The sequence below is a fragment of the Pyrus communis genome, chromosome 15 (assembly GCF_041283825.1).
Source record: "Pyrus communis isolate YQ-2024b chromosome 15, ASM4128382v1, whole genome shotgun sequence".
Lineage (NCBI taxonomy): Eukaryota > Viridiplantae > Streptophyta > Magnoliopsida > Rosales > Rosaceae > Pyrus > Pyrus communis.
Genome location: NC_142579.1, coordinates 31,630,305 through 31,699,476, shown reverse-complemented (window position 1 = coordinate 31,699,476; position 69,172 = coordinate 31,630,305). Strand labels below are relative to the sequence as shown.

The 69,172-nt window shown below is 35.7% G+C and overlaps 9 protein-coding genes and 1 long non-coding RNA gene across 25 annotated transcripts; 4 read left to right on the top strand and 6 right to left on the bottom strand.

The window, feature by feature from the left end:
- Window positions 1-94: 94 nt before the first annotated feature.
- On the bottom strand, window positions 95-3,891 carry LOC137743136 (uncharacterized). Of its 3 annotated transcripts, none has more exons than XM_068483041.2 (10): window positions 3,797-3,891; window positions 2,782-2,877; window positions 2,158-2,272; window positions 1,852-1,888; window positions 1,698-1,767; window positions 1,443-1,547; window positions 918-1,068; window positions 747-829; window positions 474-567; window positions 95-384 (listed from the first exon to the last, which is right to left on the bottom strand). In XM_068483041.2, exons 2-10 carry the CDS (start codon window positions 2,810-2,812, stop codon window positions 297-299), a joined length of 774 nt encoding a protein of 257 aa, XP_068339142.1. In that variant the 5' UTR covers window positions 2,813-2,877; window positions 3,797-3,891; the 3' UTR covers window positions 95-296. The 3 variants fall into 3 exon arrangements, with proteins under 3 accessions (XP_068339142.1, XP_068339138.1, XP_088542293.1); XM_068483037.2 differs by having other exon boundaries at window positions 3,156-3,824; XM_088686167.1 differs by lacking the exon at window positions 3,797-3,891 and adding an exon at window positions 3,775-3,796.
- A 955-nt stretch (window positions 3,892-4,846) lies between these two features.
- Window positions 4,847-6,289, bottom strand: LOC137729327 (putative receptor-like protein kinase At5g20050). The gene has a single exon (XM_068468250.2). The coding sequence runs from the start codon at window positions 6,235-6,237 to the stop codon at window positions 4,873-4,875; it is 1,365 nt and encodes a 454-aa protein (XP_068324351.1). The 5' UTR covers window positions 6,238-6,289; the 3' UTR covers window positions 4,847-4,872.
- Window positions 6,290-8,540: 2,251 nt separating this feature from the next.
- On the top strand, window positions 8,541-12,073 carry LOC137749501 (protein arginine N-methyltransferase PRMT10). Its single transcript, XM_068489603.2, has 7 exons — window positions 8,541-8,937; window positions 9,494-9,686; window positions 9,778-9,883; window positions 10,369-10,558; window positions 10,884-11,069; window positions 11,160-11,243; window positions 11,703-12,073. Exons 1-7 carry the CDS (start codon window positions 8,725-8,727, stop codon window positions 11,877-11,879), a joined length of 1,149 nt encoding a protein of 382 aa, XP_068345704.1. The 5' UTR covers window positions 8,541-8,724; the 3' UTR covers window positions 11,880-12,073.
- A 5,827-nt stretch (window positions 12,074-17,900) lies between these two features.
- On the top strand, window positions 17,901-23,146 carry LOC137742162 (uncharacterized). 14 transcript variants are annotated; one of them, XR_015957045.1, is made up of 7 exons: window positions 17,901-18,339; window positions 19,123-19,554; window positions 19,853-20,722; window positions 21,169-21,674; window positions 21,969-22,020; window positions 22,141-22,528; window positions 22,809-23,146. XR_015957045.1 is itself a non-coding variant. In XM_068481946.2 (3 exons), exons 2-3 carry the CDS (start codon window positions 19,153-19,155, stop codon window positions 20,630-20,632), a joined length of 1,182 nt encoding a protein of 393 aa, XP_068338047.1. In that variant the 5' UTR covers window positions 17,901-18,339; window positions 19,123-19,152; the 3' UTR covers window positions 20,633-21,015. The 14 variants fall into 14 exon arrangements, 1 of the variants encoding a protein (XP_068338047.1); XR_015957041.1 differs by adding an exon at window positions 21,798-21,870 and having other exon boundaries at window positions 21,969-22,528; XR_015957043.1 differs by having other exon boundaries at window positions 21,169-21,870.
- Window positions 23,147-28,812: 5,666 nt separating this feature from the next.
- On the bottom strand, window positions 28,813-32,595 carry LOC137717586 (cytochrome P450 734A1). The gene is made up of 5 exons (XM_068457001.2): window positions 32,070-32,595; window positions 30,858-31,081; window positions 30,530-30,771; window positions 30,045-30,426; window positions 28,813-29,794 (listed from the first exon to the last, which is right to left on the bottom strand). The coding sequence occupies exons 1-5, from the start codon at window positions 32,353-32,355 to the stop codon at window positions 29,318-29,320; spliced, it is 1,611 nt and encodes a 536-aa protein (XP_068313102.1). The 5' UTR covers window positions 32,356-32,595; the 3' UTR covers window positions 28,813-29,317.
- Window positions 32,596-46,472: 13,877 nt separating this feature from the next.
- Window positions 46,473-49,019, bottom strand: LOC137741820 (GTP-binding nuclear protein Ran-3). The gene is made up of 8 exons (XM_068481539.2): window positions 48,785-49,019; window positions 48,580-48,649; window positions 48,009-48,065; window positions 47,774-47,891; window positions 47,341-47,430; window positions 47,051-47,230; window positions 46,889-46,966; window positions 46,473-46,747 (listed from the first exon to the last, which is right to left on the bottom strand). Exons 1-8 carry the CDS (start codon window positions 48,785-48,787, stop codon window positions 46,678-46,680), a joined length of 666 nt encoding a protein of 221 aa, XP_068337640.1. The 5' UTR covers window positions 48,788-49,019; the 3' UTR covers window positions 46,473-46,677.
- Window positions 49,020-50,020: 1,001 nt separating this feature from the next.
- On the top strand, window positions 50,021-51,762 carry LOC148690864 (uncharacterized). Its single transcript, XM_088685274.1, has 4 exons — window positions 50,021-50,223; window positions 50,345-50,433; window positions 50,575-50,665; window positions 51,459-51,762. The coding sequence occupies exons 1-4, from the start codon at window positions 50,186-50,188 to the stop codon at window positions 51,487-51,489; spliced, it is 249 nt and encodes an 82-aa protein (XP_088541400.1). The 5' UTR covers window positions 50,021-50,185; the 3' UTR covers window positions 51,490-51,762.
- Window positions 51,763-52,816: 1,054 nt separating this feature from the next.
- On the bottom strand, window positions 52,817-53,433 carry LOC137743571 (uncharacterized). The gene has a single exon (XM_068483528.2). The coding sequence runs from the start codon at window positions 53,362-53,364 to the stop codon at window positions 52,999-53,001; it is 366 nt and encodes a 121-aa protein (XP_068339629.1). The 5' UTR covers window positions 53,365-53,433; the 3' UTR covers window positions 52,817-52,998.
- A 2,817-nt stretch (window positions 53,434-56,250) lies between these two features.
- Window positions 56,251-58,025, top strand: LOC137726382 (uncharacterized). The gene is made up of 2 exons (XR_011067628.2): window positions 56,251-56,532; window positions 57,516-58,025. It is a non-coding gene; the product is annotated as an uncharacterized LOC137726382 (long non-coding RNA).
- Window positions 58,026-61,041: 3,016 nt separating this feature from the next.
- LOC137730802 (ubiquitin carboxyl-terminal hydrolase 14-like) lies at window positions 61,042-62,995 on the bottom strand. Its single transcript, XM_068469778.2, has 5 exons — window positions 62,655-62,995; window positions 62,198-62,499; window positions 61,916-62,001; window positions 61,761-61,832; window positions 61,042-61,410 (listed from the first exon to the last, which is right to left on the bottom strand). Exons 1-5 carry the CDS (start codon window positions 62,808-62,810, stop codon window positions 61,214-61,216), a joined length of 813 nt encoding a protein of 270 aa, XP_068325879.1. The 5' UTR covers window positions 62,811-62,995; the 3' UTR covers window positions 61,042-61,213.
- Window positions 62,996-69,172: the final 6,177 nt, after the last annotated feature.

The window sequence follows — 69,172 nt, the reverse complement described above, 5'->3', positions numbered from 1 at the left end:
GCATACGCAGAAATAACTCGACAGGAAACTGCAATCTCAGGCAGTCGAAGGGAGACAACATAAACAAACCAAGGTCCTACGTTAGAGATAACTGTTTACTTCCAAACGACATGTTCTTAATTCAAATAATGAATGCCAGTTATTACATACGAATATCGATTTAACTAGTGCCACCAGCCAAATAATAACAGGTCATAAAGGACATAAAGGTCGTACGGAACACTTGAAAGTTATTGTTTCCTACATATTCTGTGCTTCTTCTTCGTTTGCCGTTGCTCAAGAGCTTCACGGGCGTTCTATGAAGAAGTCCCGTCAAGCCCCAACTTTGATCTTAGCCAAGCACAAACCTCGTCCATCTCTTCCGGAATTGTATAATGACCAAGCCTGCATACTCAAACAAATCATTCTTGTATTTCATTGTGTTAATAAATTTAATAGCAACAACTTTTCGACATAATCTAAGAATCACATACCCGTTGTAGGATTTGAATGTCACATTCTGAAAGCCAGTTGAACTTAAGGTCTGCGACGATTTCTCACCAAACTTGTAAGGAACCACATCATCACCTGCAATAAATCACATCCACAGCATTATGAACTAGGCCCGGCTTAGAATTTAAAATTCGGAGCACCTACGCAAGAAGATGCTAGAGACAAGGATGCACAAAACCTTTTCTTCGATGAAGGCAAATTCAAGAGACAAATAAAACCAACAAATTTTTTATACGAGAGATAATAGTGCATACTTTTCCCATGACATAACAAAAGCGGAATGGAGGCAGCACGCCTTGCAGCTTCATCTACTTCTTCTAACTTCTTACTCAAGGTCCTGAAAGAGAATGGGAATTGTAACTATAGGCACTTAAATATACTGCAAAAGAATTCTGTCGAGATGAGGAGAGTGTAAGAGGCCCAACTTGGAACATGGAAGCCATCCGCTAAGTCCAACAACGGCACTCAGATTGCATGGGTATTGACTACCATTCCCATATTTTCTTGTAGAGAAGCAGGTGGCGGAGTATAGTGCAGTAGCTGCACCCATACTAAAACCTCCAATGCCAAGTTTAACTGTAACAGAAAAAACTCGACACAATGATATTGAAATCCATTTAGTTTACCAAAGGTAAAACTACAGTTGAAAGTTCAAAAGTGTATGTGGTGTTAGAATTATGGCATTAACAAAGTTTTGTGGAAGAGGCGTCCTGCATAGATTTTACTTTGAAAAAAAGCTACCATAATTTACAAGTTCATACAGAGGCCCCCTAACATAAAATATTGGCCCCACAGAGAAGGGGGGTAAATTATTTGAAGTTGTCTTTTCAAAACATCTCATCGATCAGTAGGGGCAATGAAATCTAAGTATCCACGCAGAAACAATTCAATCAAATGATAGCAGCAATTGGAGTTCATCAAATGCTAAAATCGAGCAAGAGGAGACATACTGTCATCAGGCTCTGTCGATAACAATTTTGCGACATGTGTTGCAGAAGCATCCAAACCCTCTACATCATCCGGAGCATCTTCTGAAAGTTCTCCAACATCAAACCCTGTTCATATCACATAAGCATTTTAGGGGAGTTTATGACGTTTGATTCTAGTATCCAATACACCAAATGACATTTTCTTTTTCTGTCACTAAAATCGGGTCAACTGCTGAACATACATTAGCGTGTGGATTATTAATGGAAAAAACTCACAAGCAGTGGAAGGAAAGCCACCAAGAACTGAAATTGGCTGAGTAGGAGCAGTTGGACAGATCCACTTAATCTGCATCACATAAATTTCACCACAAGTCATTACAGTAAATTATGAAAATTCAATTTCCATTAGTTTGAATGTATTTATTCTTACATTTGGAAGAGGGAGGGATTCCAAGAGCTGGGACCAGCTGTCAGACAGAAAAATATAAATCTTAAACAAAAATTTACGACTTCAAGTGAATACATATAAAGAAAAAAGGATAAATCTAATTTCTATAGATCACATGATTCTCTAGTTTTATTCACACAAAAAAAAAAAAAAAAATTACTTTTCCCTTTTACGAATGAACTTAGAAATTAAGAAAAATGTCATTTATATGAAACACTTCCTCAGTTTTTTAATTACTGCGCAACCTTCAGAAAATTGGTAACATGAGCAATGGGGCCAAAGTATCACCTTGAACCATTATCGCCGAGGCCATGTAGCCAAACTACGGTGGCCTGGTGTTTGCCTTTAGGTCTGACTACATAGGTTCTTCCAAACTCAAACGCCCTCCTAGCAGTTCTACCACCTGAAATCATGTTACAACCAAATTTAATGAGAAAGGTGTAAATAACAGAACCAATGAAACCTCAGGCAAACTGATAAGCATGAAAGATAAAATCTTCAACAAGGAAAATGGAAGAACCATAAAAGCATGAGTGATCTCTTCGTTTTTTCGCTAGAATATTTTACAAATTCTTATAAAAGTACAGGATATGTTTTCTTATTTTTGCTAGCTCTTAGATAGTGGATATTAATGTTCGAGTAATAGTTTGGTTTAAGAACAAATGGGATCCTAGTCATATGCTTCTAGCTTATAAAATATACGAGTCGACTTGTACACAGCGTCATTTGTAGACAGGTCCGTTGGTGTCAAGTTGTTTGACACGATCAATTAATTAGGTAGGGTTAAGGTTAATTGTCCTTTGACACAAACACAAAATGACATGACTCCAGTCACCACTCATGGATATGGCAATCAGTATCAAAACTTCTTTACAAGATAATAGCAAAGCAAAGAAAGGCAAACAAACTAACCAGAACCAACAGATGGACCAGTAAAGTTCATATTACGTCCCTCAAGTAAATACCACTGACCAAACTCCTCTGCAGCAAGTGTACAGAGCACAGATCCTGCAATTAAGAAACACCAGAAAATTCATATAAGCTTTACAACTTCGAAACCATAATGTTAAAACAAATAAAGTACACATAGTTAAAATGTTGGAGCAACCTCCGAAAACTCAAACAAGCAGTTGCATAAAATTACTTTGACAATGCTAGCAAACATTTAACCTTCAGTACATGATCATTACAAAACTAGTGAGGTCAATATGTAACTACTTCCTAAACTCCGGCTGCAGGAAATACAATTTTGAGAGCTGTCAGCTCACATAGATTTCCATCTGTACCTCGATTCGCCACTGGTTTCTCACTCATGGCAAGGCTTTTGATTCTAAGTAGAAGCAGGGCCGGACGAGGCTAAGGCTAACTTCCCTCCCCAGACCAATCGGACAGCATCTTCCTCATCATATCAAGAACGTGAAAACCTTAATCTAATCCGAACAACACTAACACAAAGGCATTCGAAGAATAGCAACTCGGGTTCTGCATTAGGAGTTTTGGTCTTCCCAAATGCCAAACAGATACACATGCACCGTAGGCTGCTTCAATCACTCTTTTCAACCCTATGGGCTAAAATAACAAGAAATTTTGCAATCTTTAACATTGTTCCTAACACCCCATAATCCAGAAACCAAAAATTTTATTAAAAAAAACCCAAAACAGAAAAACTAAAATCATTACAAAAATTTGCAATCTACCATAAATCGAACCACACAATCCAAAAACACAATTAAAAAAAAAAAAACCCAGCACTCAAAAATTAAAAGCTTGGTTCGGTTCCTACAAAACAGCAAAACAGAAACTAGAAATGATATAAAAATTGAATTTTTAAAATTACGTTAAGCAAATTAAAAAAAAAATCAGATAAAATTGAGCAGAAAATAAAATTGGGTTTTAGGGTTTTACGCCATTGATGCAGAGTACATACCTCAGTCAAGCCTTGGACGCTGTCTCCCTTCCCCTCTCCCTTCTTCCCCCAAATATTTAGTTCACCTCACGTTTCTGTCGTTTTATGTTCTGCCTTCGCAATTCAGAGTGTCGTTTTCAATTGAAGCGCTTATAAGTGCTGAGGATTCTCATCCGTCGATCTTGGTAGCACCATCTATGTGTGCCACGTGTCTGTGAAATATGAAAGGTGAAGGACAAATTCCAGAATCTGTAATATATGGAAGCACTTTTCCTCACCGTCCTAAACTTTGGTAATTTGTCATGTGTCCTTTCACTCAACCTAAATTAATTTGTTTCAAAATTTAAAGGTAACATTTAAATGTAAGTTAATTAGAGTTACGTGAAATGATACATGGCAAATGATTAGCTGTATGATAAGAATGCATCAAAATATAGTGATGAGCAAAAATGCACCTATAATATACACGGACACTTGGGATTCATTGTATGATAAACATACACCAAAATATAGTGGTGAGCCAAAATGCTCCTGTAATAGACACTTGAAATACTGGACATTGGTCCTATCGCATTCATAAAATCATGTTCTCTCCTCCAGGTATAACTGTCTAATGATATTTTTTTTTTGTTATGAGTGAACAGTTAGCTTCAACTCTTGTTAATTACTTGTTCGATACTAAATTTATTACGTTGACCCATTACGTGACTTAATTAGAGAGTTCAACAGACTTGACGATTTACAGTAAAGTGGAACAAGGAACTTAGTTTCGAAGGTGAGTTACATGCCGATGGGAGAGGGGAATTGTGATTTGTGAACACTTTTAAGGACAATACAAAATGAATTTGAATATTTCTTTATTGATAGTTTAATACACAAGTGTATAACACAAATAATTAAGAGTAACAGGAAGATTAGAAGATGTTCATATATACAAAGGAGCATAAAATTTATAACATCAAAGATCATATTTTCCGCACTCTCAACACTTACGCTTATGTATTAAAAGATGTTCATATATATAAAGGAGCATAAAATTTACCATGAAGAAAAAATTGGTGAGCCTAAGAAGCAACTGATCAATCTTGTCCATGGATCTATCTTGGAGTTATCATGGACATTGCATCTCCATATGACCATGTTGATGCGGATGCATCATTACTCCCCATTTTTGCTGCCAAGGCGGCACCACCAATCTTTGGCCTCCTATTGCCGTTCGCCGCCTCTTCATCCATTGCTGAAAAATCGACAACCACCATTTGGGTGTCGGGAGGCTCCTCCACGGGCGTCCGGCCCTCGAGCATTTCCACCACATGTGACATGGTAGGCCTAAGCCTAGCCCTCTCTTGTATGCACCACAAAGCTATATGAACAAGTCTTTTTACCTCCTTTTCATCCATGCCTCCGCTTTCTATTAGCCTTTGATCAACAACTTCCATAAGCTTGCCGTCTCTCATTTTTTCAATCACAATTTTGGGAAAAAACTCCCTTTTCCTGTGAGACTTGTCGTTGGCTTCGCCCATTTCGATAAAGCTAACGTTTCTCCGCCCTCCGATCATCTCAAGAAGCACCATTCCATAACTGTACACATCCGTTTTTTCAGAAATTCCATGCTCCAAGAGCCACTCAGGAGCTAAGTAGCCTCTAGTCCCCCGAATCGTGGTCATAACTCTACTCTCGTCTTTCCCCATTAGTTTCGAAAGGCCAAAATCCGCCACAATTGCTCTGTAATTCTCATCCAAAAGTATGTTCTCCGGCTTCACATCAAGGTGCAAAATCCTTGACCTGCAATCATGATGCAGGTAAGAAAGCGCTTTAGCAACATCAACTGCAACCCTGTACCTAGAGTCCCAAGGCAAGCACCCACCACACCGAATAGACCTTCCCTTTTGAGAGAAAATCCACAAATCCAACGATCCATTTGGGATGAAATCATAAACCAAGAAACGCGGTCCTGCAGGAACACAACAATAACCGAGAAGGCGCACAAGATTGATATGTTGCAGGCTTGCAATTGCCGCAACTTCTGACTTAAATTCCCTCTCTCCGCGCTCCTCTACATCGAGCTTTTTCACTGCCACTTGAGTCCCATCACTTAGAATCCCTTTGTAAACAGAAGCTGAAGCCCCTTTCCCAACCAGTGTCTCGAAATGATCTGTTGCATCCTCTAGCTCCTTGTACCTAAACTTCGTAGGAACCCCTGCAACTTTTCGAAGAAAACTATACTCCACGCGCAGCTCGCGGCCTTCTGATGCATGTTTTGATTCCAAGAGCCTTCTCCGGAAATTGTACTGATGTCTGATCACTAGCCATACAAACACAGCAAGGATCACAGCAACACCTGCCCCACAAATGAGAAAGAAAGTTGGGGAAAGTTTGAGAGAGATTCGCGCAACGATTATGAAGACAACGAGAGTGATGATCGACGATGCAGCTACTATCTTAGCTTTTCTGTCCTCCATTGCTAAAGCTTCATTCTTGTTTACAGATAAAGAGAGATAAGAGAGAGGGAAGTTTCTCTCTTTTGACATGATCCAGTCTCTTTCTGTGACAAAAAACATAGTTTTATGGTAATAATATTCTTTTGAATATTGCATTATTTAATTAAACGGAAGAAATGTTTGCATCTACAGATCAGCCAAGAGTTGAAATAATATGATACAACCCAGAAGTCACCTAATTTCTTGTCTGACTTTCATTGTAATATTTAAGGCTTTTATCTGGTCAATTAGTTGGAAGGGTAAACCCTATTTGGAAACATATATTCTGCAGAAATACATACATATATATATATATATATATATATTTCTTCTGAAATCAAATAGCCATTCACATCTAAGTTTCCCATGAGATGTTACAAATGACTCTAAAGCCGATTCCGTTTCATAAACGTTTACATCGTTTCATAAATATTTACATGCTAAAAATTTATGAATCAGTCATTGCTTGCATTACTTAATAAATCACCAATTACACGAAAGAAAATACCAATTACCATATGGAAAGGATGAAGTGAAAAATAATCTGACCTAGTCATTGACCATAAACAAATGATAGTTTTGAACATCTTGACTGATTCAATCCCCTTAGGTAAAGACAAGTGTCTTAACCGTCAATTGTACTCAAAGCGACGTTTTTCTTGATTAACATTGACTGAATTTGTATTTTATTCGAAAACCTGACCAAATCCGAGATTAATTTCCGAGTAGCAAAACTGCAAGACCGAGTCCAAATAAGTTAACAGGTTCAAAGAATCCGCAATATATTACGGATGATGAAACCTAAAATAATGTTCTGATTGCTGATGCTGCATCAGTAATGCACCAAAAACCGAGGATTAACGGGAGATTTCCAACTAATTTGGGTTCATGTGATACTGCATAGATTCGTATCGTGATGACAAATTATAGGGTCTTTGTTTTTGTTGTTGCAAACAAAACCACATAAACCAACGGCTCAATTCTACTACTGTTGAAATGATACAAAACAAACTTTTTAAGCACAATGTATGTTGTGCTCTGATACAAGTTCTTTTTCTTTTAGTTGCAGTGGAGGGTTTTGAACTCGACTTACATAAATAAAAAATCCTATTTTCCGCAATCTCATCATTTACGCTTATGTATTATAATCTTACTATGATTGATTGAATGATGTTATGGAAACCACATTTATGCTTATCTCTATCATATCATTTCTCTAATAAATGTAGAAGTTCATCAATACAAGTAGGTTTTGCTTCTGTTAAAAACATGATACGATATAGAACATATATATGGTGTCCTAACATTATCCATTTTGACTATTAGGGTTGTAAATTTTGTCTATCTTCGACTTAGATTTTGGAGTGCGAGAGCAGAATTCAGAAGTTTTGGTCGTTTAAGTAAGAATATCAAATGTACTAACCAATTTAAGCCAATACGACGCTAACCACTTGTTTAATTCTCTTGCAATGTAATAACATGATTCAAAATTTCTTACTATTAACTATGTATGTTCGCACCGCAATATTATTTTTGCAAAATTTCACTTAAATTTAATATCATGAATTAGAATTCTATAAGAGCATCTCCCGCGATCACCTAATTGCCCGGGTTGAACTGCCCTTGGCCAAAAAAATGTGATCCAGCGGTGGAAAAAGTTAGAGGTGATTGGGTGGAAGAGACAACAGCGCCTCCTCTCCCCACACGTGCTGCCTCGCAAAGCCAAACGACTCTTTCTTGATCTACTCGAGCCGTTGGATTTCCTACAGTCCTTTAATCTGGGCCGTTGGTTTCCAACAATAAATAAATTTGTCCAATCTGGTCAACTGCCACGTGGTACAATCCTAACTTTCCAACAGTAATAATTTAAAAAAACAACGGCCAAGATTATTTTAACTGTAAAACATCCAAAAAATAACCAAAAAATTCCTAATTTTTTTCAAAAACACCCAATTTTTTTCTTTCTATAATACCCAAACCATATTCTTCATTCTTCACACCACAACTCAACATTTTTTATTATGATTTTATCGCCTATTTTAAAATTAATTATGTTTGTTGTAATGCTATGATTTTTCGTTGTATTTGAAATTATTTATTGGAATAAAAATGCTAAGAAGACTCTCTCAAAAATAAAGAATAAGGTCAAGAAAACATAAATAAAGTGAAACAAATTTCAAGATTGAAAGTGAAAGTTAACAACTTAAAGTGAAACGAATTTTAAATTTAAAAGAATAAATGATGACTTTTAAATTACGGTAAAGTTGAATCAAAATTGGGTTTTTATAGTTATGCCCTAATTTATTAATGAGACTTTGCAAGTGGCAAGTTGACGCAATGGCTATATCGACGTTGCCCTAAAACCCCAGTACAAGAAGCCCCTCCTCTCTTCCCTTCATCTTGCCCGACCAAGAGAGAGCATTTCACTGACCACTACCAGTCCGCCACCACCATTTCCTGCATAACTTCATGGGAAGCTACAAAAACGGCGTCGTCGGGGACCAAAGCGGCACCAGCAATGGCGACGCTGGCGGCGCCGCGGTGGACAAAGGCGTCGACTTCGCCAACTACTTCTGCACCTACGCCTTCCTCTACCACCAGAAGGAGATGCTCTCCGATCGAGTCCGCATGGACGCATATTACAACGCCGTTTTCAAGAACACGCACCACTTCCATGGCAAGGTACAACACCTCTTAGCCCACTAGTTAATTATTCTTTTGTCCCCTGTTTCGTTGCTCTGTTAACCGGAAAGAACTAAACTTTACTGGAAAGAGCTATAAATTTTACCCTCTGTTGTTATACTATCGAAAAGTTGAGATTAATTTAGTTCTAAGAACCGAAAAGAAGGAAAAGTTACTGAAAAAGCTGTATTTTAACTCAGCTTTGCTTTGTAGTAGACATTTGTTTCTTCGGAATGTTATAATTGTGTTATACTGTCGAAATTTGGGATTCATTTGGTTTTAAGAACCGAAAAGGACAAAACTTTACTGAAAAGGCTGTATTTTTAGCTCAGCTTTGCTTTGAAGTAGACATTTGTTTCTTTGGAATGTGAAATTTTTTCATACTATCTCAAAGTTGGGATTAATTTGGTTTCTTGGACAGAAAAGAACGAAATTTTGCTGAAAATGGTGTCTCTTACTTATCTTTGCTATGTAGTAGACATTTGTTTCTTAGGAATGTGAAAATTTTGTTGTGCTATTGGATATTTGGGACTAATGTGGTTTAGTTGTGGAGCAGGCTGTGTTGGATGTGGGAGCAGGGAGTGGCATTCTTGCAATTTGGTCAGCGCAAGCCGGGGCGAGGAAGGTTTACGCTGTTGAAGCGACTTCCATGGCTGAACATGCACGTGCAGTTGTGAAAGCGAATAACCTTCAAGACGTGGTTGAGGTGATTGAGGGCTCCATGGAGGATGTTGTCCTACCAGAGAAAGGTTTGGCATTGTTGAAGAATTTGACAATTTAGGTTTTAATAATGTTGTTTTGATTCGTGTCATGCTTATGTAATTCTGTATTGGTGCACAGTGGATGTGATAATTTCGGAGTGGATGGGGTATTTCCTACTGCGTGAATCGATGTTTGATTCGGTGATATGCGCGCGTGACCGATGGTTAAAGCCAACTGGAGTCATGTAAGTTTTCCCTGGCATTTACATCAGATGTTGCAAACCCACACTGTTATAACTATTACTTTGTGTTCGTAGTCTAAAGTTTGGTGAATTTCTGTTCTACTGAGTACTGAAAAAGATCTGTATTTATCTGAAACTCAACACTTGCATCCGTTTATGCATCTGTTTATAAGTCATCCAAATGCAGCCCCATGTGACAAGATTATATGGATACTTGTCGAAAAGCTTTCATGTCTTTTGAAAATGTGATAAATTGTTTTTTCGAACTGTGCTTTCACCAATTCCTTATCTCCTCGTTATTGGTCCTTAGATTTGAGTCCTGGAGTTTGCTTGTACCACGATGGGAATAATCAGTATTCTGTCTGTTGGAGAGAAGGAAATTTATTTTGACCCTGTTACCACTAGTTTTAGTATGTTAATTAGGCAATCCTCAAATTGTTTACTGATGATTTTAAATTATAACTTGGAATGAATTTGTGGTTTCTTAGGTATCCTAGCCATGCTACTATGTGGGTGGCACCTATTAGGACTGGATTGGGGGATCAAAAAAGTAATGATTATGAGTCTTCTATGGACGATTGGGAACGTTTCGCAGATGAGACCAAAAATTATTATGGTGTTGATATGAGTGTGCTAACAAAGCCTTTCTCTCAAGAACAGAAGAAATACTATCTTCAGGTAATTCCTATAATTATACGAGTGTTCAGTTCGTCATAGTCTGTTGATATACTTGTATTTTATGTTACACATTGTTGTGTGGTTCAGGTAGAGTCTCCGTATACTGTACTGTACATATGGTTTTAGTCTGGATTTTCCAACTTACTAAAAATTTCTTTTCTTTTTTCTTTCTTTATCTCACTATGTTCAGTCATACTTAATTCTTGACATCACTTTCTCTACTATAAAGAAAATGGAACACAATAGATGTTCTTCAATTTGTCGATTAATGCATACTCCTTTGGGTGTCCAATATCCTAAATTGCATGCTATGAAATTTCTGCAGACATCATTGTGGAACAACCTTCATCCGCATCAAGTTATAGGGACAGCTGCTTCAATAAAGGAGATTGATTGTTTAACTGCCTCGGTCACTGACATCCTTGAAGTCAAATCAAACTTTTCATCAACAGTAACTCTTCAGAACACAAGGCTCTGTGGCTACGGGGGATGGTTTGATGTTCAATTTCGAGTAAGTTGATATTCACATCCCTTTATCTTTTTGAATGAAAAAACTCTCAATATTTTCATGCTCAATGTAACATAAAACTTGGTGTACCAGGGAAGAAAGGAGGATCCAGCTCAGGAAGAGGTTGAGTTGACTACCGCTCCTAGTGTGAATGATGGTACTCACTGGGGCCAACAGGTTTGTTCTGCCAAAAATCTTTTGCCTCTTATTTTTGTAATTGTCAAGGTCAACATGCCGTTGGGCAATATCATAGGAAGATGCAAATTTCAATGAAAAAAAAAATATCAACTTTGCAAATCTTTACTTCATCTATCTGTACCACTGTTAGTTTTGTGTAATTAGAGCCTAGAATTCCTATATTGACAGGCCACTGAATAAGTAGAATATCACAATTAACTTTGAGTAATTTTGTCTGTTACCTTCTTTTATACATAGGCACAATTCCAGGAACTATATAATGAGCAAAGGCATGACAAATTTATGTGGAGCACGTTGATAAATTTTACTAAAATTTAGCTTTTGTGGAATAATCTTTGATGTAATGTTTTCGTTACTATGTTCTAGGAAATCCAATAAAAATTGATTTCACAGCACTTAATTTTCTTCCATGCTCGTCCCCCCCTGTTTATCGGACAGGTTTTCCTGTTGAACCCTCCTGCTCGCATCACTGAAGGGGATCAACTAAATGGTTCTTTCTCAATGAAACGATCAAAGGAGAATCATAGATTGATGGAGGCTGAGTTCAGCTGTGAGATTAGACAGCAATCTGGCGAGTTAGTTCCTCGTTTCACAAATAGATATTTCATAGAGTGACCAGAGACACAGATCCTGTAAGACTGGATTGTAAGATGTGATCAATCCTCCAAATCATATGTGCAAGTTGTGTGGGAGTTTTGCAGCGGGCTTTGCAGCCGTTTTACTATACTTAGATATTCGTTACGTCTTGATTTTTTGATATTTTGAAGCTAAGTTATGTCAGTTTGATGAGAATTAGGTCCTTATGGTCACATTTAGTTTTGCAGTGTCACACCAGAGAACGTTTGAACCCCTTTTTCCCCTTTTTCTGGGTTCCGTTCAAACGTCTATACGGCCCCAAAGTGTATCATACTCTTTCCGGAAAATATCTGATGAATTTTTCAAAACAAAATATTATGTCCTAGGGTTGAGATTTAATGTGGTTATTCAGTTTTAGTTAGCTGTTTTGTCGAATCCCAGTTTTAGCAAGCTATTAGTAACGATACACACCAGAATGGCATCTAGTTCATGAAAACTAGCAACCAGATATGAAACCTGGATTCATATGTTTGTTTTGTTTTGACAAAGCATTCTAAGCCACTTTATTCTACGAGGAAAGGAAATTGAAATTGAATTAGGAGCAGGGACGAGGGTACTTCTTTATCCAATTGGTCTATTTTATATCTTTTCATATGACCTTCGACTCAAGTGTTCAGTTGATAATTGCTTAAAATAAGAATTATTTTTGGCCATGTTTCTTGTCCTCTATACAAAATATCACTTTACTCCTCGCACTCAATTATGTTCTACTTATGGACTCATCCCATACCGTCAACAGATGAGAGAAGCGTTAATTTAGCTGACGTGGTGGGGACTCTTTGATCTTTTCGATTTGTTATCGATGTTGATTCACATGATTTTGACTCAGATGTTCTTGTCTTCTTATCTATTAGTTGATAATATCTTAAAATAAAACAAGTGTGTTACGCATGACATGCATAATCTCTTTTCTTTATGCTAAAGAAGAAGTAATTTGACATTTTTGTTCGTCACATGAATGCCTTAAATTGGCTTGGAAGCTGCTTTTAAGCTAAGTCGACATTCTCTCATGCTACTTCCCTGCATTTTTTGCTCTGCAAGCAAAAGCTGTTATCCTTTGATTTTCCAGCCTTTTCTAGCAATGTTAGCAAGCTCCATTATATATTAATTACTTTCCTAATCCTCTCCACTATAAGATCTGAAAGCACTTCGTTCTTCTTCTTCTCCATCGTTTTCGATTACCCTTTCCCCTTCTTGTTCCGAAAAATGCATAGATCACCGAGCTCTGCCCGAGCCTCGGAAGAGTTCCTGGTGAACTTCTCGCCAGCGTCTCTGTCCCTGGCCTCAACTCCGCTTCTAAAAACCGCAGCAGCTTCCGGAGACTTACCGGTGTATTCCATTGAAAACTCAGACCATGCTACCAAAAAGGAAATTGATCTGCTTCATAACTCTCCAGGAGGAGAGAATGACATTCATCTAATTCCCGTCATTCTGTTCCTCTGCGGTTTTGTACTTTGGATTTTCTCTCATCCTACGAAACTGTAACCTTGGTTTTATGTAACTTAAATATGTGGTCTCTTTAGCAGACGTAGTCGTAGTCACATTAGTTAGAGCGAGCACATGTGCTCATCCTACGCACATATGCAGTTATCTCATTTGCTCTCTACAACAAAAAAAAAAAAGTTGATAATATGGAAATGTAAATTTGTAATCACCATTAATATGATCGTGACATTGAGAAGTTGATAATATGGAAATGTAAATTTGTAATCACCATTAATATGATCGTGACATTGAGACGATGATATTTCCTAGCTTTGTCTTTGGTTTTGCCGTAAATTTATACTTAATTAACCAATTTCTGATTGCTCTTGCTCATATATTTGAGGGTGCTAGTTGTCATCTTGGAGGCAATAGCAATTGGGTGGGCTTGGTCAAGACCCAATATCTTCCCAACCATAAGGCTTCAATCTTCACCCACCTCTAACCCCACCACATTTTCCCGAGCATCCAAGATCATCGGGATTGTGATACTTTAGGTCAATCAAACATTGTTATATATTATGCCTCCCTCATACATGCTTAGGTGTGTGATAAAAGATAACCATATTATAGAATTTCAAGTGTATGAAAGTTCTTCTCGTGTTCGGAATCTCTTATTTGCTATTTTCTCACAAGAGATCGATGGTGGCAAAGAATGATGTGGATCCATCATCCATGCATGCAACGATACATTAAATACGTGTCGTAGGAGGTCATATTTATTTCCCATAAATAAAGAATAACAAATGAAATAGAAAGGTGAGAGAAATGAATAACGTTGTTTCAATTTTGGTTCGACGGCTTTGAATGTTGTTGTGCTCTCCAAGCGAACTCATGAATATCACAGAGGATAATGGAGGATGGCCAAAAGTGACATTCCAACTTTATTAAAACCAATATTATGAAGAAACGTGTTATCCAAGAAACTATATACGTTTTCTACATTTCGCTTAAATAAATTAGTTTTTTGTAAGCTTTATGTAAATAGCAAACAGATAAGATAGACCTAAGTTTTCTTGTTGTCTTCTATTGAATCTTATGAAAATGTCTATCTTATCCACTTAACCATTTAGTCTCTCACTTTTTTCTGTGCTGTTAAGTTTTGTTAAAACTTCTGTTAATGTGCTAATATATCATTCATGTGACGGCTACACAATCAAAGAAATATTGTCATGTGGATAAAATACAAAATAAAAATTGCAAAATAGTTTGGAATCTAAAGCGGAAAAAAAGTAAACAAAAAACCAAGGCTTAAATGTTAAAATAGTCCTTGTGTTTTACTTTTTAGTCAATTTAGTTCCTATGTTTTTAAAACTAGTTTAGTCATTGTGTTTAACACAGTTAGCCAATTAAGTCTAATCTGTTAACTTGCTGTTAAATTATTGAAAGTTTTATTATTATACACTTAAATTCAATTTTGAAATAGAAAGAAACACACCATAATCCAAGCCATCACCACCCCACCAGCACCTAGTCTCTGTCGACATGGCCATCCCCGTTCTTAAGCCAATCCCTCGTTGTTCTCGCCGACAGGCCACATCGTTGGTGTCACCCCAATCGCTATCACGGTGCCCATGCTCCACCATCTCCCACTACATCCCCCCTCTGCTACTCTCCCCGCCTTGTTTAAATATCATCATCTACCTTAAGTCCCCTTCCCCTTTGTTCAATTTTTTTAAGTTTTAATATTATACTAATCAACTTTTTTAAATAGTTTAAAAAAACCCTTATAATTTCAGAAAACTAAGTTTGAGAAGTTTGTTTTAACGGCAATTTAACTAAAAGGATGACGTTGGTTAATGGTCTCAAACACGGAATTAAATTGGCTAAACTGAAAACACAAATTGACCAAATGAGTATAAAACAGAGACATTGGGTATATGTGTAAATAAGCCTTATTAGTATTTTGACAAAAGATAATATAACCTACACTAAATTCGTTTACACTATGGAAAAAAGAATTTTAAGGGATTCTCAAATTGAAATGATGGAAAATAAAAGGTGAATATATTTTGTATATAACGGGTTAATTAACGCATGGATTATCAATTCACAAGGGACAAACAAGAAGTAAGTACAACTAATCTTTGTTAAGTGTATGCCCACCCAAATGGGAGGGACTGAGGGTGAGAGGGCTAGGGTTGCACGGTGGCTTGGATTGGCTTATCCAAACTGCCAAATATGTGGTCTCGCATGAACATCATCATCCTTTTTTTTTTGCCCCTTTTTTTTTTTTTTTTTTTTTAATAATTTAGAATGTTATGCTATATATCACAATTAATTATAAACGACAACTGGTTGATGCAGATAATGGCAGGCAAGTGTCACTTCATTAGAAAATTAAAATTATATACTTTTACCAGAAATTAGGTACCTAGCTCGAGTTTAAATCTTTTGCACTTACAAATTTGTATGGTTTATTTGTGACCTATTTTCTTGAGAGATATGTGTTCTTTTGATTTAATTTATCTTTAGGTTTTAATTTTTTCTATTAAGGAGATAAGTTAAAGAGTTAATATTGTAAAGTAGGATTTAAATGAATGATCAAGTGTCAACAAATAAGATAAATTACAGAGAGACCACATAGACTTTGGGATGTAGAAGATTTGAATGCCCCTAACTCTCCCCTTAATATCTCAAATCTCAAACACCTTTTATATTTTCGGAAGTAAATTTGCAGATTTTGGGGTCTAAGATTATTTCTCTACTAAAATGAAAAATGAAGGTTAAAAAATAGCGCCGTATTGCTTGGTTTATGAAAACTTGACCCTTGAACGATCACCATGCACTGCATGGAAAAGACATGCTAATTGCAAGCATGATCCCCGTGCTTTGAAGAAAATAAGTATTGACCGCCATGCATGCGTAAGGAAGAAATCTAGTTTTTGATCTAATTTAGTCTAACTTATTTCTTTATTGTCCTTTCGTAACACGCAGAGTGATAGCATTTACATTTAGTACACCAAAAAATTACTCCCTAATCGTGGATTACGTAATTTGAACTAACCCTGCAAACTTCAAATAAGTTACTGTCATCATGTTGCTTACTTTATGAGTATATATCGACTATATGGTATATACAATACAAAATTGATATATTATACGTATGAAAGTTAAATACAATATGCGTGTTGACATGTTCTTCACAGGTTCTAGTCAAAACAGTTGATCATATACATTTTGAGTTAGCCACCGTTTGCAGTTCAAATTCAAAGTAAGACAACTCTCTGGTCTCTAATTATATATTTGGTCTTCCTTAACTGGTCCCCAAGAAAAAAGAAAAACAAAACCTCACGTATCCAAAGATGCTTTTCGATTTTTTTTATTTTTTTATCTTTATCAACAATTTCAAGTTTTCAATAGATTATCAAATCATGTTGCTTCTTTTTTAGTATCAAAGTCCTCTATTTCCCTATTTACTAATTTAGGAATATCTATATTTATTTGTCCCAATTATAATTTTATGTTCGATTCCTTTGTTTTAGTACAAGAAATGTTTCCATTAATTTACATTAAGAGGTAAGGGGAAGGGTCTAAATCTAGAACGCAAAAAGTTGAAGCAGAAAATCCTAACTACTAAGACAATTCACCACTTGTTGGTTTCTCTTCTTCTTGATATTGAATAAAAGTGAAAACAAGGGTGACCTCAAGCCAATAAGGTTCTCTGATTTGCAAAGGTCGGGAGAGGTACGTCAATTGTACGTAGTCTTACCCTTACTTTGCAAAGAAATTGTTTTCATAACTTGAACATGTGACCTTTTGGTCAAGGCTCGCCTTCTTCATATTTGAATAAAAGTAAAGGAAAAAAAAGAAAAGAAAACTAGAGAATTCTTTCGCAAACTTTCCTAATACAAAATACCAAGCATTCTTTATTTATTTATTTTTTAATTTTAAGGGAAACTAATGAAAAGTGCTTGAAAACTTTGAGTTATAATGATAAGGATAAAATAAAGGGTAAAATAAATAGTACCAGGATTGACTTTTTAGTGTAAAAATATGGTTTTTCGTTAAAATAAACAGTACCGCTAGTTTTTCATTAAAACTCCCTTTATTTTATGGAAATCATTACTTTAAGAAATTATGCAATCATAAATTCGATATCCAACATAATATTTGGAAAATTCCTTGGGATGGATAACCATTCATTCACCCATATCTCAATTTGGCATCCAAAAGAACGCAATTCTACAATAGAAGCCAACGTGACAATCCAATAATTAATTAGCTCGTGAAAATGCAATTAAATATTCATTATGTTAAATTTGCTGATTAGAGCAATGTGTTTGCCCCTTACTTAAGTTGGATTTCCTTCTTTTTATACTAAAGTAATTTAAAATATATTTTTCTTAAAAAAAAGTAATTTTCATTTAGTAACCATGAAAGTAATAACATAGTCAAAATTGTAACTAATGTTTTTCTTCTTTTTACATAGCTTGAAAGTTTGACTTGGAATTGCGCACAAGCGATTTGAAACAAAAAAACGTAAATATAAACAAGTTGTAAACTCGTAAATGGCTTGTAACTCAATCATCCGTGTTAGAACTTTTCTTTTTATAGTTTAGAATAACCTTCATCTGTCAAAAATACAAGTTATAAACTCAAATTGTATATATTCAGATTTGCAGTCAAAATTTAACCCGAGGTAAATAATTCTCAAAATACAAATCGTAAATGGAAAAGGGTAAAAAAGAGGAGAGGATAAATGTAAACAGTTAATTCCCACCTCAACAAGCTATTTTTGGGCAGGTGGCAACTTGGCATAGAAACCAAAACCATGCCATATTCGTTGCTTATTAAGCTAAATATTTGGACCTTTTAAATACCCACAAAAATATTAAAAAAAATGAATCACATAAAAAACAATAAAACTAACACAAAAACACAAGAACAACAACAAGAATCACAGAGTTCAAACTTTTTCTGATTACCAAAATTTTCTCTCTGAATTGGAAAGAAGGTCAGTGAAAAAGCTCTGTTTACTTTTCTTAATTCTTTAATCTCTCTCTGCATTTATATTTTTTTTTATTAAATTTGTTTGCTTTGCAATCTGTTTATCTCCTTTCAGTTTAATCTTCTTCTGGGTGAAGAGAATGAATTGACAGAAAAAAAGTTTTGATTTTTCGTATTGGGTTCAATCGTTTTCCTTCCCCAGACTGTTTGGTTGCCGAGAAAACGGTGGAAACAGGAAGAAAATAAATATTGGGTTGGTCTGTAATTTGCTGGTTTGGTAGATGGTTTTGGGAAATTGGGTCGATGAAACTAAACCATGTAGTTGAATTTAGCTCAGTTGAATGCTGGTTTGAGTCTTCTCATGTCTTAATCAATGAAAAAGTTGGGAATTTAAAGTTTGGTGCATTTTTAATTTTCTTGATTTTCTCAGCAGCCAAACAGAGCATATTGGCAGTCCGATTTGAATTTCTGATCTTGTTCAATTTTTTTTTCCTTTAATCTTAAACCAAAGGATTTCTGCAAGTTTTTCAATTTCATGACTGTTTGGTTGAATAGAAGATGCAGAGAAACGTTGAAATTTAAATCATTGAATATATTTTTTATCTTACTTGTTTGCTTAGATTCTCTAATTTTTTTTTTTTTTTTTTTTAATCTTATTTCATGACTGTTTCGAATCCATTAATTGCCAGTGATCTTCACTCTTTCTTATGAGATGCTGATATTAATATAATCTTATTCTGTAATTTGGATTCTGTCTTGTGTCTTACGTTAGTTCTATTGTTGAAAGCAGGTTTATAATTGGGAATTTGCATCTAGCATCATGAGATTCAAACAAGGGAGCAACGTCGAAGTATTGAGCAAAAAGGAGATGCCTTCAGGCTGCTGGTGCTGTGCTAAGATAATCTGCGGTGATGGCCACAACTACACAGTCAGATATGATGCATATGAGGGTAATGCTGATAACGCCGTTGTGGAGAGGGTATCCAGAGATGCCATCAGGCCTTGCCCACCTCCACTGGAAGTTTCAGAGAATTTAATTCCTGGTGATGTCATTGAGGTTTTTGACAAACTTTCTTGGAAAATGGCAACAATTACAAAGGTTTTGGGAAGGGAGTGCTTTTTAATCAGGCCAGTCGGATCCTCCCGGCAGTACAAGGTCAGAAATTTTGAAATCCGAGTCAGACAGTTTTGGCAAGATGACAAATGGGTTGTGATTGGAAAGGTAATATCATCCTAATATATTTCCCGATGCAATTTGTTTATTAGCATTTTTCAGTTTTATGTGTCCAAGAGTTTTAAGTGTTAATGAGGACCTCGAAAAGATGGATTAAAGTTAATCAGTAGTTGTACAAAATATAAGCATCAATAACAGTGATTGATATAAACTCTGTAGGGTTTCGTTTTGAATGTTTGAAGTTGGAAGTTTGCTTTGGTTTTAGGATAGTACTTATCATAAATAACTTTCAGTAGATTTCCTCTATGATGTTTCCATGTGCTAATCTTTGGTTACTTGCTTGCAGGGTTTGAACCATTATGAGAATCGGCAACGTGGTGAACTTTTAACTCTAAAGTTCAACCAAAATTCATACCTTAAAGCTCAGAAGAATGTAACAAAGACTGCCTCCTCTCATCTGAAGAGAAGATCACCCTACTTTTGTTCTCAAGATGAAGCATATGATGGATCTGCTGAGAAGTTTAGAGCTGGTGATAAAGAGGGCAGGTGTCTCCGAGTAATTTCTGCAAATTTATCTACATTTTCTGAACAGGTAGATGTTGATTTACCAAGACGTATGCAGGGTGGAAAAGATTTACGTGCTTCTCTTTACAACAGAAAAACTGTATTGCCTGATGTGGATGTGGAAAGGAGGAAACCCAATGGTGATGTTGGGCGTGCGTTTGCTGTGAACCTTAAATCGAATGATGCTGATAGTATTACGTGCTCTGTTGGTAGTTGTAGTATCGATAGGAATGATTCCAATAAGTTACCTCCTCCTGTTTCAGCTAGTTCTACTGAAGATTTTGATGATCAGTTTTCTGATGCTGAATCTATTTGTCAATTGGGATATAAGGGAGGAATCTCTCTCCTTCCCGCTAAAGAAGAATTGGCAGCAGAGATCCATAGGTTAGAGTTGCATGCTTACCGTTGCACAATAGGGGCATTACATGCATCAGGACCTTTAAGTTGGGAACAAGAAGAATTGGTGACAAATCTTCGTCTTTCACTCCATATATCAAATGATGAACATTTAATGGAGCTTAGAAACCTAATTTCTGGAGATACCAGCATTCATATCAGATGACAGGAAATCTGGAACTGCGTCTTCTGATTCATATTTTTCTTGTAGCTGTAGAATCTCGATGAACATTTTCATTAATGACCTCGCTCCACTGTAAGAAACAAGATGAGATGTTTTGATGTTCTTTTGTGTTTAGTTAACAACACATAGTTCAAACGCAATGTTGTACAAACTTTTCCAAGTATGCCTTTTATCAAAGTCTTCGTTGTGAATCAATTATTCTTTTTTTTGCTTTTCTCTGGGTTTGTACTGACAGCATATCAAGATTTAGAGGTTCAAAAGAAACTTAACCATATGAAGTTTCTGTATTTTCCGTGTAAGCATTTGGGTATTATTGATGTATATTGCAACTTAGAAGTAATGAATGTGCATGTTCGCTTATCACACATCTGTACATTTAGTGATATAGAGTGTTGTATCTTTTCTTTGTTTGTTGATTTCTGAGGCTAATTTGTTTCGCTTCGGTTCCTTGAGTTGTATTTAATATGCTCCATGATTTCATTTGTGGGCAGTATTAATGCATCCACTGCGTTTTCCAGGGCCAAAGTAGGAGGCTTGTCGCCTTGCTTTCAAGTCTCCAAAGATGAGCTTGGGGCATGCCAGCTTTCTCTCGGCCTAGACTCGAGGGCAATTGTAAGACAGCTTCTGATGCTGCTGTTCTCATTAACATATCCGGTCTCTTCATTCGTCCATGTCACTATGTCAGGCCACCTGTGAGCCTTAGCTACGTGTTTTGCTGAGGATGTAAGACAATCTTGTTGCTAACACTGGATGACATGTGATGTGGATGCTCAAAAGGTTTTAATTCAAACATTTTCTTCAGCGCGTCCACCTACAAATTACTTAGTGATATCTTTTTTATTCTCCATCTGCTACAAGATTATCATGTGATCGCAGATCTTTTTTCACAATATTCTTCGTTTCTGTGTGTTTTTTATCCTTTCTATTTTCTGATCAAGGGTATTTTTGAATGTAAAGTTCAGGATATTGAAATTGTCCATAAGCATGGGAAGTATATTTTGAAGCTTAAAGTTCAATGAAAAAGGTAAGCATTGTTATTTAACCAATATAACAACAAATTTGGGTGGAGAGTAAACGGCTTGTGTTGATTATGCAGAAGCCAAATGCATTTTAAATAACTGATGAATTCTAGGTTTTCTTTTTCCAGTTTTTGGAAAGTTCTTCAAAACAAACCAAGATACTAAAAGTCAGCTTTGTTTCTTATTGTTTTTACTTCTAAGGTGCTTCTGAAAGTTGTAGCTTGACAAATTTTACATTGTAAATTTTCCAAAAGATGTGATTAATATGTACCTTAGCTGCATATTTTTCTCTATTGAAGTGTTTGAATACGCCATTCACTGAGTTATGGTGGTCCTCTTGCTGGAATAAAGGTTGGTATCTTATGTTGATCGGCATGAAGTATGCAAGTTTTTTCTTGATATTATTCAGAAGCTATATCTTAAGTTGATCAGCAGGACGTATGCAATTTTTTTCTTGATATTATTCCTCAGCTTCTGATTCGGAGTGTTTCAAACTTCCAAGTTTCAACCTCTATTCTTCGGTCAACAAATCAGTAACCAATTTGCCAAATCTTCAGGTGTAAACAGCAAGTAGATGTCAATGTATAAGCTACTCGACTACCCTACAGCTCTTCAATTCTTTGTGATTATTGTAGTTTTTATATGTTATAGATCTGACTGGTTCTGTAGCTTAGACTCATTGCTTTAGCTTTGGCAACTGGATCATTTTTCCATTTCGACCAGAGAGCAGAGTGATGAACAATATGTTCCAAGAAAAGGCGAATGGAGAACTGCGAATAAAGCATATGAGTACGCTTTTGCTTGCCCTGATCTACAAAAATTGTCAACCATGTTCTTTTACAGCAAGAGTTGAATTGAGGTAGGCCAGAAAGGGTTAAATTGGTTGCGGAAGGAAACAAAGTTGTCTTTTTCTGTTAATGGTACATTAGATTGTCGTTGTTCTTAATCATTAGCTTTTGTCCTTGTCAAGTTTCTGTAGAAAAACATTACCTCTTCGTTTTCAGTCCTGGTCAAGTTTCTGTAGTAAAACTGCATTACCTGTTTTTTACGTCCTTCGTAGTTTGAAAGGGTAATTTGTTTTTACTGCACCTTCTGTTTAAGCATTGCCTGAATTACTGTTTTTATGGTTCCTGCTGCAGGTGCTTTCGACGAAAACTATGTATCAGCTTGGCAAGAAACCAACCTGAAAGCTACATATCCAACTACCAGAAGCTTTTGATTATGGTAAGAATTGATGGTTGGTCTGTGGTATATGCTCATGAATGTGAACTGCAAAATATTCCAGGATGACATCACGCTCGGAAAAATTTCATTGCCTCGGCAATCCCAAATAATTCAGCCAAATCTGTGATCACTTGTATCGTCATCCCCTCTGGCAAGTCTGGCAGTGAGAAAGCTCATGCTAGAAATTCGTTTGTTTTTTATCACCAGAGAATTCACTGCATGAGATGAGACGAGACCGTCACATGATTTTGCATCTCGTGAAGATTTTCATATCTTATGGATATCTATAATTACTAACTTGAGGAGAAGGTCTTATATGGAGCGGGTTCACCGCCACGCAGCGCTCTGTATCTAATAATACATTGTTAAGTGCAAATTTTTGTCCTCATGATAATGTATTGGATTTGAACGTTAAGTGACGGTGAATCTGTTCCATGTAAGTTACTTAGGGGTCTGAAGTTTAAAAGAACAGCCAATTGTCCGCACATGCATAACAGCACTGTTTTATGGGCCCTTTGACAAAAGAAAAAACAATTTAAGGGGCCCAGGTTTAGGTATTGTACTTGCTAATAAGTAGGGATAAGACTTATGGGCTTCATGTATCCCACATTGGGTTGCAACTTGCAACCCACCATCAGAAATCATATTAAATTTTGACAAAGATATGATTTGATGGCTTGGAAGAAAGCCCACTATGCACATCACAGCATAGGTTTTTGGATAAAATTACTATTCAAGTATTAAATGAAAAGCTAATTAAAAAAAAGTATTGAATGGATATGAATTAAGTAGGAAAATTTTGGACATCTTCACAACTACTATTCTTCATTGATTACGATGAATTTTAGGTGAAACCAAGTAGATGTCCGAACCGACTGATATTAAAAAAATTTTGCGAATGATTTGTGGGTATGGAAGAAATGCCACTCGAACACAAACCAAGTTAGTTCGTCCCAAAACGCGTTGAGGCAGTTGATTGGAAACTTAGGCTTGAAGAGGCTTGGGTTAGATAGTGTAATTCACTAGATTCGAGGCTAATTGCATGAAAAAATGGATGATAACTTTCAAATGATGTCCAATTTAAAGGTAAAAGATGGACTTAACATATATTTTGCAGAAGGATTCTATGACTTTGAGTGCTTGGTACTACTACGGTCTTATTCACCCACGATGTGTTCGACTGCAGTGATGACAGAAAGCAGCGCAGAGGAAAACCACTTGCCAATCTTCAACTTTATATACGCGTCCTTCGAAGTTCATACGTTGATTAAAATTTTCTATTTTTCTTGTTTTGTTTCTTAATTTATCGTCTCCTTCCTTTTGAGAGAGAGAGAGAGAGAGAGAGAGAGAGTAATTAGATAGAATCTTAGGAGCAAAAGAGCAACCAAACAGGTGGGCTTGTCACAAAAATGACCAACAAAATTCCAAGGTGTCATTCTTTGCAAAGGCGTTTTTGGATTAAGAAATGAGTGGTGCATTTATGTGGCTCCACCAAATCCTCTCCTATTATCTCACTATAATCTCTTCATGATTGTCAATGCCATGTGATTTTGCCTCTCCCACAAATAGAGACAGATAGAGATGCTTCTCTATGACTGTGACTCAATTAGTTGGATTAAGCCTCCTAATGAAGCTCAATGGTTCTTATTTCAACCTTCATTAATCAGAAAACGATATGTATCTATCATTTAAAGGTCAATTTACTTAGTTAAACCAAGCAACAACACACACAAAAAAAAAAAAAAAAAAAAAATTAAAACTACAGACTCTCATTGAAAAACGTTACCAACTCACATATTCAAACTTTTATAAGAGTTACTGCAACTTATTCCGATCAACTCGTGAACTTAACTTATATGTTGTTAAGTAAACTAGATGGCTTAGTTAAACCAAACACCAACAATAAAAACAAACAAAACTAACACTACGAAATTTTAACTTGCAAAGTCGGTTTTAAGCTACTGCAACTTGTTCCAAGCCGAGAACTTAACTTATCAACAAATGACCTGGTTGGGGGTGCTTGGTTGCACCATCTTATTAATTATGACCTTCAATATGGACAAGAATGTTATAACTTATAAGTTGTCATCTGAATGTCCAACACAAAATTTAGTTACCTTCACCTAAGATATGCAACACTTATTAAATGCATGGCCGACTTTTTCTTTGTCTCTCCATCGAGTTTTCCATGCCACTTCCTTTTGGAACAATGAACACGCAAATGTGTGTACGCTACTGTAAACTTGGATAGAAATTCAATCAAATCAGTATTAATGTATTGGGTTGTCAGCATATGTTGGGATCTGCTTAATATTTATATCAGATGCAGATCATGTTCATCACATTCCACTTAAATTAATTATCTGACATCTGGCATATATACCTGCATATACATACATGTGTGTGTGTGTGTGTGTGTGTATTATTACGTATACAACTAACTAGTCAAGCCTTGTGATCATATGGTAGGTGGAGAAGAAGATGATGGGGGTAACTATCTGGAACACTGAGATATGGAATCATGTATGATATAGTATATAGGAGGAGTCAGAAGGTCATACGAAATTGGCAAATGGAGGCAAGAGAAAATGGCCAATCATGCAAAACAGAAAGAGCTAGGCCTTTGGACCGTCAAGGTCGCATTAATCAAGGGCAGACATTAGCCAGCTCAGTTCCTTTGGCATGGCTGCAAATTTGGGAGACAATATTGAAGGGAATTTGTATTAATATTGCTTTTCAATACTGGTGTAATATACTATACAATTTGATTAGGGAATTGGGAGATGACTCTGTCACAACCATAGATCTTAAATATTTTCCTAGGGATCTATAAAACCCTAGTTTTTTAATTTGGTGGAGGGGACAAAAAAACCCATTTTAATGAGACAATATACAAGCTATGAGTTGGGACATCTTTCATGGAGATAATCAGTTTAATTAATCTCTTGTCCATGCCGACTGCCAAGAAAGTTTTGAATGTGCATGCGATAATGAAGGGTGTTGTACCTAATTTATATGTTATAAAAAGGGTGATTGATAAATTTGATATATATACTAGAGATTTCATACTAATAAATAAAAAATGAGCATGCATGCATGTTTGTTATAATATAAGTAGATTATTAATACTACGTGACAGTGTGTCGATTACATTAAAAAACTTCTCGTCCATAACATTTAGGCAATTAGCTTGCCCTTCCTGTTCTTAGGGTTAAATCGAACGGCTACTTGCACAAAAGAAGATAGTTTGTTCAAATAACTATAAGTCTATAACTTTACCCCAAGTTTTTCTGGAATATTGTCTCATGTATTAAATTATAAAGATGGAGAGGGAAATATTTATCAAATATTATTCACAAATGTAGCTTGACCTTTTAAGATGGAGCCATCAGTCATTGGAGTGTTGATTTTGTCGCCTAGCAAAGCTGGGGAGACAGTGCCCTAGATGTTAATGTGGGAAGCATGCTCAGGACGAAGTACAAGTGAACAAAGAAGCCTCTAATCTATGAAAGAAAAGTTAAATTTAAACATTTTAAGATTAGGACATGGATTACTTTTAATCAGGGGAATCGTGTTACAGATTAAACAACTGGGAAAAAAGTTAATGAAGAATCAGATAGAAAGCAAGCAAAGGAAGCACACCTCACCAAGATTAATAAGAAATGCACATAACATAATAATGGTTCTTCATGTCCTTGCAGCACGAATTTTAAGATAATCGTTGTGATAAGGAAGAATAATCAGATTACAATGTACATAGTAATGTAAATTCCAATTGTGTCCTAATACAAAGTTGTCAGTTCTGCGTGCAGTGAGAGAGACAGAGAGGTGATTTTTTTTTTTGTTGTTGAGGGGGTGGGGGGTTTGGTTGGGTGTTGATGCTAGTATGCTACCGACCTTCTTGGTCAGACTCTTTTGTTCTACTTTCTCAATTTTCTATCTAATTCTACAATGTTGAACGGTGACTGAAATCGTTTATGTTCTAGTTCAACCCCAAGAAAATCAATTCAATCATAAGTTGTTTAAATGTTTAATGAACGTAGTTAAATTTTCAGTGTTTAATTGAAGAACATGGTTTATCTATTTATTAGATAACCGTTAGATGCTAAACGATTTTAGAATCTGTTGATTTTGATAGAATTAATCTTCAAAGAGTGACATATAAATTTGAATCATCATGCAATATTGTAGAATAAGAATGTTCAATTGAGAAAATTGCTAACATTCCTCTAATTCGTGAATTTCAAAATTATGGATGATATAATAAGGCAATTAGGGATGAGTAATGAGATCACATGCCTCTTGGCATGCTGTTGTTGATTCCTTTAACAAAAAGCTAAAAATTATACAGCAAAACAGAAAGAGGAGAGATTTGTTACTTGTAGCTCAAAACCACATGCTTCCATGGGGACCATCAAACCCCAAAAATCAGAGAGGCTACCTTCCAAGAGCATGAGAAGATCCCAAAAAGTAATACAAAAATAAAGGTTTGGTTTCTCTCAAATCTTACTCCTTACTAAACTACAACTAAAAAGCCCTAAACCCCATAAAGGAGAATGTATCGAAAAAGTGCATTTGCATGCTGGATTGCAGTCTCTTAATTTGCTTTAAAACAATATTTCATGCCTTGGGTGCTGCATTTGTCCTTGCGTTGTTAGTAACACCAAAAATTAATAGTACATACATTTTTTAAAGAGGTATTTGTCGAATTTTTCTCTGAACTCGCAAGGAGCAGTCAATTTTTTTCATGAACTTTAATTTTAGCCAATTACTCATTGAAATTTGATAATTTGCCAATTTCTCCTTGAATTTTAATTTTAGTCGGTTATCCCCTGCACTTTTATAATTGGTCAATTTCCCTATTGAATTTTAATTTTATGATTGCATAAAGGTAATTTTATCCATACTGTAGACAACATATTGTTTTTTCTCTTCTTCTTCTTCATCTAGTACACTTGTACACTTTTTGTTTGAATTTTAGTGTTCAGGGTTTGGAGAGAAATTAAAAATCAAGGGGGAAATTAGCCAATTTTAAAAGTTCATGGGGATAATTAGCAAAAATTAAAATTCAAGTGTAAAATTGGTCAGTTACAAAAATTGAGGAGGGTAATTGGCTTAAATCAAAGTACAGGGAGAAATTAGCAGCTTCTTACAAGTTCCGAGAGGAGGGGGGATCGGCCAATACCTCTTTTTTAAAAGGAACTGTTATTGGCACTCCAAAAATTTCATTATGCGCTCCTTACAAATATTATATATATATATATATATAATTTAGAGTGCAAAATGAGAATTTTGAAGTGTCAATAACAATTCTCTTTGAAAATTCGGAGAAAAAAAAATAATTCAAGGGTCAAGTATTTCAGCGCCTAATGTTCATCACATAATATACAAGTTTTTCTTATGCATGTAAAATGGAAAAACTTGTTTCATTGTGAGCAATATTGTTTCCTAATGCTTGCTACTACTAACAACATGGACTCAAAATTTTGAATAAATTATTAGGTGCCCCAAATGGTGTTATAACAAATCTTCATGCATGCATAATATTTTATTAGACATAATTACATTGGGTTTCTCATCATAACTGGTAGCCATTTCCCATTTAGAATAGCATATATTATACAGCCTGCTGTAGAGTAAGCCATGAAATATGCAAATCTTAATGCGCACATAACTTTGCATTGGTAACATACATCAATACATTTGTTTGGGTTCCAACAACTTGTTTTCCAATCAACCCAACTTGCTTCTCCCAAATTTCGAAATGAGTTTAACATATACAACTTCTGAAAACTCTACCGTTAAACTAATATGAAATGTAAAAAGTATATTCAAACTCGAGTGCATAAAAGATAACACATGCTTTAATTGATCAATATAACTACGCCCACATTCAAAAATTGCCCAATAAATTCAATGTGAAAAAAGTGAAATTCTTCAAAGGCAGAGATATGTAACCAACTAAGGTGCATTGATGCGAATGATATCACAACCCTTGTAGAATAAAAGAGATCGGAATATACATTACATACAAACAATAGAGAAAGGAAGCTAACCTAGTTGTTAGGAATTCACTAATTCCTAATTAAATTCAGGAAAATAAAAAAAAAAATAAAAAAAAAATAAAAAGCGCTTACACGCCAGGGTTAGTTTTTTTCCCTTTCCCCTTTGGTAAGAAAACCATGGTCATGAGGGTCAGTAAAAAGCTAGATGAAAGGGAGTGCAACATCTTTCTCTTAAGATATTACCTTTGACCTTAATAAGCTTAGCTTCCATAATTTTAAGGAAACCCAGCACAAAAAGACAAAGAAAGGACTTAAAAAAATTAAAAAAAAAGGCCAAAAGGGTATTTCGGTCAATTCACTTCCAACCATACGGCTCACTCACACGCAAATGACTGGTATTGCATAGTGACAATAAGAGATCATGGCCCTTGATTTCGATCTTGATCTTGATCTTGACCCTGATCATGTTGTGGTAGGCGTTGGAAAATGATGGGTACACCATATTGTGGGTGAAGTAGCATCAGTACCGTAGGTGCATGTTGATAGGTGGGGGCCAGCCTGAAAGAGAAGCGTTGAAGCATGATGGCAAGGGCTAGTTTTGCCTGCAACAGCGCTAGATTCTGCCCGATGCATGTGCGGACCCCAAGCCCGAATGGAATGAATGCCACCGGGTGCTTGGCCGCCCGCGCCACACCCTCCGCGAACCGTCCCGGGTTGAACTCCTTCGCATCATTGCCCCATATGCTCTGATCATGATGGACGGCTATGATCGGAATCAGAAGCTCGGTCCCACGTGGGACCTTGTATCCCCCGAGCTCCACATCTGTTCTCGACCGCCGGATCGTCGCGATCACAGGTGGGTACAATCGTAGTGATTCATTGAGGATCATATTCAGCTGCACACCATATCATTTGCCCCGTAAATAGAAGTTCGAAATCAAAAGTGCGAAATGACTGAAATGCCCTCGGTGCCTAACTTGTGCATGTGCAAATGACTATGCTGCCGGTGGATGTTTTCAATCTAAACATGTAACAAAAAAGCAAAAGGTGGCCGTTTGTTTTTTTCAGGAAACAAACATGGGACAAGAGACAAAACACGATTTCCGTCCTAATTAAAACATTATCCAAAGCTTTTGTTTGGCTTACCGTCTTAAGCTTTACGACATCATCTTTTGTGGGTATGTCACGTGATCCACACACCCTCAGCACCTCGTCACGTGCCTGTAGCTGCCACTGTGGGTGCATTGCTAGGAGAACCGTTGCCCATGTCAGCAAATTGGATGTGGTGTGTTTTCCCGCAAAGAAGAAGCTCTTGCATTCTTCAACAATGTCATTGACAGTGATGTTGGAAGAAGGGGAAGAATTTGAGGCCTGAATCATAAGACCTAGCAAATCTTTTGGACATTTATCATGCACATTGTCGCCCCAGTTCGAATTCTCTAGCCGTCGATCGATCAGCTTTATCAACGACTTCCTAATTTGCTTGTCCAATTTCCAAGAATTTATGTTCCTTCTTGTGGGCAGGAATCTGAAAATCGAATTAAAATTTTAACCTTTTAAGTATCGCCGCCGGCGGTTATGCTAAGGTGAAGTGCCGTACATATGCACAAGGGAGTTTTAATATACGTTACCTGTAACCGGGGATGCAAACTTTTTGAAAAGCATCGGTAACAAACGCCATTTGCTGAGCTTGTAGCCGGAAAACGGCCTTTCCATCTTCGTAGCTGCTTCCGAACGCCGTACGGGTAATTATGTCTTCAGTTAGGTTTTGGAACCACTCGGAAACTTCAATCTCTACCTCTCCGGAGCTGGACATTGCTGACCATTTGTCCATCACGTCTACTATACTTGTTGCCATCACCGGTATCAACAACTGAAATGAGTTATAGTTTCAATCAAATAATTTTCTTATAATTAAGTAAATATAAAAAATAATTAGGGAGTTAAATAAATATTTACCTTGACATTCTCCATATGGAAGGTAGGGGTAATAATTTTTCTGTGGCGAGCCCATTTTTCACCTTTGAGACTGAGGAGGCCATTACCTTCCAGCTTTTTAATAAGCGGGTGAGCCTCGTTTTTCTCATAAAATTCTGACTTCGAGGTAAATATTTCCCTAATTAGATCAGGATCAGCAACAGTGAGTCGAACTGTAGGTCCAAACCACACAAGAAATGTTGCACCTGCGGTAACAATATTGGAGAAAATTAAAAAACAGTAAAGTAATTATTATGTGGTTAAAATTTCAGGATTCAAAATCTTTGAACGTAACCGAATAAAATGTAGGTTGAATTTTTTATAAATAAATAAATTTAATAATGGAGGAGTAATTATAAGGATGTATAATGTAGTCCCTACAAAGAGAGCAAAAACAAAAGAAAGTAAGGAAGAAGACAACTCAAAACGAAGCTATAAACAATACAAAACAGAAAAATACAAGTTCATTTGGGAAACTCAAGCCTTCCAAAAAAACAAACAAAAGAAAACAAGACATGGAAAACTGAAAAAAAAATAGTGAAAGCTTTACTCCCGCAAAAAGTTGAACATTTTTCATCATATTTCACTTTGAAAAGGGGCAAAAAAGGACATTAACAAGATTATTGTTACCAAGGAGGTTTTAAAGGAAATGAATGGGAAAAAAAAAAAAAAAGTTGCGGAAAAGAACAAAATCTCAACTTCAACATCAAGCATCCAAGTTCAGACGGAAAGAAAGCCTGAAAAAGGATTCAGGAGAAGTACCCAAAACTGAAAAAAAAAAAAAAAAAAAAAAAAGCCTTTCGGAAAGCCATAAACTCTGAGCATCACAAAACCAAGGTAAAGGAACAATCATGTATAGTAGAAGATAGCACACATCAACAGCCACTTTAATGATTTTCAAGAAAAACATAAGGCCAAGATCCAAACATGTCAATGCAATATCCAAATATTTAAAGGTTTTAAAACGAGAGAAAGGATGAGAAATGGTTTGTAGATCAAATGTTTAATAGCGTTCTTCTTTTACACTCGAGGTCTGAGTTCGAATCCCCCTCCCTCAATATTGCTTGTATAAAAAAACAAGAGAAATGATGACAAGCCAAACAATTGAAAACCCAGTTGCTGAAACTTGAAATGACTTCAAAACAAGGAACCAAAAATGATGAATGAGAGAGAGAGAGAGAGAGAAGGAAGTACCATAGATTTTTCTCCAGTGATGGTAAAAAGGAAGAACTCTAGGGAGAATATGGTGAGAGGAGGAAGGAAGGGTTTGAGAGGAGGCCTTGATCATCATGCCGGCAAGTTCTTTGTAATTTCCAATGAAGAAACGGTAAGGGGGTCCTCTGATCCCTTGCTTCCCAAAATGTTGTTCAATTTTTCTGGGCCTCCACCAGAGAACCACCGCCATCCTCAGAGAAAAAACCAACACCATTAAAGATATGGAAACAAATTTGAGCCACGAAAAGAAGAGCTCCTGCTCCATCCTAACGTTCTAATAAAACCGCTCTCCTTTCCTTAGTATGGAGAGTGAAGCAGCCTTTCTTTGCTTTGCTTCTTTTACCTGCTGTGCTTGTGCTGCTGTTTACTTGTTATAGTGTTTCTTGGGTGGTTTTTGGGGTTTTAATACTACAAAAAGCTGAGAGAGAGAGAGAGAGAGAGAGAGAGAGAGAGAGAGAGAGAGGAGAGGGATTGTTTTAAGAGTAACGCTACAATTAATTATCACATTTTCCAATCATATTTTGTACCACTCTTCTAATAGAAGTTGGGTCCATTAAAACATGTCAGTTTCATCTCTGTTAGAGATGTGGTAAGAGTAGCATTTTTATTGTTTTAGGATTCATTTGAAAGTATTTTTAAAAGAACAATATTTGGCTGCTCAAATGATGAGTAGGAACTTCTACTCAAAATTATTCGTTACCAATTTATAGAACTTTGTGTTTATAATCGGAATCATTCATATTATAAATCACCTATGAAGATCCTCTCTGCAAAAAATCAATTAAAACTAAGGTTGTTTACTCATCAAACTGTATAAAAACAAATGAACGAAATTGGTAAAAGCATTACGAACCGTCTATATATTTGCTAGAATACATTTGCTAAACGATCTTAGTTTTAATTCTTTTTTTTTTTTTTTTTTTTTTGTAGAGATAATCTTTACAATGTGATTGATAATATAAACGGTTTTGATTATATGCACAAATCTTTGTGTTTCAAATACTAAAAGTTTTGAGTAAGAGTTCCTACTCATCTTTGAGTAACCAAGTAATGCTCTTTTTAAAATGACTTAAAACGTTTTTTGTGAAAATATTTTTAGGTTTCAAAAACACTTCAAGTGTTTTTTCAAGATTCATTTACATTTTACTAAGAATTGGTTTCAAAAATATATCATTAAAAATACGTTCAATTATTTTAAAAGCATACGCTTTAATTTACGAGGGAGAGAGGAGGATATATGCAAGAGCAAGGCCAACGGCGTAGGGGGCGCCATTGGAAGCGTAAGGGTCAACAAGCTTTTTGTTAATGTTTCAATTTCCTACAATGTTGCCCTTTTCTTTTTCTATTAGTATTATTATATCCCTCCACTCGTTTTCCACTGTCAATTTCTATTTCTCCTTCTTTCCATATGAAATGTTTCAGTTTATTGAAAATATCACAACTTTCTTTTACTTTTCTTTGAAAAATAATGACACGTATAGCTCTGAACATTCTAACGTAGGAATGTTCCAGGCTTATAAGACGTTTTCGTTATGATTTTATATTTGATATTTCTCTCCCACCAATATATATTCTAATACAAAAACTAATGCAGAACTGCTAATCGTTTCTCCTATAAAAGGGATGACGCTTGCTTTACTAAGTTAAAGAAGTTCTTGATTCGTTATATTTTTTACTATATTTTTTAAAGTGGTTATATTCACACACATTATTTTACCTTTCATATCTCCTATGTTCATTTATGTCATTTGATCATCTTCAATTTATTCGATTTAATGCTTAGAAATTAAGATGAATGTTTGAAAGGTAAAAAGAGGTGTGTGGATAACATCATTCTATTCTTTATTGCTATTTCGTTATATGTTGCAATTCCATTTGACTTGAGTTTTGGAAGTTTACATAATTTAAGGATTTAATTAGAAAATTTTCATCACCTAATTCCTATGTAGAATTACACGATAGCATATATAATCATTTGATTTAGTGATTTTGAATTTTTACTGTTGGATTAAGTCTTGATTTCAAAATTCATGGATTGACAAAAACATAGTGACGTGGCAATTAATATGTAACTTTCACAACATTTATTGTTGTATTGTATGGTTTCTTGATTAAACTAAAATTATGAGCCCCACAACATGTTTATATTCTTTTTACAAACAACGAAGAAAAAGATTTGTTAAAGTTATTGATCAGTCAACTCTATGATCTTATTCAATAATTATAACCCATGTTCTTAAATAGTTCTGTATTGACGTTGAAAATAATGATAACCAAATCAAGACTTTTTTTGCACACTTATTTTTTTTCCAATCTAGCTACATAAAATAAGAAAAGTATCACATAAATATTGAACATCTAATAGGGTTTCTTGCTATCAAAATTATGCATATATATCCTATTTAATCTTGATGTGAAAAGGGATTTAAGGATAGAAAGTCGAAGCAATTGTTACTATGGTTCCTATATCTTCTTCCTAGTGTCCCAAAAGGGTGATTTGGAAGGGGAGGACGCAGGAGGAAGAGTGGAGGGCCGGGGCACAAAGGAGGTTTGTAGTTTTGGAATGTTGCTCTTAAATTTGTGCACATGGAAAACAAGGCTGTCTATTTTAGGGTTTCTATCTGTGCTTTAGGTGGGGAAATATGCTCTAGTTGACCCAACACTGCGGTACCCACGCAAAGGCACCCTCCCTTTATCTTGTCCTAATAGCCCCATGACATGTTGGGCCATGTGCCCTTCCATGGGGTCCTACAAATTTAAAAGAAACTCAACCGTTACACTTGAAGTTTTGTGGCAAAGGGTGACAACAACTGCATGCAGCTGCTAACTCAAACCAAAACCTACAAATACTGTTACCAGTTCGTGGCCAAAATACACCGAGTAACCGTTCACATTGACCTCTACTTTGATGATCGTCAATTACACACATACAAATATGCAATAAATACAAAGAGTAACCGTTCACATATTTTGATGATCATCAGTTACACACAAACAATTACACAAACACACACACGCACTATATTTTACCAAAGGGAACATGTTGATCAAGTACATAGGAACATTGTCTGTAGTGGGGACAAAGGCACGCTAGATTCATGTGGCTCGATGTGTATGTTAGATTATACAAGACCACAAAGGTTGAGTAGGTGGTCACGTGGCTTCTTTTACGTGATAGGCCTACACTTATTAGTAATTAGTGTTCATACTCACTCTGTTTGCGTCATCCATCATGTTACGTGATAAGAGATACAGAGAAAAAAAGAATAAAACATGTTGCATGCAAATCCTTTTCTCTACAGATAATGATGCAACAATATCTGTCTAGATTATGTAGAGCAATTTAAACAAAGAGTTGTGATCAAACTTAAGTAAGATAGTTAAGCATGCATTAGGGTTCGAAAGCTTTAGTATTAGAGATAGAGAGATCATCCAATTGTAGATTTCACTGAAGATCTGAATTCGCTCTTAAGAGGCCTCGTCGTTGCGTTCAGTGTCTAACTTTAGTTAGTGGTGGATACGAACGAAACTTTATAAAGGGTAAATATTTTACAGAATCTGGTTAGCCTAGCCTTACAAAACGTGAATATTTTCTCTGCAAAAATGAAAAAGCCGAAAGGACAAAGTAGAATATGCAATCACTTAACAAAGGTACAGAGTTTTCGAAAATGACCAAAATAATCCAACCAAGAAAAGGCTGCAGCCCGATGAGGACGAGGTACCTTTCCTTGCAAATATATATACATATATATGTATATGCGTGTGTGTGTGTGTGTGTGTGTGTGTGTGTGTGTATTTTTTTTTTTTTCATTTCCCAACCCTTATAAGAATCCAAATCTAAATAACTGGTACCAACTGAACCAGAAAAAACTGCAGTCCAATACATAATATATTTAACATTTTGTTTGTACATTTCTGTGTTGTCACTTCATGAAATATGAAATATGCATATTTCATGAACTTATGTAAATTGTGTTCTAGAAAGAAAATTTAGAAGGAAACTTTGGCACTTCAAATTAAAATATCATTTTGTACTTCTTACAAGTGTATTTTTCTTTCCAAATATTAAAAGTTTAGACTTCAAAATGAGAATTAAAATATTATTATTATTATTATTATTATTATAAATATTAGATGCAAATAAAATGAATCAAATGATTTATTGATAGACTTTGGACCCAAGTGCGAAATGAAAATAATTGAGGATAAAAGAATTGGAACTTTTATAAGGTGATAATTAAAAAAGATTTAGTTGGCAAAAACAATTGCTACAAGAGCAAAAGAGGGGAGATTTGCTCACATGATTTGCTAGCAAATCCCTCTCCCCACCATATCTCATATATTTTTCTTCTAATGATCATTATAAGTCACCGCTCCCTAGCTATGACTTCATCCTACAAGCAAGGATATGATAAATAAAAACCCAAATCTAATCCAGCCAGTTTGGAGTAATATTGTGTCCACGTGTCATTCTATATATGGCATATCTGTTCAACTTGGTGTAATTTTTACAATTAAAAGGTAATTTGACTTGCATGATGAGAAGTGAGAAGTTTAGTTGGAGTATCCATATGTACTCATGCCAAATCCAATTTAAACTAGAGAGTTGGTGATCCTTTAAATTTTCGTCCGAGTAATAATGTGATTGTGATTAGATTTGATTTAATAAGACTCATGGTCAAGAAATGCGCACTTAAATAGATGGTCAATCAAGAAAAAGAAAGTCAAGTTTCACTATCAACTAAAAAGATAGCATGCGTATGCGCATGCTTTTAGCAAAAAGAACACAATTTTTGTTACAGGATTTTCTTCCTCTTTTTAGCTTACTTGTTAGGAAATGACATAACTTCTTGCTGTATGATTTTTAGGATACGTGTATATGCTTCTTTATTAATGAATGAAACATCGTATTCTTCTTAAAAAAATGATATAAATTTCTTTTACTTTGTATTTTTTTTCTAAAGCCTGCTCACAAAAGAAACCCCCTTGTCCACCAGCATGGAAACCCAATGGATTTTGGATGATATTGTTTTGCTATTTGAATAGAGTTAGTGGTAGAGCCAAGATTTTATATGTAGATGTCCGATAGGCAACCCATATAATATGAAAGAAATAATAAATAATAAATAATAGTGTTTGTGCAAATCAAGGATTGATTAAAGCTTGCTCAAATGGTTTGTTGGAGGTAATGAAATTGAGATTCTACCATAAAACCAATCGGCAATATGGGGAGTAGCTCAATACCATACAAGCCCTTAGCTAGCCTTGTCTTCCATTGATGTGGGACAAACTGTCCATACATATTCAACTCTCAACACGCCTCCTCACGTGTGACTGATTTTCAAGTCTACACGTGAACAATAAGTGGGTGATGTGTGAGCATGTGTTGCCCTTTGAACTTTCACATGAAAGACCACCAGCTTTGATACTATGATGAATTAGGGTTTCACTATAAGATCAATTGATAATAGGATAGAACTACAGTCTATGCATGGCTACGCCCGTGAATAGAATGATGATGCTCCATTTGTTACATTCTCATTTGCTAATCACGTCTCTCACGTAAACTTGTTTGGTAAGGAACTCGTAGATAAAAGACGCCTATAAAAACAGGCCTTATATAAGTTTATTCACAGTTACATCAATCCTTATTCCCATTATTAAAAGTTTGATAATTCTCACTATAAATACATATCACCACCTCATGGAATTTCCTAAATAAAAGTTGAGTATCGCGTTGAGTGCACACTTGCATCACGTATTTCGGTTTGGTTGATTTATGAGATCATGTATCCTCATATATGCCCTTATCATGCTTGTGAGAGCAAGTAAAGGGTATATAAAACGAGTTTTCGTCCACGCAATCAACGGTGTGACGGGTCTAGGTCCTCCAGGCTCCAGCTGCACTGTCTTATTACACCTTATCCAAGTCAAATCATCCACGTGTCGCTCAATCATTGACTTTTCCCTCCATTTTGTCTGCATCCAATGGCCTTTCGTTACATCACTCAAAGCTTTGGCAGATTCAGTATTCCTCTCCTTTTTTTCCATTTCCACCCCCTGAAATTTACCGAATCTCCCTTCTTATCCCGACCTAATTGGTAAATCAGGTTATATAGCCCGAATCAGGATTCTCTTTGAATTCTTTTGGTGAGAATGTCAAAAATCTGTGAATTATGTAGGTTATTTTATATTGTGTGGTTAGAAATTATTTTAAAATAATTTTTAAATTGAACATAAATAGTACCTGAAAAAAAATAATCGCACGATTTACGAACAGACATAATTCACGGATCCTCGAGATCCTTACAAAGAGGATCCTGAAATAATCCTGTTGGATTTTGCCCAACTAATTAATATTGTGCTCTAAAATGTTTAAAAAAAGTAAACAATATAATTCTCCAAACTATCATGAGTTAATCTAAACTGATGCTTCATACAAAGAGTGTAAACTTTTACAACAACACTATACTTTTAGTTACACTAGTAAAAATTTTAAAATAAAATTATAAATAAAAAAAGAAAAGAAATTACACTAAAGAAGTCAGATTCTTTTAACGTATCATAACCTTAACTCGTTACTTCATCTTTCTTACCACCTGAACTAATCCTGAGAGCTTACTAATATTGTTTGTTTAACATAACTGGATTCTTTCAATAAACATTTAGTTATATGTGTTATATATGAATATAGAAGTGAATATTCTTGACATAGTTGATCGATTGTTCCTCCACAAATTTCACACTCATTACTTAGAAACTACAAAACATTTCCATCCATAATAGAGACTAGCACTCTCATTCAATTGTTTGTTTGTAAATGATGGTCTCCATTATGAATATTGTTAAGACCAAAACATAGAGTGTGGAACTCATATATACTTCCTTTTGTTGATTTACACAACTCGTGGAAAGCCAAATTCAAGTAATTTTCGGTTACCAAAAAAGTAGCAAGGCATTTTTTGAAAATGGTAGATCGATCGACCAGGCAATTCATTGACAGACAATAGACACACCCACCCAAACATGCAACGTTAGGATTTGTTTGTCTTGGCGCAAAGAAAGATATGGTTAACCCAAGGAAGAATGTCATCATGCAGTGATGAGTTTGGACTGTCAAAGTGGACCCTTTCTACTACTCCATTGTCATCCTCAGGAGTAAAAACAAAGTCGACAAGGGCAGTTTTGTAACATCATACCAAAATCAATGGGACAGAAAACAGGAGGGCAAAGGCAGGTTTGGTTTGTTTTTTAGATTATGTTTGGGTGTATGGTATGCGAATGGTATGCGTCTGTCGAGCAATGATACTCAAACATTACATTGCAACTAAAGAATCCAAAAATCAACGGTCAAGAATTCAGTATTTAAGATACATACCGGTGCATAGTAAAAAAGTTCCGTCTGTTGAGTAAGAAAATAACAACCTCTGCCACTGGCAAGGTTTGTCTTTGAGTACAAAGATAACAACCTCTGGCAGTGATGTACAAGAATCACACAGGCAGAGGCAATGTCAAATCCGTACTTCTCTCCACCCACACACTGGCCACATCCCCTCGTGAATCCAGGGCTTTTGTTTTAAATTACCTTAATTTCTTATTTTTATATACAGTTCCACTGGTTTTACTGTTCACTGTCACCTATGATGATTATTTACCACTTTACCACTTTTTTCTACCTTCCCAAGATTTTCTCACAGTAACAGATATTGCAAAGTACAAATTTACAGTTCACAAAAGTGTAAAAGGGAACCAAACCAAGCAACAACTGCTACATTTTTCCTTGTGAAAAATGCCAAATGTTTTGTCCCTATAAAACCATACTTGTCCACTCCCAACAACCATGTCTTCCAGGTTGTATATATTGTTTCGCAGAACCCTCCTTTTGTTTTGTTTTCCCTAGTTTACTGCCCAATCTCTTTTCAAAACAAAAAATAGTTCGTACGTTTTTCTTCTTTTAGATATTGAATTAGGAAAGGGGTCTTCTCCGGATCTCTTTCTATTTAATTTATCTAGTTCGGAATTCGGACTGTTAAAATTTGATCCAACAGTTACCGTTATTATCACTTTTAAAGAAACCCCCTGTTTATAGCCGTTGGATCAAATTTCAACGGTCCGGATACCGGAATAGATGGAAAGGCATATGAAGAGGATCCCTTTTCATTGAATTATATGTGTTTCTACATTCTTAAGTATAAATTTTTAATCATGGGAGATCGAGGCACGTGGTGTTGCATGATACAATGCAATTTTTATATTTACTGGCACGAATTAGGAATATGTTGGAAGAATGTTTACACGGTCAATCATGTGACCCTCAAATATTTAATTTGATTCAGTTGTAAGTAATTGTCACCAAAGATATTACATTATAAACAATGTTTCATCACATTACTATCCCTCTAGAGGCTCAAGACGCATGGATCAATAATTTTACATTATTTTTTAAGGAAATGATTTCAGTATACGTTTTTTTTTTGTCTTTTAATTTTTTTGGGTTAATTTCTATTTATTATTCTGAAATTTTGTTGTCTTCAACATTTGGTACATGAAATTTTTTTTCTTTCCAGAGTCATACCTCAAATCCTAATTTTAGGACAATTTCATACATCTGTTAAGTTTTTCATTAGAACTTTTGTTAACTGATGACATGGTACCCACGTGGACAATAACTAAGCATCACGTGTCAATATAAGCCTATTTTAATATTAAAAAAAAAATACAAAAACACAAAAAAAAAAAAAAAAAAAAAAAAAAAACAACATCCGTACCCACTTTCTTCCCCGCACCCTCTCCTCCCTTCTCTCTTTTGCAACCCACACCCCTTCCCTCCCTTCTTTCTTCAGGTGCCCTTCTTTCTTCTGCACCTGCACCACCCTCATTACCAATTTCAATTTCAATTCAATGCACGATTCAACCAATTGCAGCGATTGAAACCCAAAAAAAATTAGAAATCGATGCCATTAAAAAACCCTAACCCTAAAGCCCACTTCAATTTTCCTCAGTTAGATAAAAGCAAAGAAAGCACTTTGTGTGTACCTCCTAGACCGCCATGGCCATGGCGTCGTGGTTCTCTCGCCTCCGCCGTTCCTCACAGCACTTCTTCTTCACCTCCTCCGCTCTCCATGGCCGAAGCCGCCCTGCGAGCCCATCGCGAGCTCCCGGCCGATGGTCTTGAGCTGCTCCATTGATGATTGAGGGTTTGAATGTTAGGGTTTTGGATGGAGAATTGGGGGTATGAATTTGGGGGAATTAATTAGTGAATTTCCATCGCATGAAGAAATAGAGGGAGAGGTTTTGGGGGAGATGGGGGTGGCCGGGTGGACGCTTTAACGACACGTGACACTTAGTCATTGTCAATATGGACGTCACATCATCATTTAATAGGAGTCTTAATAAATTGACTAACGGATGTATGAGACTGTTATAAAATTTACACTTTAAGTATGATTCTAGACGAAAAAAACTTGATGTACTAAATGTTGAAAACCATTAAACTTCATAGTAGTAAACAGAGATTAACCCAATTTTTTTAATTGAATAAATAAATACGTACATGGGAAGAAAAAAATTGTGAAAATTATTTTTTCTTTCAAACAATTGTTTTCAGCTTATTGAATTTGTCGGTTTAAACTTTGTAGGAACAAGTATCAAAGAGGGAATGAAGAAGCAAAGGATTTACTCTTGGTTGCAGGATTCTCACAGAAATGCAGAATACTATTTACTCACTAAAAGGGCGAAGGCATGTCATTCCATGATGAGACTGACTCTAATGAACTAGTATATAGTATATACGTAGAACTTTCTAGTAATCAGGATTGTCAATCCTTTGATCGGACAGAACTTTGGATCTTCGTTTTTATTAAGCTAGCTAGTGATTAGAGGATCGTTTGTATATGAACAACTAAAGATCCTTGATTTTCTAGTATGTTTTGGTGTATCCTATATATTAAAATTGAGGAGGCCGATAATGGGTTACAATATCTTAGTCACATTATACATGTTAGAAAATTGGTACATGCGTGACATAAGAATATTAGATCATAACCAAATTTACCCGATAATTGTTAACATGAAGTCAATATAGCTTTGAACATATTCGATAACCATTTTGTTTTTCGTTTTTTCTTTTGGGTTTTTTCTTTTTGTGTTAGTGATAGAGGGAAAATTCATGGAGAAGGGAAAGATGAAGAAGAATGGACGAAGAATGGTGGGAAAGATGCAGAATAAATTCTACAAGAAAAGTGGATGAAGGATGGTGCCAACAAGCGTCGGTTGAGTTGGTAAGGATCATTCTCTTTACTAGACTAAGGCCTAGGTTCAAGTGCCGCTGGCCATTATCCTTCTTGGTGGGCAATTTGTAAAAACCAAAAAAGGGGCTAAGACCCTTTTATAAGTCCTCAAAGAAACTTGTGGTATGCCCTGGGCCTGACATGGGATAGCCATTCCTCCCTTAAACTTTTTGATAAAAAGAAAGACACTTGAAATTATCTTTTGTTTCATTTATTCTTGAACAATCACAAACACTTTTTTTATTATGGATCTACTACAAAAAATTCAACGCATAATCTTAGCATTATTCAATGGTTATTCCTGAATAATCTCATTGCTTTAATTATTCAACCATTTCATTTACCATAAAAACCAAAAGATTTTAAGTAACTTTCACATTCAAGATTTTGTTTATATCATTGTTCCTTATTTCTTCCCTTTCTTCCATCACCCTTCTTCAATTTTTCTTTCTTCCAATACTTTACTCAGGATGGAGATCCACTTCGGATTGCTGTGTTTGGCGCTCGCATGCTGAGGGATTTGGACCACTCAATTCAACTCTACAACTGCTATTAGCCCATCCTACTGATTCACTTCATAAAAATCCCAAACTTGAATAGCCCGTATATCTTTCTCTCTCTTGAACAATCCAGATCTCTTCAGACACAGATCCATAATGGATCTCATTCCCTTTACTCAGTATCTTAAACACAAAAAGTAAAAAGTAAAAAGTGAAAATGAAATAGTTTTCAAACGAGTTTTCTTAGCAAATTCAATAAAAGCAGGTAGCTGAGAATATTAGATGAACTATAGGACCAGTCCTTGCGCTTTCAAGTGACATGAAGTTGAAAGAAAATAAAGCATGGGATTCCAGATCATCACAACTAGGTTGAGAGAGAGAGAGAGAGAAGCTATGTGCTACTAGTATATATGAAGTTATGAATGGTGGTATTAAATTCAGGTTTCCCTAGCTTTAGCTATAAATTGGAAATATATATAGGAGCATGAGAAATACATGTATAGACAAAGACAGTTGCTTGCTATCCTTGTATTTATGTTAGTCCCGTTATGCGTAAGCACATGTCTCCTTTGCAGAACATGTTCTGATTCAAGTTTACATGATATATTTTTAATATATGCATAGCACACAGCAGGCTACAATGAATTCCTCTCAACACCATCATCGTCTTTCATGCTCCACCACCTTACCCTACCATGAGGATCGATGAGGAGGAGGAGCCTCTCTCTCTTTCTCTCTCTCTCTCTCTCTCCATATTTATTCATATGAATTCGTATCTGAATTTGCATATGATGGCCAAGTATGTTGAGTCGCAATCTTCAGTACTCAGTACTCAAATGCATTCTCTATGCATTATCTATATATACAAATGTACCAACTATGAACGTATGCTATATGCATTTTAATTAATTGTTGCATGATTAAGGAGCAGTAAGTGTGATTAATTAGTGAGCTAAGGAACATAAAAAGGTGCGACCCTTTCTATAAATGTAATGTTGAATAATGAGTCTCACATCATAAATTGGAAATTTGACCTAATTACATACAAATTACATCCATGTTCGACTTCTCTAATTTATAAACTAAAATGTTAGTGAAAAAATGTTATACCTATTGGTTTTCTCATAGTGTGATAGTTAGTAGTTTACCGTGAACTGTTTATTTAAACTTTTAACATGTTAGTTCATAGCTAGTTGTCACAATTGGGTGTCATGAAATGAATTAGCTTTTAGGAAGTTAGAAAACGCATATGGACATCGTTACTGAAGCTAAGAGAGAGAAACCCTAAGAAAAAGAAAGAATAGCCATTTCACAAAAAGGAAGCAAGACAGTAGAAGTCACTGCAAAGAGAGCATATTCAGGATCATAGCAATAGAAGATGACTTTTCAAAAATGACAATGGAAGCCAACTGGGATATATCATTGTGCCTTAGCCCAAAGCCATAAACACTAAACCCGACTGGCGACCGACCACCGACAACGGAAGCCACCCTTGTTGCTGCCATAAAGCTAAAATCACATCTTACTCGTTAGGAACAGGAATGGGGTCTGTGATCCCATATGAGAGCCCCTGAAGTTTTGGACAGTGTCCTTGAAGTTGAAGGGCCACCCCTACAGCCTCAAGGCACAGAAAGAAACATAAGATATCATAGACTCTCATAGAACATGCTGGCAAGAGCTAAGACCAGCTTTCACATGCCCCCATGCCCCTGGTTGGAATGATGCAGGTGCCCTAGTTCTAGTTGTATGTACCCACATTGAACGCAATTGGGGTCTCTATGAGTGTCCTTCGAACCGACACCGATAAGGATGAGTCCTTGGGATCTTTGGTAAATTGGGGCTGAAATTAAGTGACCGGGGAGCCATATTATTAACTTTCTTGTTTTCTGAAATGAACAATGATCCTACTAGCGAAACATTCTCCGTGTAGCGTCTTGTTTTTGTTAAAGATTGGACGCATCAAGAAAACCTTGCTTCTACTAGTCTGTCTTTAGTTTTGATTTCATTTATTGATAGGGTTGATTATTCAAGGTAAATAATAATTCGTTAGGGCAGCTTTTATGTTAGATTTAAAGTATCAAAGCTACCACTTAGTACTATAGTTTAATGATATTTTTCTCAATCTGTAGGTGTTGGATTTTAGATTATGCTCTAGTGAATGGCGAATTTGATTCTGTACACTAAAGCAATCAACTATATATATCATTGTATTCAAAAGAAAATATCAAAACTTAGGTTCTAAATAATGATTTTTGCACACTACAACAATCAATCATATCAATAAATGAAATCGAAGTTTAGAAAAGACAGGAAGTCGTGCATAGAGCGGGACGGTGGAGCTAACAGAGGAAACCACGCCACGAGTACTATGTACTGGTAGGCGTATAGCTTTCGCTATATTGAGTTCCTGAGACACAGCAAGTGGGGGTTTGGGACCTATGTTTTGTGTGTGTGTGTACGGCCCAGAAGCAATTTGCCAGAGCCAGCAGAAGGGCATTTATCTGTGCCATGTGGACTTCACATGTTGTGATGAGGCAAACTTATGGTGTTGAAAGGTTTGTACTACTTTGTAATGCATTTAATTGCTGCTTTCCCTTATGTTCTTAAGACACAAACACATGATTGGAGATTTGGAACAAACACATGACACAAACATGATAAAACTGCTTGACCTCCCCTCCTTACTCTCGCAGACAGACCATAATGGTACGTCCATATGCACTTGCTGCTGCAACAAAGGCAATGTTTGTAATATAAAAAGAACGTCAATATCGTTGAAAAACATTAACATTTGGGCAATTGAAGTTGTAGCCTTGTGCGAGATTGTAGTTGAAGCGGTAAGAGTGTTTACGCATGCACTTGTGGTTCTCTGTTTGAATTTATTTGGTTCGAAAGTGTTTACGCCTACACCAACGGTATTGTGTTTGAGTTCCTCTAGTTCAAAGTGTTTACGCCTGCACCCAAGTTCGTGGTTTAAATTTCTCTCCTCGATTATCTTTCGTACCAAAAAGATTGTAGCCTTTTTTACCCTCAAGAGAAAGTTTCAGTTCCAACTATTGTCTCTACATTCTATGTACAGTTCAGATTTGTGGTACCTTATCACAAATTCACAACGGACGGAGTTAGGACCAGCCCTTTTTTTGGGGCCCAAATTGGCTACAAGATATTGCTTTGCTCCCAAGCGAGAAGCCCATCAGAATTATGATCTAAAATGGTTTTGTGCAAACCCAGGTATTTCATAAGGCCGATTAGTGCTCAATCCAAATTGCTCCAATAAAGCCTTCCTCCTAATCACATTCCGACCGGCGTACCAAAAACAACGGAGGGCTACACACAACCGGATCCAATGGTTTGTTCAAGAAATGCCTTCATCGTAATCAGTTCACACGAGAAAAATCTCAGCGTCGGTCTGATACAGTCCTGACCTATTGCGAACATCTGCGATGGAATCCAAATTCTGACTCCTCCAATTTCGATTTTGGATTAATAAAGCGGCAATTCATCTTAGGGCCAAGAGCCAAGAACAGGGAAATATTCGATCCAACAAACTTGTTTCGGAAACATTATAGAAAGGAAAATAAAGAGAAATTGACTGCAGAGCAAAACATTCATACGATTAACTACCGGCACAACCAATGAGAAACAATTGCTAATAATAGCTATAGTTGAAACTGACTAAAACCGAGTCATTGTGTTGTAAACATGACATTTTGAAAATCAAATCCCCGATTCCCAGCAGAATGAAGGCCATGTCCTAGCAGAAATAAGCCACTTTCTATTGAAATGTCATCTCCCAGTCTATTCAAATGCCTCATCATCATCATCAGGAAGAGGCTGGGCAGCCGCTGATGCAAGCTCGGCTTCATGCCTGCAAGAAGCAAAACCGAGATGAGACCAATTTTTACTCTTTAGAAGATACTGAATCCACGTTGTTTGAATTGAAAAGTTACTAATTTCATTGTTAACATCAAACAAGATTTAGGTTCATCAACGTAGAGAAAATTCTTACTGTTGTTGGGCAGCCATGTCAAAGTGCACTTCTGGAGGAGCAAGGGCCGGAGACTCGACAAAATGAAGATTTGCATCACTGAAGTAACAACAGTATTAATCTCACGTATTACTATCGACAACTCTATAGTAACCATATCAAAATGAGAATGCTTGTAATTACCCTGCAAGCTTCCTCGCCAAGTAGAGGAAGGGTTTCTCAAAGTTGTAGTTGCTCTTTGCTGATATCTCATAGTACTGCAGATTCTTCTTTCTGTGGAAGGTGACCTGCTTGGCTTTGACCTGCCTGTTCTTCACATCAACCTTGTTGCCACAGAGAACAATAGGGATGTTCTCACAAACACTGAAATTACATTTAGAGTCACGTATACCAAACCATCATCAACAAACATAAAAATAAAACAATCAAAGAAACAATAGAGCTAACACAAATCAAATTTAGTTTAAACTCACCGGCATAGATCACGGTGCCATGTAGGAACATTCTTGTATGTCAACCTAGCGGTAACATCAAACATGATGATTGCACATTGCCCATGAATGCTGAATATTTCAACACAGAATTTTAGGCGAGACCTTCAACATAGGAGAAAAATGAAAGGGCAAAAAAATTTCCAACCATCCCCATAAACAGTTGGAGAAACAATTCAGAGACAATCAGATAATCATAAAAGACTTCCCCCAAAGCCTTTACATATTGTTCTTCCTACTAATAAATCAGTGTCTATCACATAATTCACTTATACCATTTATTATCCTAAACTAAGGAAACAAAATGATGGTTAATCCCATATACAAGAAGTTATATAAGATACAGTCAAATGCATTTTTATGCGGATTTGAAATACCAAAATTAAAAGCAGAGGCAACATGTATTTTCACTTACTAGTAACCATCACGAAGACCACCAAATTTCTCTTGCCCAGCAGTGTCCCAGCAGTAAAAGCGGATCTTTCCACAATTTGTGAAGAAGTCCAGTGGATGAACCTCCACACCAATGGTTGCTGTTTGCAAGGAAAAGTAAAGCAAAATGTATAAGCAAACATGTCACGATCAAACTCATTACAACAATCACCCAATACAAAGTCACAATGTAGTAAAGTGTCGAGGACGTCTCTTACGTTCGTATTTCTTCTCGAATTCACCAGTGAGATGCCTCTTCACGAAAGTGGTTTTTCCTGCATAAATCATCACCATTCAGCCCCAATCCAAATCATCACACAACAAGCTACAACATCAAGAATAGTTAACATTGTTTCTTATTTCCCAGACTATGTAGCTCCAAATTTGTTTTAACAAAATTAATATTTTGCAAAACACATTATTAATCCCTAATTAGCTCGACATTTCTCTGCTCTTATCCCTAATTTTTCAAAAAGACATAAATCAAATTTACAGACAAATAAACCTCATACAGGAATGAAATAATTTCACTAAAAAAAGATTGTTTATTTCAATCAAGATCAATTTAATTAGATAGTATCACAAAACAAACCAAATATGGTGCCTTTTTCAATTTAATTAATATTTTTAGTCAAATATGTAAAAATCCAGACAACATATTCGATTGAATCAAATTCTTCTCGAAACCCTAATTTTAAAAATGGCAATAATTGTTTAAATACAGTCGATGAAAACATCAATTAAAAAAAAAAGAAAAAAAAGAAACAGAACATGGAAACGGAAGATTACCAGTGCCTCCATCGCCAACGATGACGAGCTTAAAGCTCGGATAATCAACAGTCTGTTGGTTCGGCAAAGCCTACAGGAACAAATTCAAAACAAGGAAAAATTCAAACACGAACCAAATCGAAACAAAATTGATCGACCAGCAACTAAAAACCTAAGCCCTAACGAAAGCAGGACAAGGATTAGAGAGAGAGCGAGCGTGAGATACCATTGTTGTTCGAGGCGGCGAGTGGAGAGAGAGAGAGAGAGAGAGAGAGAATCTAAGAGCAGCGAGGAGTGAGAGAGACAGACGGAGCCGAAGGCGGCATTTGAGTATGAAGGTGGGGGAGGGACGCTAATTAAATGGCTTGGATGATTCCGCGCGTGGCTTTAGATTGACGCTATCATCTCCGCCTTTGGATCTTATTACTTTTGTTCTCTCACAATATGTTCTAGAACAAACCATTTTTGAATTGAAAGCTCCTAGACCACATTTATTATCTTATTTTCTCACTTACGTTATAATCTCACCCATCTTAAAAAGTTAAAAAATTAAAATGTTATTTTCACACCTACAATTATTTCCAAAATAACCCTTAATATACATACATATGAAATTATAAAATTATCTCTTAAAAAATATAACAAATAATATGTAAATGAAGTCCAATAAGGTCTGCAAATTCAAATGAAAACGACACAGGTATCCAAATTCAAAAGAATTTGACAACGACAAATTTAAAAATACGATGGACAAATTCAAATGACCTACACACAAATTATTCTTCTACCTTTTCAATGGAAACATAATCTTCTACCTCTTTCGTAAAAGCGTTATCTTCCACCTCTTCAATGAAAAAGTCATCTTCTAAGTCCATTGCTATTTTTTCTTTTTTTTTTTACTTTCTCCGAATGAAATGAGATGAAAATATGAGTTAGGGTTTAAGGTAGATAAATCATCTCTCATGCCAACCTTTTTTTTTTAAATTAAGCAAAACAAAATAATTAATATCCTTATCAATCTTTTTGTAAACGGACAAATTTGTAATTAAAAAATTCATTAAAAGATGAGTGAGAAGATAAAACATTGAAATGAGAATAACATCACTCTTTAAATTTTTCGGGACCCATGGTGGGTCCAGACACCAGGCCCAACCACTCATTTTCTATTTGAAAATCTGGATGCATGGTGCAGAATTGGGCCCAATTATAAATACTTCTTTTAAAACAAATGTCAAAAATGCAGAAATACTGTTAAATCGTAGGATGGTAGTTCATGGAGATTGAAATGCTTTTGTAAATTTTTTTGGTATTAAAAAAATAAATTATTGTAACGAAATCATCAGTCGATTTTTATTTTAAGTTTTTTTTACAGAAATAACAAATTTCTAAAAAAATTGGCAAAAATACTAATTTTGTACTTGCCCTTGCAATTTATTGGAATTTTTATTTTTTATTTTATTTTAAAGGAGCAGATTTCTACATTTTTGGAAATTAAAAGAAAGGTACAGAAAAAGATTAAAAATAAAACGTTTGGCGCAGTAACACATCGCACCGTTTTGATTTCGCACACAGAAGTAATCGGACAGTGCATCTCCAGATCTCAAATCCCTTAATCGACCCACCGGCCATGGCCTCCTGGCCCGCCTCGTCCGACTCCTCTAATCAGTAAGTCCCGCCAAACGCATGGAAATTTAGTTCATTTATTATTTATATTCGTTTTTTTTTTTTCTTATAATTCATGGAAATTTTAGGTGCCTTATTAATATAGAATTGAAAATATTGATAGGGAGGCCGCTGCTGCAATCAGAAAGAGAAAACCGGGGCATCAAATCAAGTTCTTGATTCCTCTTATATACGCCCCTGTTCTTCCCCTCAGTAAGTTTTTCCAATTTTCTCAACTTTTTTTTTTTAATTTGGCTTTAATTTTGCTATTTATTGATTTTAATCGATATTTCCCATCTGGGTTTTTTACCAACAAAATTATATTTTTGTTCTGTGGATGTTTGATTTTCTCAGTTCGACTGTCGTTGCGGAGGAACCCGGTTGTGCGGGACCGTTTGTTTACTGCCGTGCTGGTTGGAGCATTTGCTCATGGCTTTTATTTGGTGTATCCTTTTGTGTACTTAGTTTTTTTGGGGATTGATAGATTATATATTGAACGGATAGGTTGGTGCTATAAGAAATGATATGTTTCGTTTGCTATAAGTTGCAGAATTGATGCGAATGGGTGGAAGAATTAGTAACCTGAAGTTAATAAATTTTCGCATTTGCTACACATTTTCGGACTTTTAGGGATATGCTTTTGCAATAAGTGGCTGTAGGAATGTGATGTGTTGTTAGAGATGTGTGTTTGAATAAGACAGGGGTACATGCGTTAGATATTTTCGTGGCCGATTATTTGAGATGTGTTTGAACTTGTTTCCATGAGAGTGATCGTTTATTTTCATGGTTGCATGTTCTGGTGGTGGACCGTGGGTGAAGGGAGCAGGGTAGGATTGGTTTTAGAGAATTGTTTGAATTGCAAGCTAGAATTTGTATTAACAATGCGGTGATGGTTTGGAGATATCAACTGTGAAAATAGATTACCTTCGAGCTCGGTTGATACATAACAGACTGACTCGTTTGTTCTGATGTGGTTCCTTTTGAAATTTGAAATTCTGTCTTTGAGAAGAAGTCCTTATGTTTGACTTATGTAAAGAGAAACACATAAGCGTAGCGTTGTCGCATAAGATACTAATTCTCACCCAAAGTGGTACGGAATCACGAATTTACTCTTGTAACTTGCTACTTGTGAATGTTTCATTTATTTGATTCTTCAAACTCTTTTTATTTCACTTTCTTCCTGTCTTTATTGTCTTCTCGACATTCTGTTGTGTTTTATCCTTAACAGATGTATTCAGAACTGATCTGTATGATGTTGAGAGCAAGTGAATGTCAAAAGTATGGTTTGAGTTGTGCAGTAGCTTACACCTCTTCAACAACATGAATCGTTTTGCGGGTTCTTTCAGGTCAATGTTCCAGTGGCACCAACATTAGCTTAAGGCCATTTTGATACATTGTCGTAGGATAATTCAGATTATCTCCATCTATTATGGAGTTATACTGATGCTACATTTTGTCTTCTTTTCATTGGCCGCACTGCAATCTGTTTCCGGCTTATAATTGCAAGTGAATAAATACAATTGAGTAAACTGGTTTTGTCAATTACTAGGTTTGTTGTGGTTGCAGTTGTACATGCTTTGTTATGCTGAGAGGTCGAGTGGGGGCTTGGTTTTGCTAACATTGCGCGCCGGAGTCTTTTATTTTGTCTGTCTTCTGCAGGGTAGGAGACTAACTCACCTATGCCTAGGATGCCACGCAGGCAATATCCTAAGCCAATCGGGCAATGTCGTGAATGAGGATCCTCTCCGGATCCTCTTTGTGAGGATCACGGGGATCCTCAAATCGTGTCCGTTTATCGGACATCGTGTGGTCAGTTTTCTTCAGATACAGTTCATAATTAATTTTAAATAAAACTATTTAAAATAATTTATGATCGCACAATGTACAATGAACGGGTACGATTTAAGGATCCCCAAATCCTCATAAAGAGGATTTGGAGAGGATCCTCATTCCATGTCGTGTATCACGTTTTTAGTACTTGAAATATTTTCGGACTTTCTCACGCAGCAGTGTGCCTGTGAGCAATTTGCTTGGGCTACCACCAACATGACATCTCTGGTGCATAGAAGTTTCTCTTGCGGAGTTGGCCTCCGATATGGTACATCAATACTTTTTTGGTGAAAATATCTGGCCAAGCCTCCCAAGTACGGTGTCCCTGTCATGAATAACGAGTTTCATGATCTATGGATTCTGTGCGATACCTCACGGGCATATTCGCAGTTTGGATACTTTTCCTAGTTGTAGGATCCTACAAAAGATCCAAATATGCCACAACCAACTTGACCTAGACCTTGCAAGGCGATTGTGCCACGCCTATTTGCACCCGAGGGCATGTGTTCTCGGCTTCTCGTCACCTCCTACCCCAATATCACTAGGATTTATTATTCATCTTGAATGGTTCAACCGATGTAAGCAAACCTAGTTTATCTTAATCATCGTCACCTAACCATCATTATCTCAATTAAATTTAAACATCTTGATCATCGAAATTACAAGAAAAGTTGAAATCTCAATTTTTTTAGGTATGTCATTTAATATCTCTTGAGAAACCAATTTAAAAAAAAAAAAAATATATATATATATATATATAATATACACAACATCAATAATTACATGCTTAATCTTCTAAATCACGCAATTAGCTAAAAACAAGCGTTAATTACATCATGGATGTCACCATCTTTCACATTTTCCATCACCCCTAATCCTACTTTATGAAAAAACAAAAATAGATGATTTGGGGCTAACCATTATTGTCATCATCCCTCAATCGCCGGCTCAAAGATCGGACCGGGTCTTAAAATCGGAGGCGAGTCTGGTGGCGATCGAAGAGTGGTACATGGCGTCATGAAACGTCTTCATTTCGATCGTCTTCATCCGGAGCTGCCGCGCCTTCTCCTCCGTAAAGCAGCCAGGCGAGAACCGCGATCGCCGTGGTTTCGAGTCGGCTGCTCCGCCCTGGGCCTTGTCGTCTGACTCTGTCTTTGCCTCCGGGTCAATGTAGTCGGGTTCGGATGACCACCCGAAGAGCGGGGCCCACCACTTGAACGGCAAGCCTTTCCCGCCAACTGAGCTGGACTTTCGATTTCCGGCGGCGCATGGCGCGGCTAGGTTTGGCCGGAAGTGGATGAGACTGGTGGACATTTTTAGAGAGAGACGATGGTTTTGGGAGTTTGGAATAGCAAAATGAACAGTAGACAGTTTTGGGGAGCTTGCATTCCGAGTTTAAAGGGGAAAATTGAGAATTGGATAACGCAGGACGCGTGTCTGTTACAATGTTACTAGTCTAAGCACTGTGTGGGGTCCATTGTTCGCTTTTGAAGAATATTTTTACCGGCTATTCCGGTCTCTTTAGTGGCGATCATTGCGATGACTAACGTGATTAGACTAAAATAACCTCGACTTCTCGCAACGTAACTATTAGGTCCTAAATTAGCTCTTGGGATTTCGCCTAATTATTTATTAAATTAAACAGATCCGTTTATTCTTGATTTCATCTTCTTAATTCATAGGGAAGTGTTATTGGCACTCCAAAAATCTCATTGTACACTCCTCACAAGTGTATTTTTCTTTTCAGATATAGAAAGTTTGAAGTATATAATGAGATTTTAATTCATATTGTAGCAATTCCTTTCAATTATATCTTGTTAAACAAGTTTAGAAAATTCATTTTATTTCGAGATTGTTTAGTCATTCAGATGAATCAAGAAATAAAAATTCACCACGAGAATGCTACTTGTACTATAACTACCGATTAATTTGACATGTCATCGTGTACACATTTATCATTTCTTTATAATAGTGAGATTATACTTTAAACTAATATAAATTTGTGAAGAAAGAGTTTAGAAATTAATACATATAGAGAAACACATTCACTTTAACAATGTAATTGCGTTCACATCTGCTACATTCATTCATTGTGGATCGTGTATTTTTGTGCTAATATTGGTCAATCAATGCATTTTTGCAGTATTGGAATACCACACTGAAGACCAAATCAACTCCACTTGATCAAATTATACACACCACGTGAGCTAGAAAAAGAATATTTCTCTTGCTCCGTTGCTTGAACAACAATCTGGATCACACAAATAACAGTTTAACTTGTTGTCCAAATTGTCCAAATCATGTATACAAACATCAAAAACGAGTTTTTTCGTCTTTAAATTTGGTATTGACTAGTTATTTGTGACATTTCCACAATAGAAAGAGGCCAAACTTTCAAAGTGTCATTCAAATTTGGTTTCGACATGCAACGTGTTGAGGAAGAATCCAAATATATGATGTCCGTCGATGAGCTTATTCGCTTTCTTGTCGTTAATTTGCCGACGGCCGAAAAGTTACGTCGAAGTCAGCATGGAATTTTGGATCGATGCTCCTGCATGATTTGCATGCTGATGTTGAAATTTCAAAGATGCATGCTTGGTTCATATTCTGGCATCTCAAATACTTTTCGTGCAATAAAATTTGACAACGCCTAACGCACTTGACTTTGAGTAACAATGGCGTTTACGTACTAAACTTAATAATTGGCTACGTACGATTGAATAAGCAGATCTAGACAACATACATCGGCAAGTGTACCAGTTAGCACCACAAGCTGAAAGCTTCAATAACTTGATTGACCACAACCCATAGAAAATGCATTCTTAACTAGGGTTTATTATATGAAGAAAAAAACTGAAAATTAACCTAGCTAGCCTGCTTGTATAATTCAGTTGGTAAAGGGAAAGAAGGAAAAGAACAAAAGACATAGAGACTTGGCATCTTCCATTAACTCAGCAGCTCCTGCAATTGTATGTGCTTTTTGTGTTTATATGGAGGCTCCGATCGACTTCAATGACATTCTTTTTTTCTCATCTGCCTTTTCCCATGGCAAACAGACAGTCAATAGAAAGAGCAAACATTCATGTTTGCCTATGACAACAGAAACCAACCTAATTCAAACATCAATACTAGTATAGCGACTGGCATGTATTCCTCTTCGTTAGGAAGTTGTCAATTCGTCCAGGACTAAGGCCATCCCCAACCAAAGGATTCAGAGGGTCGAAAATAGCCTAAAAATCGTCTCCAACCGAGGAACAGACCAAAGGGCTCTTGGGCTCCACTGGACAAAAAAGAACCAAAGGGCCAACCGGTTGGCCCAAACCAACCAGCCAGCCAGCCCCGGGCTGGGCCACATGCTGACGTCATATTTATTTATTTATTTTTACAGTTTTTTTTTTTTTTGGGCCAAAATTTTCTAAAAAAATATTTAATTATGGGTTTAGATTTTTGGGGCTGAGAAAGGTGATTTGGTCAAAGTTTGGGGTGTTCATTTTATAAGCATGTTTCCTTGCTCATTCATCTGCCATGGTCGATGTGGGACAATTATAATGGGTGTAGTTGTAGTTGTATTTCCTTTCATAAGCATGTTCCTTTCACAATTTATTTTAAATATTTAGTTATATTACATTTAATTTGTTGTAGTTGTAGTTTTTAAATTTAAGTTGTAGTTTCTAAATTTAAATAATAAATTATGTTTGGCCCTTCGGCCCTCGGTTGGAGACGGTTTTTTGTGACAAGGCTAAAACGAGCCCTATGACCCTTTGGCCTCGGTTGGAGATGATAAGAAATATGGTCCTGCACTGTTCATTAAAATATTAATTTCTTGGTGATCACAAGAAGATAAAGGTATGTTTGTTTGCCTTCACTAGTATTCCTTGGATTGGACTAGACTAAATGGTAGTCCAGTCTGGTGTTTGTTATTTAAATGAACAAGAGTTAATGAGACTAAAGGGGACTCGCCCAAACTGAACGCTTCACTAGTCGTTCTTAGTAAGAGCCCTCGGTTTCGAGCGGACTCCTAGTCTCATCCTCTCTCGTAGCTAATCCATCCGTCTTCTTCTCCTTCACACTTTCGCCATCTCCCATCTCCTTCACGACTTCATCGTCTCGTCCGAGTTCGAGTAGGACGAGGAGGTTCTCAGCGACGACGGAGAGACCTCATCTGACCTCAAACTCTTCGTGGGTAACTTTCCCTTCAGCATCGATAGCACTCAGCTCGCTGATATCTTCGAGAGCGCTGAAAATGTCCAGATGGTCAAGGTAATTCCTTGTTTTCACTCGAAATTTTGTAAATTTTACTTGAAATTTGGGTGAAAAGTGAAATCAGTTGTTGCTGGTTTAGTGTTTTGTGGGTTAAATTTGGAGGGTTTTTAGCATTTGATATATGATGATAAGACGACCGGAAGAAGCAGAGGATTTGGGTTTGTGACTATGTCAAGTGTTCAACAAGCTGAATATGCTGCTCGCCAGCTAAACGGCTATGTAAGTCTTCATATTTAAGTCTGACCATTTGCTAATATTTTCTTATATATGCGAAAGTTTGTGATTTGCGAATTGGTACTTTATTTGTAATCGTATTTGTTAACATTCATTGTTGAAACTTGCTTGAGATTTGTCTTACTGAAGAAATGTTTGATGGAGCTTAGTCTCTGGCCTTTGAGAACCCTGTTTGTTGTATATAACTATTTTAGCAAGAGTTTCATGGCATTATCGTGAAAACAATTTTACTGATTGACGTTTGAAACTTGGTCGATGTTTATTTCATTCTGAAAAGGTTGCTTTGTTTTGTAGCTTTGTGTTGCATTTCTTGATGTTGGTTTTTTAGTGTAGTGATTGGTTGAGTTCCGTATTTATTTTGCTGAGTCTTGCCGTCATTTGGTTGTATTGCATTCACGAGAACCCTGTATATCGTATCTAATAAAGGCTTATATCGTATATAAGAAAGACTTCATTGCATTTGGCAGGAACTTGATGGCAAGGCATTAAGGGAAAAACTATGGACCTCCTCCTCCTCGGACTGAGGATTCCTCTTTCTCTGGCTTTTCATATTTGGTTGTGTTCATGCATTGCTTGATTCCATTTATTTGAATGTGCTGAGTTTTCAAGTTTTCGCATATAATCATGTTCTATATCCTATGGTATAGAAACATTGTTGAGATTTCTAAAATAAACAAATGTGCATCTGTATCAATTTGTTATGGATATAAAAGTTTCACTTGATTTCTAAGAGCATCGTATTTGAGATGTTGCCAAATTTGTTCTCTGATTAATATACTTAGCTATGGTGTGTGAAACATATCCACCAACTACAGTTTGCAGCAATGTTGAGACTTTAAGGTTGAGGTAGCTGCGGATTATCTGCATTTTATCCATTTTTAACCAATTTCTGTTCTGTTTACTATACGATGCTTACAACATGCAGTCTTTTGATCTGAGTATCTGACATCATGATTAATCTTTCTCAGTCTAAGCTTCCACCTGGGGTGGAGTCTGCTCTACTACAACAAGTTTTGAGCCTAGCACCAGAAAAATTGAGTTCATTGTCTTCGGAACAACAACAAGAAGTAATAAAGCTCCAACAGATGCTTCGATGAGATCAGATTTAGCCATCATAGCTGAGTCATAAATGGTAGTTTTGATGCAGCAAGTTGTTACATGTGCAGGCACCAACTTGCTTGCTAAAGCAACAAAAGGCGTGGTATTGATTCAATCGATTTTGATTGTTTATAATAGTATGTTCATGTAAGAAGTCGATTCAGAGGATCTGTAGTGCAGGAGTACTATCGTATTCGTGTAGCCTACACAAGCTTATGTTTTAGTCTAGTTAGTAAATTAGTTAGGATTGCAAAATTTTGTCTGTATCACAACATTTAAATTTACATTCCCTCAGCTAAAACTTGTTGCTTCACTTTTGACAATCCTTTGCTCCAAACATTGTGTACTTTGCTCGAGGTATATTCATGATCTCTTCCTTTTGCATATTGTTATTGGTTTTCTTCAAACTAGTTGAAGCAAGCAATTTACGTGCTCGAATTCAAATGTAGCAATGATCAAGGCTCGGCTATCCATTTGCCATTGCGCCTCACGCATCATTGTGGTCTTGCGATTGAAGGCAATCAAACCAAAGGTGAATAATTAAGAAAACCATTCTAAACCCCGTCAATTGTTAGGAAAACACCTTTGTTATATTAATGTTTGGAGCAAAACTACTATTGAATCATGTATGTTTCTTTCGTTGGCAAGAAATTTGGTTTTTGTATTTTTTATTGAGTCATACTCTCATATAATATTATTAATTTTGATAATATCTTTAAATAAAAAGAAATTAAATTAGAATAATAATTTAGTCTTAGTCCAAGCAAACATCAAACTGGTGACAGTACTATTTCCATTATCCTGCTTCTTAGTCCGACACTGCACCAAACTCTTCATTAAGTTAGTCCAGCTTAGCCTAATCTAAGCCAGTCTAGCTTAGTCCTTGAACCTAGTCTAGTCCGAGATAATCTGGTGCAACAAATGCACCCTAAAAGTTCATAAATAAATCACTACGTTTCTAACCAATGAATCCACATTCTGTTCAGTACCTTGATCTTGTTTGATGCCTCAAGTCCATCAAGCTGGTTTAAAAGCTCCAGTATCGTCTGCTACACCTCATAGTTGTCACCATTGCCACTATCAGATTCCATACAAGCAGATCCAATACACACGATTTCATCAATAAAAATGATACATGGAGCATGTTCACTGAAATAATTAAAAACCGATTTGAAATAAAGTTAGCAAACGAATAACATCAACTCACATTAAGGAATGTGATGTAGAACAAGATATGGGTCAATTTTTACTAAGAAATAAAGAAAATAAAATGTTTCAAATTCTGGTAAAGAAGAATTAAAGTTGGAAAATATCAGATTCAATCAATATGGTGATGGGAAACATAGCAAGAAATATTATAGTGTCAAAAGTGGGCATTTTTTTTTTCCAAAAAAAAAGGGCATATAATATGTCGTGTTTGAAATAAATTTCAGACATTTCAATTGTCGTCCGACTAATGTCATTGTTATTTACTTTCGTTTTAATTCCTTAAGCCTTTTGAGTTGGAAAATATCAGATTCAATCAATATGGTGATGGGAAACATAGCAAGAAATATTATAGTGTCAAAAGTGGGCATTTTTTTTTTCCAAAAAAAAAGGGCATATAATATGTCGTGTTTGAAATAAATTTCAGACATTTCAATTGTCGTCCGACTAATGTCATTGTTATTTACTTTCGTTTTAATTCCCTAAGCCTTTTGAGTTGTCCAAATGTGTTGTAAATGACTTATTTAAGTCGTGACTGTTTCCCATTGTAATGATCAACTTATCAATTAATCAAATTATCCTTTAGGATTCATCAAACTAGTGGATTCTAGAAACTTTGTTCTTCAAGGATTTACGCTTGTATCCTTGTTAACTTGTGTTGCATCAATTGGTATCAGAGCAGGGAGTTGCCATGTTCTAATGACAATTGATTGTGGGAGATGCAAATCTCTTTCCAACGTTGATTGTGGGATGAAGGCTATGTGTGGCACACCAAAGATCATCTATGGTGTGGTTGTAAACAATCTTTTGTTGATGGGGAATGCACTAGAGGATTTGCCTCAAGCCAAACTCATTCCCTTGATGTTAGAAAAATTTATTGTTTTGAGAGTGATGAATGCATAGAAGATTTTCTTGATTGGGTTTCTGTTGTGGAGCAATTCTTCGAAAAAATAATTATTCCAGAGGAGAAGATGGTCAAGACAGCTACTTTTCGTCTACGGAAAAATATTGCTTTTTGGTGGGATAGTTTTGCAAAAGGCATGAAAGAAAGAAGGAAAAAAATTTATATTCGATCTTGACGTAGGATGAAGAAAGTTATTGTAAATGTATGGTTTCCGTTTGAATATGATTTGTTTCTTTTAAGAACGGAAAATGTTATTTTCAAATAAAAGAAAACGTAGTGGAGGAAAAACTATTTGATGATTTCATATGCCAAGAAAGGATAGAGGAAGAAAATAAAGTTGAATCGCCAATTCGAGTGATGTCATGATTGAAGAGAAAGCCATAACAGAAGAAGACAATCAAGTCAGCATCCATGATGAACAAGGTATTGATAAAACTTATATTGTGGTCGATATGGTTGTATATACACGACCATGAATTACATATTTCATATATATAATTATTATATTTTTTTTAGGTTAAACAATAACAATTTTATTAGAACGTCCATAAAAAGCACAAACTTCAAAAAGGGACTCCATTGAACCACAGGGGTTCTCAAACCAAACAGACTCAAAAGCATAAAATATAGCCAACTAATCTTTAAGGGCTATTATCAACTATGATAAGTTATAGCCGCCTTAACTCTACTATAAATATCCTCATTTAGTATGTCACTAAAGCTTAAGAAATTTTTTTTATAGAACGACAATAAACTATCAATGTTTTATGGCACATAATGTTAGACGGTCAAACATTAACATGTGCAAAAAATAATGTAGCGGAGATGAAAATGTTTCGTTAAATGTGTGAGGGACACGAGAAAAGACATAATCAAGAATGAGAATATCTAAGGTAAAGTAGGAGTGGCCGCAATTGAACATAAGATGAAAGAAAATCTGTTAAGTTGATTTGGACATGTGAACCGAAGATCTATAGATGTTTCTATTAGAAGATGCGACTATGAGACAGAAGTTCGGATAAAAAGAGGTAGAGAAACTTAGTAAGACTTGGAAAGAGAATCTAAGAAAAGACAAGGAGTACTTGAAGCTAACGGAAGACTTAACGCAAAACCGAGCACATTGACGTTTTAAGATTCATACAACAGATCCCACTTGGTGGCCACTTAATGAGATGAGGCTTTGTTGTTGTTCTTGTGGTTGGTTACGTAAACAAATTGGCAAAGTCAAGCAGTTCATAGTTTCAAGGGATGTTATCTTTAATTTCAACTCAAAATTTCAAACATTAGCATGCACAAAACTCCAGTATAAATAGCATCTCGCAAACAATGGTATTTTTCTCTTTAAAAAATGGTATTTAACTATTTACATTTAGTATACTATTGCATTTATAAAAAATAATAATAATAATAACAATAATTTTGTTGCAGGGTTCCACACTATCGTCTACAAAAATTGTCTTACAAAGTACGTTTTTCCATTCTCTCGAAGAAATAAAGATAGCCATTACCTTTGTCAGGGATGCCTCCCTCACAATACTCTCCAACCTTGTCATCATCAAAAACGACCCAGCTCCCACGTTTCAAGATGTGTGCAATATACCGACCATGATCAATAGAGGTTCCAAGGTGACTTATGAATCCAATAAGCTCATACCCTGCACGTAGCCATCTAGCAGTGAAAAACATACAAAACAAACCCATAACATATAAAGAATACTTTGATAGCTTATACCCTGCACGTAGCCTAACATGTGTATATTATCTTGTTTTACAGGTGAGAATACTTTGATTGATTAATGGAATAGATCATATAAACACGCACCATGACTTTACATCTCGCGTCAATGTACGTACCATCTACATAGTTTTAGGTCAACAATTCAGTTAATACTTCTCAGCACATGCAGCCTTAATTTTGACGTCCATGTAGTTTGTGTGGTGTTTGTGCAAATTTCTCATATATATGTGCAGAAGAAAAAAGAAAGATTAGGTACGAAAAACTAACTTCCTCCATTTTGACCTCTCTCCCTGTGTAAATGGCCAATGTTTATGATATCATCAACATCTATTCTGACATCTGCATAAAGAGAGACAAGAAAATGAGAATCCTTCAAAACTCAACATAAATAGAAACAAACTGGGAAGCTAAAAGAAAATTACCAAGCTTGTTCTCCACCCCCGGCTCCTTTACGAACCTTTGCATGTGCATCACCAAGTACTTAGGGAACGAATTTAGACGTGCTTCCCTGCAGTTAATAAAAAAACAGGATGGTAAGAGACAGAGAGACAACATTTATTTTTGGTTTTTGTCGATATGGTTACTAAGAGACATCATCGTGTACTGACAATAATTTATCTTCATCGTAGAATGTTGACAAATTTTAGCAGACACAACATCATCAAGAGAATACATTGACACCAGAAAATAATCAGAAAGCTTACATAATTGTTTTCTTCTCTTTAGTGTACCAGTCACTCTGTTCATGCATTCTCTTTTCTGAAAGGTTGAAGTTCGAGGACGAAAGACAATTTCTTAGAGAAATGCTTGTTGAAGGACCGTCAGTTGGAATTATTAGGGAAAGAGAAAAACAGCGACGGAAAAAAGGAACTCCAGAAATGGGACGAAGATCAATATCAAACGTGAAACCGCTCGAAGGATCAAACATAGGTCTCCCGCGCCTCCCACCGTCAGTATGAAGATTGTTAATTTGAATAAGAAAATGTAGAAAGAACTCATAAGCATCCTAAACGATAAAAAGGTTTCAGGTATTAGTAATATTAAAATTGAAGCAGTCAGAGCAAGAATGATAATAATTTTGAGTTTACAATATTGTCAAGTTGTACAAAAGTGTCTCATATAATAAAAATAGTGGAGAGCAAGAAGAATTAGGCAATTCACCTGTTCTTTCATGGAAGAAAATTTTGAATAGCTGGCTGCCATCGTCGTCTTAAACATTTGAGGCGGTATCCCTTCTTGTTTCTCTGATTGCTTCATGAAAGAACAGGAAATGATTAGTAAACACCAATGAGGACATCCTAACTCAATGATGATCATTGCAACTAGTATTATGATTTAGTAGTATTCTTCTCTTGGGAGGTGTTAGGCTCAACTCCCGTAAATGGTACACGATGATCTAAGTTCTAACTGTAATAATTGGTATAAAATTCGTCATTCATGGAAGAACCTAACATCTCTCCCTGTGTACAAGAGCCACTCACACCTTCTCGTTCCTCCCCCCCGCCGGGGGATTATACCCTCTTGTTTTTAATCTTATTTCTAATCTCAAAATGTATTTATAATCTTTTTGAATAACTATATATGTCCTTTTTACTAATTTTAAAATAGTTGATAAATATTTTAAAGCAGAAAACTGATGGCATTGTCTAAAGTTGCAAACGTAGATGAAACCAATAAAAAAATAAATTAAATCGAAAACACAATGATTAAAATAGATTTGAGGTATAAACAAAGTTATCGAAAAATGTTTTTACAAGCATACACAAATAAGTGGGTGTCACAATCAAGTCCAAACTAATTGCGCTAGCAATACAAAAATTATATAGAGGATAAACAAGCCAGTAGTGGAAATGAGTAGAAATATATGGGCAGAACAAATAAGAAAGCGTTCCGGACATACCTTTTTTACAGGAGCTAATGAGTATTCACCAGATAGCAAACCATGCGCCAACTTAACTCTGTCATGCAAAACAAAAGATAAGTCTTTCCAAAAATGTGGATGAAGCAATCTACAGTATCTCATGATTAAGAAGAAAAGCCAGAAAAATAGAAACAAATTCAATAACCGAAATACACACCCATGTTTGCATTTGGAGTAGTGAGTATAAACCAGAAACTCTTATTCATAAACAACAATCGAAATTGGTGACAATTAACACTAATAACTAGTAACACATCTTAGCGACAGAAATGCATTTAAAAAATCAATCCTTAGAATTCCCTACGTACTTACGTTTGCATGTTCAAGTCTACAGAGGGGTCAGCTGTAGCCTTCTCAAATGCCTCTTTTAAACTTTGCACGTCGTAGAATCTGATGCATTGTGAAAATAAAAATAATAAATAATATAGCTCATTCCCCTTTTTACACCGATTAGAAGAGGGAGGGAGGGAGGGAGAGGGGGGGGGGGGTGCGGGGTGGGGGTGGGGTGGGCGGTGTGGCGGAGGGATACTAACCCTACAGAGAACAAGGATGTTGATAACACAACTTGCATTGTCGCTGCCATATAGCTACTGCAAAACAAATCTCAAATCAGTGTAAACCCATTTAAGAGAAAGGACGCTTAAAAAAAAGAAGAAGCGTTTTCAGCAACATTACACGTACGAAAGCTACCTATTTCCCAAATTAGTAAGTCCAGTGTAACCTCCTCCAAAGGCCTTTTTTATTTGGCTCCCGTCAAAATTGGTATTCTGGTTAAGCTTTCTTTCAGCCTAATAACAAGAACGAAATTAGAATGCCCTGTATCTTTTTTATAGTTATTAGATTAAACATTCATCCCTTATAAAGATTTGATTAAGGTGCTTTGATCAATTGCCACCTCAATAATTTTCTATTTATTTAATTTCCATATCATTAATTTAAATGCATTTATATAGAGGCATAAGGTAACTTAGCAACTAATTGCCTACAATATAGGAATTTAATTTCATGAACCCCCTTCTACACATTAAATGACATTTTTTTTAATAAAATAAAATAAAAAATTAATTAACTAATTCCTCATTACCTTATTATCATTATTTAAAAAAAATATATCTTTCTATTAAAAATGTCTCAATAAAAAGTCTTCAATATATATTTTTTCACGTATAGATATATAAAAAATATACTTAAAACTTATGGTACATTTGAGAACAAAAGTATCAACTTTTGGTATGTTTAGATTTCAAATGTACCGAGAAACCAAATTTACCAAAAATTCAAATGTACCATAAAACCAAATGCACCCATTGTTATGTAATCCTTTTGATACATTTAGATTTCAAAGGTACAGATAAACCAAATGTATCCATTGTTAGGTAACTCTTTTGGTACGTTTAGATTCCAAATATACCAAAAGACCAAATGAACAAAAAATCACAAATGTACCACAAAACCAAATGTCTCTATTTGATAATCCTTTTGGTACATTTACATTCCAAATGTACCGAGAAATACAAAAAATCAAATCCACTATAAAACTAAATGTGTCCATATTATAGGTAACTAGATGTAGCTATATAATCAAACAAATCTTTATTATGTGTTGGGTTTTCTAAATAATAAAATCTGACAATTTTTTTTGTATAAGTATTCTACTATATTCACACAAAAAAAAAAAAGTAAAATTATAACAAACAATAAAAAAATGCATAGAGATGGATAATAAATGCATAAATATAGGGATAAGAGGGGGAAAAAAATGAAATGTTTAGGAAAAGTCGTGAAAAACTAAAATTCTAAACAAAATAAACTTATGTGAAACACTGAAATTAATAACCAAAATTTTAGGAAAATGCTTGATCAAATTTTCAAAAGGAGTGTATGTTTAGTTTAAAAAATTAAAAAACGAAGCACCTATATCAAAACGCCTCTATTAATTATTATTATCCAAAAAATAAATAAAATAATAAGTAAATTGCATTATTTGCTTCGCTTTCACTTACGATAACGTTGCTTTTTTTATTTTATTTTTTTTATTTTTTTTTATGATTGATTTGGAATTGTGGTGTTTTTGAAGAAAAAAAATTATTAAAAAATATAGAACATTAAATATGTTTGATAGAAAAAAAGTGATTTTTTTTTAATGGTTGTCAATGACGGTAAAAAAACATAAAAAAGCAGAAGCAAGTTATACTTCTAAGTATTTTACAAAATTACAATCATTGCTCATACATTATTCTCTTTAACAATTATTATATCACATTAAGTACCATATCATTTTTAGTCATTTAATATATTCACAACAATTTATATAAAAGTTTACCAAACACTCGGGACACTTTTTTTTTTTTTTTTTTTTTTTGTTAAAAGCATTAATAAAAAAAAGTTTACTAAAACTCAATAATTTTATTTTATAACTGTTTATTCTCACAACATAACATAAACAGTTTTCTTAAAAAAACACAATAATACCAAACTGACTCTCAGTCAGTTTGGCCAATGATTGGGTTTTGTTAGCAGCGTAGAAAACCAAAACAAAATTACCAAATTAAGAGAAGTAAGTCGCTTCAGTTACCAAATTGACATAAAAACCAATACCGTATGTTCAGTTTGAAGCTGAAGCATCTCACTCCTCCTCCAACAGTAGAAATCAACCGCTTCCTTGAACTGCAATCATGAAATCTCATTAATTTTTTTTATTTTTAATTTTTCACATAAAACAATTGTCTACGGAAAAAGGAAGAGGCACCTCATCTCGTAGGCTTCCATAAGGAATTTTTTGCACTTGTCCATCATCAGCGAATATGACCATCTCTTTAGTTATTTCATACACAGGTTCATCGCGGACAGATCCGACATTGTCTGTCATATCATATAAACAAATATGAGAAGAAAAGAGTAATATAAACAACTTTGCCATTTATTTATTTTTTCAATCTCAAAATTTTCAAGCACCCAGTGGTGGATGTACTTGGAAGCAAGGTCCCAGGACTACTCGGAAAGGGGGGGGGGGGGGGGGATGCACGTTGTAATCAAAGTAATTTCAGGTTTACTCGAAATCTAGAAAATATACATATGAAAACTAATCACACAAATCATTAATATCAAAGGAAAACTAATGAAAATAACTTGAAAACTTTGAGTTTTAACGAAAATGACCAAAAAATGTCGTAAGTGAATAGTACCAGATTGACTTTTTAGAGTAAAAATGTGATTTTTCGTTAAAGTGAACAGTACAGGAAGCTTTTCGTTAAAACTCCCCAATATCAAGGATATAATATAGCGTAGAAAAAGACTAAAAAAACCTCAATCATAACACAATCTTGACTAAAATTACCTGGCACAGAGCGCTTTCGAATTTTCTGGTTATTATCCTCAGAAGCAGACATATCTTTTTTCATTATATGCAAATAAACTGGATTTCCAGTCTTCTCGTGGTTCCAACGCACATAATTTTTTCCAAATGCAAGATATGTGGTTAAGTCGATAAACAACTCACCATCAGATTTCTGAAACTCATCAAAGAGACACCATATGTCAGAGAAATTGAAACCCTATATGGAAAGAAATTAAAAAAAAAGAAGAAGAAGAACGTACAAGACTACGGAAAGACAGGCAACATTCATTGTAGACGCATGCGTTATGCTTGACGACATGGCGATCAACCCAAGTTTCATAGGATGGGGATCTTTCCTTGTATATGACTGGGTAAGAGGCACTGTGGACAAAATATTTCGAGCCCTTGAGTATCTTAGCAAAGCCCTTGTCTCCCCACTTATTCCCCCACGAATTCTTTATGATCCAATACTCCTTGCCAGTTATGTTGCATCTACCATAACCCACCACCGTAACAGTATGAAGATCATAATTATTATCATAAGTTTGAGGCTTGGGCTCATAAATTTCGAATACATCTTTCCATTCAAAAAAGAAGTAGTCAATCGATATGACCATAGCAAGTGCTGGAATCGTCTTTAGGGCTTCCACTATCAATTTCTCATCGTATAAAATTTCAAAGTCATCTATATGGAATCTAGGAACTTTTCTTGGACCAGGTCTCCTGTTGTTGTAGGCTAGCTCTTTATATTTTTCACTTTCATAAGAGCATTGCTCTTCAGTAAGCATGCCTTCTTTTATAATGAAGTTATATGCCAATTCGGGCCAACATTGACCCCCAGAAATTACATCATCTGTCATTATGTAGGGAGAACCAACGTATATAGCCAAATCTCGGGCGGAAAGAGTTTCTGCTTTCACATCCCCCCGGATGTGCCTATACGCTGCTTCCACGGTTTCAGCTACAGAAAAGCAAGTGCATGTGTCTTCAAGGAATTGCTCTCTAGCTACTAAGCTTACAGTGCCCCTGGTGGCCCAATTAATTATGTCGTCTTCACTGCCATAAGAAGAATATTGTATAAGTTATGACATTCATCAGGCAAGTTCTCTAGAACTACTCTTACACAACAAATTCATATTAATTAATTAAAGGAAAGTAATGGACCTGAAACGTGGACGATCTTCCTCTTTCATGTTTAAGCAAGAGTTGTGGAGAGCTCAATATAATGTCTGACTGCGGTCGGAGTCTCTCAACTACTAGGTTTGGCCAAGTATAGAACTTCAAGGTTTCAAATTAATCAACATATGGCTCTGCAATGGTTAGAATAGTATGAGAATGGGTATTTGGTAAAGCACAACAAGAAGACAGTAATATCACAACTAAGTTAAAACAGCAGCAGAGAGAGAGAGAGAGAGAGAGAGAGAGAGAGAGAGAGAGAGTTAGGTTTTAGGAGGAAGAATAAGACGATGACGGACTACTTGAGTTTTAGAGGAAGGGAGGGAGGTACTCGCACTTTTATGCGGGGAAAACCTCCAATAGGAAACAGGAACTTCCTTTGGCGCGAAGAAAATATTCGAAAATAAGTAAGTATTCGTAAGGGTATCAAGAAAGCAAATACTTACCCGGTTGAGGCAATATTTTGGTGAGCTGAGAAAAGGGTAACCTGACTTAAGGTTTGCTTGTGAACCAAGTCAGAGATCTATAACAGTATTGGAAAGAGAAGGGAACCAGCACCAACAGCATATCCAACTTAAGGATATCATCAAAAAGGTGATAGTTACTCGATTGAGACAACATTGAGTCGAGAGATAGTATAATTATCTGAATACAGATACTCCTAAGGTCCCAGCGTGTTGAAGGTCAACGGGAGAAGCATAACACATCCAACTTAGTATTGTTTGAGCAGCATATCCAACTTTAGGATATCATATCTTAGTTCATAGCTTTGGATAATTAATTAACTAAAGCGAGAATTTGGTTGCAATCATTAGCTACCAAATGTTCTTGACTAAAACTTCATTGATTTTCAATTTTTTTTTTATCATAGTATCTGATATTAATTTATTTCCATGTTGGTTATTATATTTTTTAACTTAAAAATTAAAATTTTTCTTGCTTATGTTAATGAGATTTTAAATAAACTCATAATTTGTGGGCCGTATTGAAAATATGAAAAATAGATTATACCCCATGAGTGGGCACAGGCCAGCCGAACCCACAATTGGAGGGATCGGACTAGACATATTTGTGGTTTGTAAATAAAACAGGCCGATTCCTAAGGATTCACGAATTTTTTATTTTAGTAAAAATTTTGTTAATAAGCCTTTGCCTTTCTTTGGTCCATGGGTCCAAAGTTATATATTATTACTCAAAGCATGTAGTAGCAATAACAAGTTACAAAGATAAAAGAGTAATACTAGG

Bases quoted from the DNA above. Each gene is read 5' to 3' on its own strand.
- LOC137729327 (XM_068468250.2), bottom strand. From the start codon at position 6,237: ATGGAGGACAGAAAAGCTAAGATAGTAGCTGCATCGTCGATCATCACT.
- LOC137741820 (XM_068481539.2), bottom strand. The intron at 47,231-47,340 runs GTGAGTTTAAAC...ATGTAATTTCAG, and splicing joins TGGCACCGTGATCTATGCCG to TGTTTGTGAGAACATCCCTA. The intron at 46,748-46,888 runs GTAAGAATTTTC...TGCTTCTTGCAG, and splicing joins GACATGGCTGCCCAACAACA to GCATGAAGCCGAGCTTGCAT.
- LOC137749501 (XM_068489603.2), top strand. From the start codon at position 8,725: ATGGGAAGCTACAAAAACGGCGTCGTCGGGGACCAAAGCGGCACCAGC. The intron at 9,884-10,368 runs GTAAGTTTTCCC...GTGGTTTCTTAG, and splicing joins TTAAAGCCAACTGGAGTCAT to GTATCCTAGCCATGCTACTA. The intron at 11,244-11,702 runs GTTTGTTCTGCC...TTTATCGGACAG, and splicing joins GTACTCACTGGGGCCAACAG to GTTTTCCTGTTGAACCCTCC.
- LOC137742162 (XM_068481946.2), top strand. From the start codon at position 19,153: ATGAGATTCAAACAAGGGAGCAACGTCGAAGTATTGAGCAAAAAGGAG. The intron at 19,555-19,852 runs GTAATATCATCC...ACTTGCTTGCAG, and splicing joins AATGGGTTGTGATTGGAAAG to GGTTTGAACCATTATGAGAA.
- LOC137743571 (XM_068483528.2), bottom strand. From the start codon at position 53,364: ATGTCCACCAGTCTCATCCACTTCCGGCCAAACCTAGCCGCGCCATGC.
- LOC137743136 (XM_068483037.2), bottom strand. From the start codon at position 3,183: ATGAGTGAGAAACCAGTGGCGAATCGAG. The intron at 1,768-1,851 runs GTAAGAATAAAT...TATGTGATGCAG, and splicing joins AATCCCTCCCTCTTCCAAAT to ATTAAGTGGATCTGTCCAAC. The intron at 568-746 runs GTATGCACTATT...GATTTATTGCAG, and splicing joins TTTGTTATGTCATGGGAAAA to GTGATGATGTGGTTCCTTAC.
- LOC137717586 (XM_068457001.2), bottom strand. From the start codon at position 32,355: ATGGAGCAGGAGCTCTTCTTTTCGTGGCTCAAATTTGTTTCCATATCT. The intron at 31,082-32,069 runs GTACTTCCTTCT...TTGTTACCGCAG, and splicing joins TCACTGGAGAAAAATCTATG to GTGCAACATTTCTTGTGTGG. The intron at 29,795-30,044 runs GTAAGCCAAACA...TATGGTGTGCAG, and splicing joins ATGTCGTAAAGCTTAAGACG to CTGAATATGATCCTCAATGA.
- LOC137730802 (XM_068469778.2), bottom strand. From the start codon at position 62,810: ATGATCATCATTGAGTTAGGATGTCCTCATTGGTGTTTACTAATCATT. The intron at 62,500-62,654 runs GTGAATTGCCTA...TTTATCGTTTAG, and splicing joins TTTCTTCCATGAAAGAACAG to GATGCTTATGAGTTCTTTCT. The intron at 61,833-61,915 runs GTAATTTTCTTT...CTCTTTATGCAG, and splicing joins GGGGGTGGAGAACAAGCTTG to ATGTCAGAATAGATGTTGAT.
- LOC148690864 (XM_088685274.1), top strand. From the start codon at position 50,186: ATGGCCTCCTGGCCCGCCTCGTCCGACTCCTCTAATCA. The intron at 50,224-50,344 runs GTAAGTCCCGCC...AAATATTGATAG, and splicing joins TCGTCCGACTCCTCTAATCA to GGAGGCCGCTGCTGCAATCA. The intron at 50,434-50,574 runs GTAAGTTTTTCC...TGATTTTCTCAG, and splicing joins CGCCCCTGTTCTTCCCCTCA to TTCGACTGTCGTTGCGGAGG.